General features: G+C 43.8%; 1 protein-coding gene across 2 annotated transcripts; it reads left to right on the top strand.

The window, feature by feature from the left end:
- The first annotated feature begins 1,828 nt into the window (after positions 1–1,828).
- Positions 1,829–45,318, top strand: SEC14L1 (SEC14 like lipid binding 1). Of its 2 annotated transcripts, XM_075044917.1 has the most exons (17): positions 1,829–1,982; positions 3,603–3,693; positions 26,831–26,980; positions 27,071–27,202; positions 29,327–29,455; positions 29,710–29,944; positions 30,680–30,789; positions 31,586–31,775; positions 34,758–34,846; positions 35,803–35,873; positions 37,508–37,679; positions 37,992–38,126; positions 39,890–40,024; positions 40,471–40,722; positions 41,772–41,950; positions 42,499–42,600; positions 44,737–45,318. In XM_075044917.1, exons 2-17 carry the CDS (start codon positions 3,631–3,633, stop codon positions 44,750–44,752), a joined length of 2,160 nt encoding a protein of 719 aa, XP_074901018.1. In that variant the 5' UTR covers positions 1,829–1,982; positions 3,603–3,630; the 3' UTR covers positions 44,753–45,318. The 2 variants fall into 2 exon arrangements, with proteins under 2 accessions (XP_074901018.1, XP_074901019.1); XM_075044918.1 differs by lacking the exons at positions 1,829–1,982; positions 3,603–3,693 and adding an exon at positions 4,412–4,429.
- The last annotated feature ends 14,846 nt before the right edge of the window (positions 45,319–60,164 follow it).

Raw genomic sequence — 60,164 nt, 5'->3', positions numbered from 1 at the left:
GGCGAGACACCTACCATGATGGATTTAGACATTAAATTATGGGCTTTCACTTTAATGCTTTCACTCTATCAATAAACTCCAAATACCTTTGAAAGTCCAGATAAAGCTTTTCTGGTTATATGGCCATTCGGTTAAGTAGAATAGTGGCAGTCAGCAAGAATTAAAACATTTCCCAGAATTAAAGAGAGAAATGTTACAAACATGAGGAATCTGAGTGGGTGTAAATTCCTTGCCCTGGTAGGATTGTATCTCACGCTTTCAGCACAGGAAAAGGATGTTACAGGCATAATGGCAGGGAATATCAATCAGATAACTAAATCTAATTACAGAGTTACTAGATTAACTAGTTAACTTCATCTACATGAAGGCAACTGGCCAACTGCCACAAAAGAAACCAGATTCAGAGAGACAATTTCTCAACAGATTAAACAACTTCTTGTAACGACAAGTTTTAGATCAGACTATTCCTGACAAACTTTAAAAGACACATGGTTTGTATAAGAATAAACGGTAGCTGAATCACTCGATAATAGTAACCACAAATTCAGCCTTCCTAGAGGAAGAATTGCACCGGAAGGACAGGATAATGACTCTAAATTTTAGTAGAAAGATGTATTTTCTGAGGGAGTAAGCCAGTAATAAAACATGTTCTGGGTAAACAAATTGCCTTAATAGTGTCACTGAAGGGAACAGAGGCCCCTAATTTTCAAGCCCTTATTTTAACACAGTTTGTGATACACGGGTACTGTACAAAACATAACAGTATTTCTTGCTTTTAGTACATCATAGATAAACCGTGCTAGACATGGTCTAAGACAGAACTCTTTCACACATCCCAAACTACAAAGCGCCCCAGGCTGGGTGACTGCTGGCTAAAGACAGAGACAGACAAGAGGCATAAAGATGCTCAAGGGGTGACGGAGGCAGGTCCCTGGGCTGGGCCCTGTGCTCCCACGGTTGGTGCAGAGGTCCCGCTGGACGTGGCAGAGCCGGGTGCCCACAGAGCTCCCTGCGGGTGCCAGTGCCCCGGCCTGCAGGCCTCCGAGTCCCTGGGACAGGTTCAGCACCTCCTCAGGTGCTGAGCCGAAATGGGGCGACTGCTTACTACTAATGAAATGACACAGTACTTGGTCTCAGGAGATACCATCTGTGGCCCTACGCTGCAGTTCTTTGCCCTTTCACCAGAGATAAACTACATCCCAGCCAGGTCTTTGGGGCAGTTTCTCTCCCGTTCTTGCTCCCCCCACCCCGGCACCATCACCCTGAGGCATCCAGTGACACCGCCACAGCTGCCCCATGCTGTGGCCGTTACTCTGGGCCCTCACACCCCTCCGTCGGGCTCGGCGTCCAGCCTGGGTGCCTCAAACTCGGCATCGCTACCTAACCTCACCCCCTGCTTCTGATCCCGCCTGGCACCCACGCAGAAGCCCCTGAGGAGCTACAGGCCCAGACTGGGCCAAGGCCTTGTCTCCAGGAGCAGCGTGTACGCCAAACCCCCGCCCCGAGGGGAGCCATGACGCGTTTAACACCAAAGCGATGCCCAGGGAGGCTGAGGGAAGGGGAGGTGCCCTCAGAGGGGTGACACGTCCCGCTCCCCCCGCCCTTGGCGGTGCCCCGTGTGCCTGAAGGGGACTCTACCCCCACGCAGCCGTGGGCACCCCACACTGCGCATGCGCCCCCCTCCCCACCCAGCCCCACGGAGCCCACCGGCCACAGTGCGCAGGCGCCAAGGGGGAGGGGGGGGGGCAGCGCGGGGAGTAAAACTCCCGCAGCCCTCCCCCGCCTTTCCCGCTGGGCGGCCGCGCATGCGCAGCGCCTGGCCGCGGGCCAAGCCCCGCCCCCGCCCTGTCACTAGTAACAACAGGCGGCGGCGACGGCGGCGGCGGCGGCCGCCCGGTGCCCCTCCCCCGCCGGAACCGGCGGCGCTGCTGCCCCGCGCCGGCATGAGGCCAGAGCCCGGCCGGCCGTCGTGACGGGAGGCGGTAAGGGTCGCCGCGCGGGTGCCTGCCCCCCCCTGCGTTCCCGTCCACCTCTCCTTCCCCCGGGCGCCCCCTCCCCTCAGCCCCACCGCCGCCCTTGCTGTCCTCCGCGGCAAGTTTCCCGCCGTCCGCTCTCCTCAGCGTTAGCGGCGGCGGGCCGGGGCCCCGCGGTGAGCCCTGAGGGGCGGGCGGCGCTCCCCGTCTGTTGGTGGGGGGCGGGTAACGGCCCTCGGGTGGGTCACGGCGGCGCCGCGGCCGCGGGGCTCTCGCGTTCCCCCCCCGTCCCGTCCCGTCCCGTCCCGTCCCCCGGCCGGGCGGCCCCGTCGGGATCCCCTCGGGGGGCAGCGCCGGTGTCTCCCGGAGCGGGGCAGCCCGCGGCGGGGCTGTCACAGGTGTCCGGCGGGTCCCGTCCCCTCCCCGGAGTGTCGTCGGGCCGGAGGGGGGGGCACGGCGGGGCGAAGGCAGCGCTGTCCTGGCGAGCGGTGAAAGGAAACGTTGAGTTTCTTTGTTGTGTAACTCTTTTTGCCCAAGGATTAGAGAGGGCTTGCGGCTTTTTTTGCTGATTCAGGTGTTTTTTTTTAAAATGCAGGGTAGTCATGGGTAAATTCCTCTCTTGAATAGGATGTCGGGTGAACTTTCTTGTGACTCTTGGATTTATCGTTGGCTGCTTCTGTCTGAAAAGCTGCCGTGCCCAGCTGCCGTGCTCTGTAGCTGGAGTTGATAAAGCTTTCCAGAAGCACTGTAGATTACGTGGGGACACGTTAAAAAATAAAAGTAAAACTTATTTCTTGTAATAAAGCCATTTCTTGCTAAAACGAGTCTGGCTAGCAGCCCTTGGTTTCCTCTGCAAGCGCTGCTGCCAGTATTTTTCAATAAGTGTAATTGCGTTCAAGAGAGTTTGGGTCAAACACTTTGCTGAGGAAAGCAGACACAAAGCTGTTGGAATAACTCCTCTCTGTTTTGCTAGTGAATTTTTTCTGGCCGTATATTGGAATGTTTGTAGTTTCTCTAAGTTTTTCTCCCCAGCTACCTCTTAAGTGTCTCTCTCAAAAGTCTTAATTTGATTTGGGAATGATGAAGGAATGCCTTATATCAGTGTGCTGTAATGAGCCATTTTTTTTTCTTTCTGAAAACAAGGAGTTTTAACACTTGCTATATTTTTTTAACCTTTTCTTTTCTTTCTTTTTTTTTTTTTTTTTAACCCGGTCCCAGTTCAGAATGACCTATAAGCAAGGCAGCCCACTTAACCATGCTGTGGGACTGGGCAATCCTTTTCTGCCTTTGGCTGGTATGATGTCAATGTTTGATTCTCAGCAGCAGCACAGGAAATCTCACCATCCTGATGAAGAGTCATAAAGTGTTGAAGATCTGTTACTAAAACTGGACTGAAAATGGGCTAATTTTGTGTTGTGTCTTTGGAAGAAATGATAAGTCATTTCTGACAAAAATATACAGTGTTTTAGGGCCCCACTGGATCTTCCAAAAAAAAAAAAAAGTTGTCAAGGAATCGTGAAGGATTTCCTGTAGAATTGCTAGCATGGTATCATGCACAGAATAATTGTAAGAGAAGATTGAAAATGGCTTCCTACATTTGACAGATTGTTTTAAAAATTTCTTTTTCAGGTTTGAGTTGATCTTACTGACTGCAGCTATGGTGCAGAAGTATCAATCCCCCGTACGGGTGTACAAACACCCTTTTGAGTTAATTATGGCAGTAAGTATTAAATTTTGCTGTAATTTTTTTCCTTGACAGTTCCTTGTATTGCTAAATACTTACTGGGCTGTGTTTGGTAGGTACTGTAGAACATAGAAATCTGAAACAATATAGAAAATATGAGAGGTATGTGTTTTGGTGGTTTCTTCTCTACCTAGAGGTGTTTTTTACATAATGTGTTCTCTTTTTCTCCCAAAGTTTAGATATAGTTCATAGATGTATTTTAAGTTAGAGCAAAAGTAGGCTCAAGGCATACTTCCCAGTTGATTACTGGGGGCACTCTATTCTAGCGTGGGAGAGAGTGTCAAGTGTGTTGATTAAAAGATTGTTGTAGTTGCATCTTAATCGGTATAGAGTTTACAGGACTAGAGAGCACAGAGAAAGCCACGAAAGCAAGGATAAGCCTGAACAAAACAGGAGAAAGCATTCTGAGCATTGGTAATACTTTGGGGGGAGGAAAAAAAAAAGATTGCTAAGGAAGCCAGAGAGATGAACTAAGAGCCTCTTGGGTGCATAGTTGCTAATTTGTGTGCTAATGTTACAAATAGTAACAAAACAAAAAAAAAAAACCAAAGCCTAATTAGGTTTCCTCTTCTCTCTCTCCCTCTCTCCCTCCCTTTTTTCTTTTAGAAAACAGAAAGGAAGTAGGTATTTGACATTTTTACGTATATTCAGCCAAAACCACAGCTGTGTGGCTCTCACGAGTTAACAAAGAGCACTTGAGGAGAGCAGTCAGGTCAGCTTCTACCTGATAAAAACAGTTAAAACTAAATAATAATCTAAATAGTAATTGTTTTGTTTCACTTGCTGAACATACTATGTTTAATGGCTTCAGAGGAGAGTTTTAATAGTGTTCATAGTGTAAATATTTAGATAGATCACATGGTTTGGAGTGCAGAGTTCCTTACAGAAGTGATCCTTCGCAGAGTCACAGGGCAAAAAAGGATTAGATTGCTCTAGAGGGAATACTTAAATTTCTTTTTATCTTTTTCCTAAAGCTGCCTCCAGTATTACACATGCAGGTCTTGCTCTTGCAAACACTTCAAGGCAGAGAGTGGTTATTTTCATGAGTAGTGAAGAATCTGACTGTGATGTTTAAGGTCTTTTAGGGCCTTACTATACTCTGACAGCTAGGCTTCAGATGGTTTCTAATATTTAAATTTGATTGTGTGTCTAACTTTAGCCTTCAGTGAAGTATACTGGTTCTTGTTCTTAGATCAGTCAATCAAAATGAGTTTCTTGAACAAAATTCTCTGGCTGTTTGCTGAACAGAAGTCTTCACCTTGCTGTTGAATTAAAGGTGAAAATTCTTTAATTTCTTTAAGACTATTCTGAGTCAAAATGCTGACATTGGGATTTTTCTCAATGCTTTATTGGGTGTAATTAGAAACACTTCTGACAATATTAATATTAACTTTGAGTTCTCAAATTGTTCTGTATCTTGGGGATAATATTTGAAGAATAATCTTTAACAAATATTAGGTCTTTTCTTACATGAAGGCTTTTTCTCCTTTGGAAAGAAAGAGGCTATGCTACATATGCAACTAGGATAAAACAATAGTTGAAAAATTAAAACAGTGAACTAAGAGGAGAAGAATGTTTCTAAAAAGAAACAGTCAGCTGAACAGGATGCTTTCTGAGACTAGAAGTTTAGATTAGTGGTGATATGTATGATTTATTTTGTCTATGTCAGGGCAGCAAGTTATCACTTGAACTTGTTCAGAATGTGGTCACTGGATGAACATCCTTCTCCTGCCATGTCACATCTGTTATTGGTTTTTAAAACTTGTAAAATGCCTGGTGGTGATCTATCAAAACTGTTCATGCATTTTCTGATGTACATAGAGGAGTGCCTCTATGAGCCAAATTCTTTGAAGAGTATAAACAGCATGTGATAGCTTGACGTTTTTTGTTACCCTTTTCCCTTGGTTGAATAGTGATTGTGTAAGTTGAAGTATTTCTGGAAGGAATATTCGTGTTAAATCTTGTGCTCACTAAAGTGGAAGTAGTATGTTGCATATTCTCAACAAAAAAGTGCTATAAACTTATTTTAATAGTGCTAGCAGCTCTTCTGAAATGAGGAACACATCCTGCTATATACCAAGCTTGAATTTAAAGCACCCAACAAATGACTTTAACAATATGTGTTTTGTTTGATTTTTCTCTGTCCCTCTCTTATCTGCACCCAACCTTTGAGAGAATGTGTCCTCAAGTAGAGGTTTAAACCGATGTACCAGAGCCGCTCAGATGTCAGTAAAAAGCCTCTCAAAGAAACCTTTGGTCAATATGGCAGCAGTGTTCTTTATGCTGAGTTGTCTAACAAAAATCACTGTTTCTAGTCTGGGTCTTGTTGCATGGGAGTACTTTCAAAAATTTTATTTGGAAAATAATTCCCTGAGAGTTTCATGGAATTGAAGAGGTAATTAATTCTATAGCATAGTAATGAAGATCACCAATGTCAATGAAGCCCATGTGGACTGTAAAGATTTCCTGGGTGATACATGTTCCAATTACAAATTTGAACTCATTGAGTCAAACTAATATTTAGCTTTTGGTTAGAGAAATCAGCATAAAATTCTTCTTTTCTACAATCAACCAAGTGAATGCCACGTGCAGAATGGGTCATTTACACTACAAACTTCCTATTTACCCACTTTTCCTTTCCTTGGTTTCAAAGAGGTACTTGAGGGAGAATAAAGTACAATCAGCATTCCATTCATGCTGCTGTAGTGTGTTTTGAGAGAACTTTGTTCTCTCTGTGAAGGGTGAGCGCAGCTATATTAAGACAAAAAAAACTGGATTTAATTCCACTTTGATCTAAACCAAGATTGACAAGACAAGTGTTTTGCAGATAATTATGATACAAAGACTTTTAAAATAGACACAGTGAAAATTCTTTTTCTAAGTTGAATTGGTGTTCAAAATAAGTTTCTCTCTTATGCTCCTTCACTGAATTCCAAAAATCATCTGTTGAACCCTAACGTATCTCTATGACAATATACTTCAAGGCACAACCCCTTATCTCTCAAGTCTGCGAGAGAATTGAAGTACTGTTGTTTGCAGAGAGTTGGGACGTCCATTGCTGCATGCTTCTTGCCTTCCTTTATCATTAAAGGCAAGCTACCTAAAATGTAATAGAAGCCATTTCCCTTGAAGCTTTCCTTTTACTGGCAAATTGTGTAGTTCCAAATAATATCTAAGTTGCTTTAAAAACAGTAAGAAGCGGATGCAAATCTTTTAATGAAACTATCTCCTGCACTTGAAAAGATTCTAGAATCGTGGGGTAAAAATTATCACATTTTAGTCTGACATGCCTAACACAGGCAATATGATTTCACTGAACGGTTACCAATGCTGATATGATGACTTTTGGATGCTCAGTGGCATATCTGTCATAATCTACTTCTTGAAAACTCTCTGTGTGTATGTGTATATATATTAAAAAAAAAAACCAACAACAAAAAACAGACAACAACTTGCACAGCTGTTCATCAGACTACATAGAATCTTGCCTTGTTTTTCCTCCTGTTCATGTTGAAGTTTACATAATGCTGGAAGCAGCTGAAATGTGGAAAAATAGCTGTTTACGTAGACTTGCTTGTCAAGTTACCAAGGTTAAATATACTGGAGAAGAACTGAGAAGCTGCTTTTATAAAACTTTAAAGATTTTTAGATTCAATTTTTTATATTAGCTTAAAGAGGATTACATTTAAAGTAATATACAGACTTTGCTGAATAAGTAGTTCTTAATGTTAAAAGGCAGTTAAGAACTTGAACCTTTCTTAACATGCATGAGGCTAAAATTAACTTTGGAGATTCACAGCTCGTTTTTAGTCTGACATGCATTAGATAATTCCCCATGAGTTTAATTTCCAAAGTAAATTTAAATAATGAATAATCAGCTACTATGGCATTCCAAAGGCAGAATTTATGCAAATGGAAAATAAGTAAGATATTTGAAAAAAAACCCACATTGAATTGAACCATTGACCAGAGGGGTGGTTGTTTTTAGTTTCTGGAAGCTTTGTGGAAAATGTATTGCTCTTCAGCCTGTTCAGAAAATGTCCTATTTACAGCCACAAATTACTTAGTTTCAGAAACAAATATGAATAGTAACATGACTGAACACAGCAAGTGTGCTCTAAACCTTTCCTGTTACATTTAGTCAAATTAAGGTAGATTTTAAGAACTTGTGGCTTTGTGAAAATTATGATTTTTTTCAAATCTGCCTGTGACAGGAGACAGACTTTCAAAGGTGTTTTGCAGTCTTTTGAATACCTAAAATATTGTTTCCACTTTGTTAAAGTTTTTGGCATTTGTCAGCTTCCACTGGTGCCAAAGACAGAAGAGAAGTCTGTAGGTAAACTAGTCATCAATGTCAGGAGCTTGCAGTTGAGGAAATAATGCATTTAATTCTTAATTTAAAATCAAAATTGCAATTAATCTTGCACTGCCTCGAGGCTGAAAACTACTTCCTTCCAAACTACGTATTCTCATCAAAATCCTTTAAAAAAAAAAAAAAAATTGGTCTCATGTTTTTCCTTTGTTCTGATAGAATATCTAAAGCATGAATCTTTCTTAATAGTGTAGTACTCATTTGATTATATTGTAATTTTAATGGCTCAAATTTACTGCTTTTGCACAACAGGCTGACTGGCTTTCTTTGATTTTACAGATCTGAAAAAAATAATGTTTAAGATAAATCTCCATGAATTAAAGTATTCCTAAATTACAGGGAAGTAGTAAGATTGTAGATGGCATAAATACGCTTCAATGATAGAGTAGATTAGAAAAAATTTATCCATTTTTTCACATTGACAAATCAAAGTATAATCCCTTGATCTAGATTGTAATGAGTTTTCTGATCAGGCAGTACATCATCTTTTAATTTTAAAGATTATTACTTTAAAATGCAATTTAAACTAAATAAATGTATCAAGTTCGGTGCCACACCTGCTCATAAATCCCTAAAGTTTTTATTCCTTCTAGTCTCATTTTCTTTTTCTTGGAAAAAATGCATTCCACACATTGTGTGAAGAGAGGCCGATGAGAAAAAGGAAGCCATTCTCCAGGTGCTTCTGAAAGCACAAAGTAGGCTTTAAATGTGTAGAGAAGTAATTTATTCCCCTGATGCCCCTGATGCACCTTCTTGAGGATTTGTCTTGGATGCTTAAAGCCTAGGGAAGGGAGCAAACTGAGTGTCCGTTCCTGAAACTGCTCAGCAGTTTTCCCTTCTGTTGTATGACTCCCAGAATCTCATCTACTTTGCTTCCTGTCTTTGTTGAAAATTCAGGCTTATTTACTGTTGGAAATGCATTGGTAAAACTGTGGTGGAACAGTATGGGTTTTCTTTTTCTATATTAAGTGTCTTCAGTTTTAACTGCTGTTTATGTCATTGTTGATAGTCTCATGGTAGCACACATTGTAAGAACAAATGAATTTTTGGTCACTTGTTTGGAATGAGCCATGGTTAACAAATATAAGAGTTAAGTTGAGCACTAGGGAAAAATATTGACTTAGCAGCCTGCTTACTGTGCAATTTACATGTTTTTTCATGGCCTGCTTAGATATTTCCATGGCTAGCTGTTTCCTGTTTTTCGTGGGCAAACACATGACCTGACTGTAGCTGACAGCTGCAGTTCTCTTGTTCACCAAATGCTTTTAGTCAGTTTTTTTAACAAGTCTTTTACACTTTAAAAGCCAAACAACCGCTACTGTCAAACTCTGAAAGGTGTCAAAAGAAGAAAAATACGTATTAAACCAGTTCTTGTTACTTTGTTCTGAAAGCACTCCCAGCTTTTCGCCCTTTGCAGGTGTTTTAGCTCTGAGACCAGTGTGAGGTGCTGCTCTAGGATCTCTTGATCAGCCAAGTGATGTTACCTTTGAGTTAAAAATCTTAAAACACGTAGGAATCTAGCAGAAAGGAAGTGGTTAACACATTCTGTGGAGTCCTAGACACCCATGATACTGTAGTTAAGATCTGGAAAAGGTATAACTTCATGCCCGTAATTTAACATGTGGTTAGCCATTAAGAAGCATTCAGAACCCTGTGGGAAAGAGACATGCTGTATTTTTTTTTTTTGTTAATTTTAAAAACATGTCCAATGAGAAGGTAGGGGTTGCTTAGAGATCAGAGACGTCAGCTGCAGATGTAGAATGAGGTGTTTCCGTATGGTATAGGCAGTTACGTGTACCTCCAGCTTGAGCAATCTGTGCTTCCTGTTCCTGTGGAACTCTTACTGCTGTCTTACAGCAGAATATTTGAGCTGCTATACTTTTAGGAAACAAGCACACTGTGAAAGAGGGAGTAGAAGAGAGCCTTGAGGGATTGCAGGCAACCCCTGAGGACTTCCCATAAAGCACATTCAGAGTCCAGATTTTGGAATGCAGAATTGAGGGGTATTCATTGTGATTTTTGTAACCAAGATTGGTTTTGCTTTGCACTTAGTTTGCATTCAGTATGTTTCTGGAAGGAGGGCGGTGATGCAATCTTAAAACTGTTGCATTCTGAATAAAGAATAAATCTTCTGAGAATTTGCAAGGAAATCTGTTAATTAGCTCAAGTTAAAATTAATTACAGGTTAGTCTTAAATAGTCTATTTTCTTTTCTCCCAAGTGAATTTGTCTTCCAATTTTTCATGTAGTTTAAAATTACTGTGTATATATTCTAAATGAAGCACTAGGCTGTTAAGTTGAATTATTAACTCTTTTTATCTCGTTTTTGTGGTACAGTTAAGACAGGTCAGGTTAGCAGCTCAGGTAAAATGTTAAGTAGGGCCTATTACAGGTAAGTTAGTAATTCAGCTTTCTCATAGTCAATTCACATGCAGCTTGTTTCACTTGTAATCAGTGATGTTTGATGTGAGAGTCATGCCAAGAACTCATGCTGGTGGAAGATAATGGTGGCAACATTGCTGGAAAGCCTGTGATGGAAGGACTGGCTGGCATTGTCTGGGTTCCACTGCAGCATGGGGCAGCGTTGCCAAAAGAGTACAAGCAAGCAATGAGCCATCAAAATTTGAGATCAGGTCTCAAGGTCTTGGCTTTTCTCTGCGTTGCTTTGGCTTGAGTAATGCTGATTTTAGCCCAGTCCACAGAGTTTTGCAGGTTGTGGTTCATGGGCTCTTCTAAAAGTCAGAGAAACATAACCAAGTATGTGGTTTCCTATTATAGCAAAGTTGGTGTACCAGCTCACTCTTGTTGCTTTCCTGCAAAGGCATGTTCATCAGCAAGCCTGTTTAGGAAGATAGTCTGGTGAAAAGCTGTCTTGGAAAAAAAGGAGAATAAATACTTTGTCAGTCTGATCTCCTCACCAGGCTCATTTAAGGCTGATGTGCACCTCTGTGGGAGCAGGTGCTCATCCCCTCCTGCACTGTTAGTGAGCTGATGGCAGCTAGCCACAAGAAAGAAGGAGCAAGTCAGCAGGGCTTTTGTCAGTACATGTTGTGCTGCAGGAGCCCTTGATTCCATGGGGGAATAATTAGGGATCTGCAGTTTGAAAAATGCCAAAGCCTGTTGCTGTAACAGTAAATGAAGGCACCATTAGAAACTTGGTCTTCAGGCCTGGTATTATGTAGCAGTGCAAAGTATTTGCAAATTGTGCTTAATGGCTTGCAGTTGTGGATTCTATGAGTTACTTTGGCATAAAGGGGATCTGTCCTTACCTCAGAAAAATGAAAATTAAAAAAAAAGGTATTTAGTATTATCTAATGGGGTAGCATGTGAGCTGACTGGTTGGCTTTCTTGCTTTGTATTCATGTATTAAACTTCAGATTTGAACACTTTCTGTCTGGGATTCCTGTTCCAGTTTTACTTTATGGTGATAAGGTTTGGGGACTATATTTCAGTAAATTTGAATATAAAAATATCACAGGGCTCTTGGAACCTAACAGCTTTAACTCTGGTGACAGCAGAGGGGTTGTGGGAGGGAGCAAAGAGAAGCTACCCATTTACATTAAAAATGAATTTTTATTTAAACTGTTTTAATTCTTAATTATATACATTTGGGTTCTCTTAAATTAGCATTTCAAGACTTTGTCATGGTCAGATTTATGAAGTTAAATATCTAAATCTGTGGGGTTATGTATGTTTTGAATTACTTGTTGGATAATTACAACTGTTTTCATTCTGACATTATTTATATTCTCAAAACTTGAGTATAGATGCTTTTTGGAATATATGCAGATCAATCTGTTGAAAACCACGTTGCAAACCTCTTAACAATTCATCCTTTCTGTGACTGATAACTTTCTGCCTTGCCTACTGCTGCTATAATATTATATCATATTGCTTTGGTAATAATAGATCTCATTTTGTGAAAATGAATATTTCTCTGGTAATGGTCAGGTTGGCAATGTGTCATTTATATTTGTTTATGCCACAACAGAAGGGGAACAGTTAGTTTCTTGATGAGAGCACTTCCTTTCTCAAGTGCATTGTGTCTCTTCATTTAGTGTAAAATGTGAATGCCATAGACATTAAGTCCAGTTCAGGAACATCAGTCAGCAGAATCCTTTCCAAAGGACATTTTTCTGGCTATTTCATTCAGTCTGTAAATTATACTACTTAATTTGCAAACCTCTCTCTTTGCTGTGCAATTCATTGACCTGTGGATAAATTCTTCATTGCTGAATTCATGGCTCTATGAAATTACATATTTCTATTGAAGTGTTTCATGGTCTGCATGGTGCAGCCACTGATGTTGTAATGAACAGAATTTAAAGCAATTTCTCTTTAACTTGTTTGTTCTGTGTTGACTAAACTGATTCTTGCTTTTGTTTGTCTGCCTTTGCTGCAAAGGAGGGTAAAGAACACAGAACTGATTTGTCTATAGTCTGTGATTTTAATTGCTTTTTAGAAGAGAATCAAAGGAATCTTGACTGGTTTTTTTAATTGATTTATCTTTTGAAGCTAGGTGGTATCTTTCTGTATTTTATTGGGGAGCAGATTCAGGGGTGCAGAAGCTGTACCACCTTAACATGCCAATGACGCGTCTAGCAGTGGTATTAATATATCATTGGTTATTGATATCTTAATGATGTATTTGGATGTGGGGAAAAGGATTGTATTCTATCTCTTAATGAGAACCGTAGTACTGAATAGCATGATAAGGCCTATCTAGCTAGTGTGCTATGTACCTGGCAGTGGCTGAGGGCAGTATCTGCCTCTAGGGAAGACGATAAGAATGAGATAAACATATGGTAACACACTCTCAGGATACTCTTTCATCCTACAGCAATGTGTCTTGACAGCCCTTCTGGTCCAGAATGTGCCCGTTGTCTGTAATAGCACTGCATGTGCTTTTTTCTTGTGCCTGTCCAATTCCTTTCTGGAGCCAAGTAACTCTCTGTTGTGACACCCTCCAGCAGGAGATTGTGCTTCATGACACACTCTGTCAAGAGATATATCCTTTATCTAGAGCCTGACTCCTGCTTGCTCAGCTTCACACCACCTGCTCCTTGTGTTGGAAGAGGCAGTAAACCCCTACTCACTTTCTTTGTGCTGCTTGCCCTGTTAGATCTGTAAGATACCTCCCTCAGTTTTTAAATTATTCTTTTCCATGGTGATGAGTCTTAGTCTGTTTAATAGTTGATGATTCTATATGAGGAACCACTGTTGTTCTGTACTGTTGATCTTCCACCATGAATTTCTAACCTTTTTGAGGATCTCCTGATACATGAGACATGCATGTAAGGCTGAGACTTTTTTTCTTTATATCTTACATTTAACTTCCTAGCTTAAGAGGTAAATTGTCTGCAGGCCCCAGACCCTATCATGCTGCATTTTTATGACATTCCATTGACATTAGTGAATGGTCAAGATTTAATTGATGTACGTAATAAATTTTAATTGGTTTGCTTAGTGGAGTACAGCTGCTTTCTACCTGGAAGCTGATATTTTGCTGGTCCAAAAGCCAAGCTAAGACTTATACGGTTGAGCCATGCTACTTACCTTGAATTATGTGCTTTTGGCAAAGCTTTCTTCACTGTACTGATTATACTCTTGGTAGAGTGAAATCACTCTTGGAGTGCTTAGAGGCCAGTTGCCTCTGGGCCAAATGAAAACCTGGTGGGTGCAGTCTGAGACAATGAAGTCAAACCTGTTTCAGTGAACCTTCATGGGGGGGTGGTTGATCTGGTTGGAGATCAGGAGACTTTGTTCTTTGTGGTAGTACAAGTCTTTAACCTTTCAGATAATGGTTTAATGAGGAATTCTGAGCCTATGCTGTAGTCATGCTTTCCTCCCCCACTCATAAATTAGATTTTGTCTACACAGCAATAATTTTATTTAAAATACCCTAACATATTCCAGATGTTAAACATGTTTTAACAGACCTGCTTATTGAAAGTGTCTGTGATTCTAAGACCAACAAAGTGACGAATACCAGTTGTAGGACTCATGAAAGTGGGAATTGAACATGGAACAATAGAATAGTAAGGAATATTTGACTGTTCCAAAAATAGATCCTCAGTGGACACGGTAGGATTGCAGCTGAATTTTAAAGTAAAAACTGACTGCAGAGGAACCAGACACAATTTTGTTAACTGGAACAGAATGGGGAAGCTAAGTACCAAATTGTGCTTTCAGTGCGATAGTATCCTGTGCATTTTTGAGATGCCATTTAGCAATGCAGAACATAGTTGTCATTGTTCAGCTGCTCTAAGACAAGTAATGGTTATTTACAAGCAATGGTAAAACAAGCTTAATGGTTTACAGTCATTTTGATATGTGTATCTTAAAAATTTCAAAGAAAGATATGTTCCTGTGTTGTGTAAAGGTTTATGTATTGCCATTGTTGCAGAGAAATAGGAAGTGCTTGAGAATAGCTCGTATTCCCAGTGATCACATGTGGGTCTCCAAGCATTTAAGCTTTCACTGGCCTGTTGCCAGCCTTTACTGTGATGCTCTTTTGGAGGTCAGCCTCTTCTCTGTACTACTTTAACCTTGAGGCAAAGCAGTCATGTCCTGTGCGATTGGGGTCAGCAGCCAAGTTTCCTATCCTAGAAACTACTGAAGTTGACTCTAATTGCAGGGCACATTCTGTCAAACAAAAGTGTTGTGCTCGGAGCTATGTGGCTTCTGGGCTGGAACTGTTTTCCATCTGTCTTGCTTGGAACGCAGGCAGAGCAAACACTCGTTTTCTTTGTAGAATAGTTTTGCACATGTGTTTAATATAAACAAGTTGAAGTAAAATTGCAAGTCAATCTGATATTGCTGCTGCCCCCACTAATTCAGCTAAGGTCTGTGTATACTGCAGAGCAACTTCCAGCAGGATGGCTATGAAGTTTGTCCTTGATATTCCGCCTTCAACCTAGACCAGAGCAATGTCAGTTGCTTTTTTTCTAACCAGCAATTTGATATTGGTCTCCCAGGCACAAGCCAGCCTAACCTGAGTGATCAGGCTTTCCCAGCTGACTCCAAAGGAAAGAAAGATTAAAATTATTTTATTTACATTCAGCATGGTTGGGTTTCCTGTCCTTAATCTTTTTTTTTTCTGGAGGAAGGAGTGGTACTTGCCCAACTTCTCTAATCTAGCTTCTCATTTTAGAGATTCATGTCTCAAGATTGTGCAGAGACTGCAGTTGAAGTTAGTGTTGCTTACTCTTTAGTGGAGTGGCACTATGCCTTGGGCTCTTCCTGGCTCTCTGGACTTAAACCATGGCAAAGGGAGGAAGAAAATGATCCTCTTGCGAGTGTCTGGGAGGCAAGCAGGTATAACTCTTAAACTGGCTATCCACTTTTTCCTCAAATCCCAGCCTCGTCATTCAATTGTTCTCTGAAGATGGACAATTCAAATGGATTATTCTTGTTCTTCCCATACAAGAATCAAGTATTACACAGTTCCAGTTGTGCCAATTTATTTAAGCAAACCACAAATGACTTGTATCGTTTTAAAGAAACCACTGTTCCAATTAAAGTACCATTGAGGCATGCCTGTGGTTATTAAAGATCATATTTTACAGATAAAAGAGGGAATGTTAGCCCTTGTCTTCAGGTCAGATTCTTTATCCCCAAACTGTTTTGCCTGCTGAATCAGTATACCTTTTACCACCAAAAGTTTGAATAAAGTTGCATTAAATCATTGGAGAGTTTATCTAGAAGAAGATTGTGTCTCTGCATGTAGTAAAATGGTTCTTAGGTGGTTAAGAGGCAGTCCCCTTCCAGTTTCATTACATGCAGCTGTATGCAACAATCAGACCACTACAATTTTGCTAGTAAAGCTTCTCTATGTGAGTACTTTTCTGAAAAGAAAATGCCCAGCTATTGAATAGTATCCATGCAGGAAGGGTACCCTGATGGCGATAAAGTAGTGATCTGTATAGAAAGACCCTATGTGGGTGGCTTGACTGGTCACATCCCTCATGAGAACAGACATTTCTGTTTCTGGCTGTTTATTCTGGTGCAGGAAAGCAGAGGCTCTTTGCTCGGTCTGGTAAGTTGGTTACCACAGTTGCATAACTCAACAGTGACTTACCAGTAAAATTCCACTTATCTGGAAGATTGCTTCATAGCCTGTTTTGAATCTCCTGCTTTATTTGTAAGGTCTAAATTATTTTAATGACATTTTAAAATATTAAAGTTAACTTTATTTATGCTTGAAAACACTGGATGCTGAAGCTGAGATTCACTAGCTCTGTAGCCTACACGTTTATGTTCCAATACAGAGGAAGTTTGCTTCAGACGTTCCTGTCCCCCAGTAACTCCTTGCTCCTGCTTTTTGCCTTTTCTTCTATCCCCTACCTTGCTTTTGGTTTTGGGCAGTCTTAAGCAAATATGCTATGCTTTTTTTAGTATAACTCAAATTTGTCAAAAATGCTTTATGAATGTATATTATCAAGTATTTCCTTGGATAAGCTTAGAGTTTTACTGATACTTAGTTGTAGGTGTGATCTGAATGGAGCATCCTTTCAATAAGCTGCCTTTGATTGAAATCCTTTTGATTTCTGATTTGTATGCTGGTAGAAAAATGAGCACTTCTTTGGTTCACATACACTTCACAGAGAATGTAAACTAAAACTCTGAAATGTTTGTAAACTTTTTAAATTACTACAAGGAAAAGGGATTTTTTCTGAAATTGTTACGTTCTTCTTGAGGTTGGGTTTGATGTCTTCTATAACTTTTAATAGCAGTAGAAGATAATTAGTTCTAAATCCTGTTCATGAAGGTGATACTAATATGCATAATCTTATCTAGTCAATGCATACTTAGCATGAATTTCTACAAAACATTCTCTGCAACAGCTACCTAGAGGCGTACTTGTTGTAAAAAGTATCCTGTGATTGACAGCTAAGATAATATCTCAAAGTGCACATGGTTTGGGGTGATGTTTTGTGCAGTAAGGATATTTTGACTTCAGTAAGGACTCTTGATACTATCCCTGCATGGTGGCCTCAAAGGAAAGAAGTTTAAGCACAAGCAATACAAACCTACTTCTAAGATGGGTGCTGAAGTTTTAGAATGTGGTGCAGATGCTGTGACAAGATTGCTTGAAGATCCAGTTTCAGGGACTGCTTTTACAAACGACCTGGGTGGTATAATGAACAGTATGCTTGGTAAGTTTTCAGGTGGCACTATAGCATATTTGTGAGTCCATTACACCTCACGGGGGCTCAAAGCTAGTTTACAAGAAGTAGCCTGCAGGGTAGCTATTAGGGCTGTTTAAAATGCTAAGCTATGCATTTGGTCTGTGTTTGGAATGTGTTTAAAGCCAATAGTGATCAACACTGTAACCATGGAAATGTTGCCTGAACTAGAGGGATGAACAGAAATGCCAGTATTTGTGTGTTAGTGCTATTACATTCACTTGAAAGTGCTTTGTAGCAATGTTAACACCTGAAAGGTCCTGTTGTCTGAAACCCTGGGTGGTGTGTGATGTGTTGTATAAGCAGTACTCTAACTGCAAGCTATTGAGAGTACAGTTTCATTTATAATACCATTTCAGTGGTATTTCACGATTTTTGTGATTGGCGGTGTGTATAAACTATTGTTATGCCTGAAATTTAACATGAAGCTGTTCCTTTTACACTGCAGAAGACTTCAAAGAGATTAAATGGGTGTGAAGTAGCCTGGACTGTGTCTATAGAGCTGCGTGGAGATAAGCGTTGATACTTCCTGTTATGCGTAATAGAGCTTTGTTGCATGTTAAAAGCCACAGAGTCTCTATTCTGAAAGGTTGTTTTGCTTCCCCTGTGTACATCCCCTATGTGTTTTGGGTGACTGGTGGTAAGTGCTGTTTGGAGTGATGGTGATACAGAAGCAAACAAAAAATTGTCTCTAAATTTTTATGCTCTCAGCTACAGTAATTTATTTGAGCTAAAGCACAAGAGCAGCTTCTGTGTTGTTCCCTGACTCCATAGAGATTTTTAATTTATTGAATCAAAGCTCTTCATACAACATTATGAAGTAGCTATTGAATTTGAGTTTAGTCTGTATACTGGGTTCTCTTGTAATGGTTGTGGGCAATGGCCTCACTGCTTTTAGATGCTTTCTGTTTCAGGAATTTGCAGAATAGATGTGAAGGTCAGAAGCTTTCTTGCTGTGTTTCTGGGATTTGAGCAGCAAACTGCTGTGCCTGCTTTGCATGTGGCAGGCCTGTTAACCTATTTAGTAGAACAAATAGGTATTGTTTATTCTGTGGTGGCATCCACAAGATTACAGGCTTTCATTAGCTCTGTTCATACCATCTAGGAGTAGGGTATATTTGAAATGTGTGAGATAACTGGATGCTTACTTAACTTCAAAGTACTATGGGCTTCTAATACAGCTAAATGTAAAAATGGACAGAACAGTCTTGCTCTCTTCTTCATACAAAGTACTGAAACCTAAGGCTTTATATAGTTAAGCTGAGGGATGAATTTAAATGTACTGGAATAAATCTCTCTTCTCATCCTCCCTCTTTCTCTGTGGACGTTTGCAAGGTATAAGTGGGTCATTCATAGCAGTGTAGGGTCTGAAATCCTTTTCAGTGAAACCCGATGAAATCAAGAGGACCCTTTTAAACAAGTATGAGCATCAAAAGAAGACAAGGAGGAGTAGGGATTGTGCCCTTTTGTACACCTAATAAAAACTTTTCTGCAGAACTCCTGAGTGACAGAGGAGCTGTCAGTGGCAAGAATTTAATGACTTCGATCAATGCCAGGGAAATAAATGTTTTCTTGTCCACCTCTGCTTATAGTTGGTTTCATTTCCCTCAGCTCCTGGTTTCACAGAGAATTTCTGAGGAATTTCATTTCCATTCCACACATGGAGAGGCGAGCTGAGAAAGCTCAATTTACTGGCTTGACTGGCTTTCAAATGCTTTTTTAGAGACAAGGATACTGTAAACAGCAAGCCATTTTGGCACTTCATACTCCAACAAGATCAAGTGATGCCCTGGTGGTGATAATGAAACAGTTTCTGTAGTGACCTTCAGTGTTTGTAGGGTCCTATGGGCTGCTTAGAGCATAGGTTGTTCAACACTTGTGGGTGTTTGAAGCACAGGGAATACTTTGAAACGTGTGCAGGATCCAATAATGTCTATATGGTCATGACTGATTCAGCGTGTTAGTCTCTCTTGAATCAGCTGGGTCCTTGATCTTCTGACTATAAGATGTGTAGACCTGGGCTATAAATTTGAGCACCACTTCAGTGCTATATCATAACTACGGCATTATAAGACTCTGAATATCATGCTGCAATAGGGTCTTGAACCACTGACAATTTTTCTTCCCAGATACTCTACCTGAAAGCTCTGTTCACTGCATTGGAGAACACCCAAGATAATTTTTCAAGTTTGCTTCTCTCACTGTTGGAGAAATTAGCTTTCAATTAGAGTTCATGAACAGAATCTGTACAGAGAAGATTCTTGTCAGTACTTGTCTTACAATTTGTATAATAATGTGTATTTGTGTGGTCTATATTTAAAAAACACAAAAAATAGAACTTCAAAAACTAAAAAGCCATTGTAGTGAAAGGATTTGATGCATAATTATATAGGACTTCAACAGCCCCCTTTATGGAAATTTTAGACTAACTTCATAATTTTGAAACTTTAAAGCTGGGATGTATTCTTGCAAAGTAGAAGCAGTTGGGCCGTTTGGGACAATTACTTCGGAATGCTTTGCTTTAGTACACTGTATGCGAACAGTGCAGGCCCTGCTTGTTCCCAGTGCTGTACGCTTACACTCTTAATACAGTAATGATCATTTAATCAGAAAGTCCTAGGTCAATGGCACTTTTTACACCTGTGTAGTAAACAAGAACTTTTTAGCCTCTAGAATGAAACAGAATGCTTGTCTTACTGATATTGACTTGGCCTATTGATTTTTTTCTGTGTAACTTATAGAAAGGTTATTTATTTTATCTTGGATATACTTAATAGTCATCATACTTAAGAGGCCAAATTTCATCTTGTACCAGGGAACAGAGGGTGAAGACAGTATATCCTGTTCCTGAGTGACTTGTGCCACAACAGGGTAAAATGCTTTTGGACTGTAATGGAGGGAGGATAGAAGAGAGACAAAGTAAAATAAGATCAGGATGCAGTTGCCAGTGTAGTAAAGTGTGATGGGGAGAAAGGAGAGTTGTACGGGTTTTTTTGCCTGTAGTTTAGGGTAAGGGGCTACTCCCATTTGCCAGGTGAATGTCAGTCAGTTCTCATTTTAAGAGATTCACCGGAATACATCCCACCACATGATGCAGCTGTCCCCTCAGAGCCATCTGCATGGCTGTCAGATTGAATGTTCTGCCAGTTCTTCTCTGCTATTCACACCCTTCTCAAGTACAGCTCAGTTTGTAAAGGCTGGATTTTTCCTGTCTTCAGTGAAATTCTGCTCTTCATAGAGTGGAGCAGTGTTTCCTGTTCCAAAAATAATGTATATTCAAATGTGGGGCATTGGGATTTAGTTTCTTTTTTTAACAAAACAAGATGAACACGGGGCCTTCCTTTTTAATGGATGCTTGTTGCCTGCTTAATTTGTCTTGATTCTTAAAATCTTTGAAGCAGCTCTCATTCAGGTGAAGGATTATCATTTTTAATTCAGACAAAGGGCTTCCACACAAGGTATTTCGCGATGTACTTTCTCCTTGCTTAAATCCAGTTCAGCAATAAGTTGTTATGCAAACATTTTGTTTGTTGATCTTGCTGTGATTGCCAGCAGGTTAACCATTGGTGAATCTTGTTGGAAAAGCTTTGGAGGAGCGTATTGTGTTCTAGTTCTAATTTGAACCTTTTAAACACTTTTTTTTAAAGTAGAAATTGCAATGGAAGGCTTGAAGTCTCTTATTTTTTTCCCCCCTTTTAAAATAAGTCAGTGTTCTCTACAGTGTTAAGAAAAGTAGTAAGGAAGGTCTCTTGCATCTAATATCCACTTTTACAAATACCAGTTGTGCAGTGGGCCATCATCCCAGTACTTTGAAAATTTGACTAGTCATATCTTGATGGCATAGACTGGGCCAAGATTTACAGACAAGTCAAAAATAAGGCTCATTAAACTACCTTATATTTGTCAAGGACCAGAAATGTGCGTATAGAAGATTTTTGTGTTTCAGATGATATACAGCCATTCATTCATAGGTTTGAATCTGCCTCTCGTACTGGGTGGGTTGTCTGTAGTCCCCATAAGACTCATTTGTAATCTTGTGTAACTAAAGCCTTCTTGGTCTTTTCCAGAGAGAGTGAGTTCTTAGTACTGAGTCACTGCCAAGCAGCCTTTGTTTCCCAGCAATAAGAAAATAACTTCTCTCTTTGTAAATGAGAACGTTTAATGAAGTGAAAACACAGTGGAGAAAAAACCACTTAAGCCTACTTTGAACAAGGGCTGCTGTGAAGAGCCATACCGATGGGGGAAGTGAACTGCAAAATAGCAAAGTTTAACTGTGGTGCTTGCGTGACAGCAGGGGTCTGGCTTGTAGCAGTGAAGGTCTCCTTTTAGAGGACTGTTCCTCCTTCCAGAACTGGCTTCACAGATGTTCCTTTCCAAATAGTTGACTACCTGTGTGTTAAAGATGTGTTTTCTTTCCCAAGCTGCAGTCCAGTTCATGTTCCTCCTTCCTGGTGCCTGGGAATGCTACCTTACCAAAAAACTATTTGTAGAGCTTTTTCAGGTATAACTGCTTTAATAATCTGCTTTCTTCCATACACATGCTCCCAAGCTCATTACTAACTGACACATGAACTAACATCCATGAGAGACACTGGCACTGAGGTACACACTTCTTCATAGAAATATAATGATTTTTAAATGTATGTATGTATTATAAAGGGAATGGTAGAGAGCTATGTACAGCAGTTTATGGGGGATGAGAAAGTATTTGCTGATTTATGAGAGTTAATCCAGAATTGTTTCTTTCCAAATGCAATTGCCAAGAATTTGAAACCTCTTGGTTGACCTCCCACGAGTCAATGTTTTTCCTATTGATCTACAGTGCTCTAATGCAGGGGGAGGAAGAAGGTGTAGTGATACGCAGGAATGATGAAGCTGCTGGAATGCAGCCTGTCAAGCTAGGGCAGCATCCTGCTTGAGTGACCCCTCTTGTTTCCTGTGTGTTTACGAATAATTCAGAAATCCGACATACTCGAAGTGGATAGGAGAGCATGATGAATGTTGGTATGCACTTGCAGATTAGTACTCGAATGTGGTCAGGTATTGCAGGCAGAAATTAAAGTTTGTGTGTGGCACACGTAAAGCGCAGCGGACTAGATTTGATTGCCAGGATGAATGTCTTCATGTGCTCTTTTGAGGTAGCCTTGGAGAATGTTGTGCTACTCTTAGAAGGTTACTGTTCTAGCAATTTTGAACAGAAAACATCAAAAAGAAATAAAACATCTTAACAGCTTGTTTCATGGTATTAAGAAAGCACTCAATATGCTTCATTTTCTGAATGGTGATTAAAATTCCTACTTACTTCCCCATGTTAGAAGTTCTGTTTGGAGGATTCAGCTACTATAAGAATAACAGCACAGTGTAAGTTTGCTTGCAAGTTTTGTCAGATCTTTTTTTCTTCTTTTAAGTAGAGAAGTTAGTTTTGAGTCATCTAATGGAAATACCAAACAATCCCTATCCTTTAAGGCAGGGGACTGGGAATATATTAATCTGAGCAGAGAAGCTAACTTATTTGCATAAATGACTGACTTTCCCCACTGAGGACTTAGCACATGCCTATTAGCAAGGTACTTTATTAGCCCTAGGCACGGTTTGAGAAGCAAAAAGCCAGAACAGTCTTTGGTCCTCGTGAAAATTAGGCTGGGGTCATACCTAAATGCTGTTCTAAAGGTGGTATTTTGAAAGGATCCCATTATTGCTGATACTTGAATCCCAAAATCTAAGTGCAGCGGCAGCAAATATAATTCCCTTGGGTATGAAAAATTACCGCAGTGGGTTTAAAATAGTCTCACTTTTGAATTGCTTTCATGTCTTTAAACAGAGCTGAAATACTAGCAAAGATAAAAGTAAAATAAATCCCGTTATTTTGACTCTACTCTGAACATGAGTTGCTAAGGGAAGCAGCTGGAAAAGAAGCTTTAGTACAGTGCTATTTTGGTTGAAATTATGCTTGTCAGTGTTCTTACTGTTAACATGCATTAAGAAAGTTAAGGGTTTATATAATGAGCCCATTAAATTTGAAGTTCAAGCTGCTTCACCATACTGTGTTTTTCTTGATGCACAATGCCAGCTTCTAATGTATTGCAGTACACAAATGTTCCAGAGGCTGGTGGGAAATTGTAAAAGTACATTATTAGGGAACAACAGAATTGCAGGCTTAAAATAATTTTTTTGAAAGCTCTGTACATAGATGTCTCTCTTAGCCAAAGAGGTGTTGCGACTTTTCATGTCAAGCCCAGCACCACTTGTAGAGGCTCTGAGGATGAGCACGTCTGCGCTTTTTACTTGTGTTACATTCAGAATCTCCACACACTGTATTTTTTAAATGTGATAGAAGGGTAAAATTAAGTAACATCATTGCAACATCCTTCTTAGATGCATTTAGTCCTACAGCAACAGCATTTCATTCTTGCATTGAGTCGATTAGGATTATTGCAGCTGCTTTGCTTTTGAGGAACTAATTGTCTTTTGTGATTGTATCAGTATAGTACAATTGAAATCCTGAGAGAAAGGTATGTAATATCTAACCATTTTATTTGTAAAGAGACCTATCATACAGGACAAACGTGTGGCATCTTATAATACACTCCGCTCTATCAGACTATTAAAGGAATGTTGGATAATGCCGTTCAGTTATTTCCTGTCTGCAAAGCTGGACTTGGGACAAAATTTCTGGTTCAAAACACCTCAATAATGCAGAAAAATCCATTCAATTCTATTATTAGAAAAGAAGCAGCAGCGTTTGATCTTTCTTTAATCTTATCATGCTCTTTTAATAGCTCCAGTCTTGGTGATGCATGTGTTCCTTTGACTCGTGTCTCTTATTGTGTTGTACTACAAATTACAGGTTTTCTTCCTGTGCTGTTGGTCCATGGTGAAGTGAGATCTTTGTGTCCTATAGTCTTTAGCAGCTTTTTCCTGCCTACTCTGCAGTGTCAAAAAGAACTGTTTGCCACATGTGGAAGAGACAGCTATGCTTAAATCAGATTGAATATTTTGATGTGGCTACGGTTTAGTATAATCACTTTTTCTTCGAACAAGGCTGTGCTGAGAAACGATGCATTACAAGAACATATTGGCAATGGTACATAAAGAAATAAAACCAGACTAATTTAAGAGCCCAATAAAATTGACTGTGAACAGTTTTCCATACTCTGTGTGCATGTTCTTTAGGGAGAAAGAATCCTGTGTCGCTGTTAATCTCTTTGAAACCTTCAAGTACTTTGTTGTCGTAAGCATTGAGCTTGCCAGCTTTTGGCAGATAATTATTTTGTTCTCTTCCAGATTGAACACATTCAATTCAGTCTTCCCATTCAGAACAAGGAATTTGTCTTGGGTGGTGTGGTGGTTGTTTTTTTTGCTCACAGTTCAGTAAACACTTAGGAGCAGGTAATGTTGTAATTTGCAAGTGTTCACAGAGCAAATGGGAAGTATTTTGAGGACTAAGATGAGAAATGCATCAGTATGTGCAATGAAGGATACTTGCAAAGACTTGGCATAGAGGAGGCTACTCAGATGGGGAAAATTCATTGTGATCCAAAAGTAAAAATACTTGGAAAATAGTGAGAAAAATGTTCCCCTTCTCTCCTGTCTATAAAATAATTGTTGCAACATATGGTCCTCAAAATAGAAGTATTAAATGAAGCAATCTGAAAACCAGGAGTACTTTACAATTCTTCTTCTTCTGACTTAGGACATTTAACTACAGACAACATAATTAAAACAGGGATTAATTTAGAAAGAATGCTGAGACTTATTCAGGGAGAGGGCTGAGATATTCTTGAATGACTGTGAAATGTACGGCCTTCTGTCCAGAACAACAAGAACCTCATAAAAGAAATAAGAAACTTTGTGTACCATATTAATAGGACCCATCCTCTCTTTCTCTTGGAGCTGTGAAAGGCTTTTTCCCACTGCTTGCTGTTGTGTTACAACACTAATACTCTGTCACTTCTATTGTGCACACATCTCTGAACCCAGAAATTTCTATTCTTAATTTAAACAAAACCAGCTATGCCAGATGAAAAGTCCGAAAAAAGGACCATATGCACTCACTCACTGGTTGTACTTCTAGTATGTTACAGAGGGGCTTTATGAACTCAGGACAATGATGCTGCAAAAATGGTTTAAAAATATGCATGATGGAAAAAAGCTGACACTGTTTTAATGCATTGCACCACTGTCACCACAGTAACACTGTGTTCAACTATGTTTGAACACTGGTAACAAACTAAGTATTTTAATTCTTATAAAGGGAGAATTAAGAGACTTTTTCTCTTACAGTGCCACCATTGCATACTTTCTGCAGCTGCTGCTTATTTTCTTCCACACCCTCTCACTGTTGGTGCTGTTCCTGTGCTGCAACCCAGCTATATTCAGAGCAGTTAAAATCATCTAAAAGGACAGAGTGAATATTTTAGCTCTTTTAAAGAATTGTTTCATGTTCTGATCTCAGATTTACTTATATTACTGAAGTTTTCTTCTGCACTGGGACACCTTGCAAATCCTTCTTTTTCACCAAAGCCAACTAGGTTCTGATAATAGCAAAATGAAAGAATTCAGAATGTGGAAAGAAGGCTAAAGAATTAGTTACTTTAGTGCTACCCCATAAGTTAAAGTCAAAGATAAGTGGAGGTACACTGGTGACTATGAAAGAAAGGGGAAAAAAAGCCCCCACAGTTGTGTTGTATTCTCCAGTCACAGTGGTTCTAAAACCAAAATTGAACAAGTTTACTAATGGGGATGACTCCCATTTTCCTCTTGCCTGTGTTACTGATCCCAGATTCCTAACTATCCTTTCCGAGTGCATCTGATTTAATACCATCTTCTCTGAGTGTGTCAAGTATTGAAGAGATGAACTTAATTCCATGACTGTATTCTTTAACAAGAATCAAAGCTATTGCTAGCTCTACATTATTGCAAAAAGTTTAAATTTTCAGAAGTATGAAGTGGCCTTATTGTATTTGAAAGATTTTATGTTGTTGGACAAAACTGTAAGCTGATAAACTGTGCGGTGAAATCATTATGAATACTCTGTGCACAGGGAGCTTGAGAGCTCTATTAGCTTAAGAAATAGGTTTTGGAATGTTTTTATTAGACCTTTGGGAGCTGTATGGAAAACCCTCTAGACAGCTTGGTGAAACACTGATAATTAGCATGTGGGGTTTTTAGTCCAACACATAATTGTTTTGTCTTGTGGTATTTTAGAACTAGAGGGTCTTATTTTCCTGTTATTGCTGACAAGAGGATTGTCATTGTACATAATGAACAATTTCCTTTGTGGAGGGAGGGGAGAAATGGGGTATTTCATGTGTTTTAAAAATTGTTTTACCTGGAAAGGGCTATATTAGGAACATATTAATAAATGGATTCTTTGGAATGCACTGTGACTTTTTCAGCTATAATGTGGACTCCAGGAAGGCTCAACCTTTATACAAAAGCTATGAAGGGTGTTAAGCCTTGAAATGCTGGTGATGTCAATGAAGGAACCCTACGCATGCCCACAGGAATTAATTGTGATGATACTTTGTTTTCTTTTCTTTCCATCTTTATAGGCATATGAGAGGAGGTTTCCTACGTGTCCTCTGATCCCTATGTTTGTAGCCAGTGACACTGTAAACGAATACAAGAGTGAGGATGAAGCTATCCATGTGATTGAACGGCGCTGTAAGCTGGATATAGATGCACCACGGCTATTGAAAAAGGTGATTAGGTTTGAAGTGCCTGTTTTATACTTTTATGTATCCTTTCACACGAATATCATATCTTAACGGAATCTATGTCATCTTCCTCAGATTGCAGGAGTGGATTATGTCTACTTTGTCCAGAAGAATTCTTTGAACAGACGAGAAAGGACTTTGCATATAGAAGCCTACAATGAAACTTTCTCTAATAGAGTCATTATTAATGAACACTGCTGTTACACAGTGAGTAACAGGCTCTTGGTGGTGCTACAGATGGAGTGAAGACAGTGTTTAGATTTCAGGACTCATAAACAGAAGTTGGGTTGTTCTTGGCTTTTGCCTTGCAAGAAAAAATAACCAACACATTGCCATGAGTGATAATTGTTGTTAGTGTTAAATGTAACACACTTGCTTGAAGAACTGAAACAAGTTTGGCACCCTCTTGCTTGAGCATCTTCTCAGAGAGCAGAACGCAACATAATTTGCTGTGTTTGACAGCTCTGTTTAGGCAAATCTGTGGTCTGTAATAGCAGTGTGGGACTTGGTGAGGTTGATGATACCCTGACAGAACTGTTAAAGGAAAGTTCAACATAGCTTATTTGCCTTCTGCTCAGCTCAGACAAATGTTCATTGAGTCAGTTATGTTTTAACCTAATTCTTTCCATTGTTCTTCTTCAGTGCAGATGTTTTCTGATACAAAGGATTCCGGTGACATGCTTACTGTTATGCTCTGGTCATTTTTTTTTTTTCTGAATGGCTTAGCTAATGCTCACACGCTTATACAGCACACGCGTATAGCAGTAAAACTTCAGATGGATGTTAAAGGTCAAACCAAAGCTAGCAAATGAAACAGATTTATTTGTATTGTAGTATTCTTCTTATGTGCAGGTGATAACATTTTCTGTTGTGTACAGAACCATGGTTAAAAGGTCACTGGATGTCAAACCCACTTGGCATTATTATCTGATTTTTATATTATTATTATTTCTGCAATTATTTCCAGTGCACATTTAAAAATACTTTTCCGCCTGCAACTTTTCTGTGAAAGCTCTATATAAACAGGGGAAACACTATACAGGAAAGTGCATGTGGTAAATACGTACAAAACAGAACACTTCTCCTTGCCCTTGCTATACTCAATCAAGAAATTAATAGGTAAATACAAAACCAGAATTCTAATTCAAGAATAAACTGTTTTTAAAAGTTCATTCTTACTAAAGTTATTTTATAATTGAATTTATGGAAGGACAGGAAGATTCTTAAATGTTGTTATGATGATTTGTACTTATTTAAGCTGTACAAGCTATTCTTCTAACCTCCATTCCCTAATGCAGAAGAAGCAAATGAAGGGAAATGTGTTTTTTTCCTGTTTGTTGTCTTGTTGTAAAGTGTTTATACTGTTCCCAGTCAATTTTAGCATGTTTTGAGGGGGAGGGGAACCTTAAGGCATCAGGACAGTTGCATGCACAGAAATCCAGCTTTCTGTGATGTTTGTATAGCTAGAAATTCAGAGCCCAGCCTGGAAATTTCTTAGACAAGTCTTTTTTTAGCTGAAGACAGTTTAGAAAGTGGCTTTCCTTCAGAGGATCATCATCAATCATAGAATCATTTAGGTTGGAAAAGACCTTTGAGACTGAGTCCAACCGTAAGCAGTAACATCTCTGTTTCAGGATCATCTCTCAGCAAACTAAGATGAAAGCTAAGAAGAAAGTTGGGAGTGCTTTAAGATAGCTTATTCAGCTGTCAACCAAATGAGTTGTTTACACTTCTTTCTGTAGCATTATCATAGGAGAACAGAGTAAAATAGTTTTCAATCTACAAAATACTAAGATACTTCATAGGTCAATGAGGGAATGATTTATTGCAGTATGTCTGTTGCAAACATGTCTAGACTACAGTGCTTGGAAATGCTTATGCTGTACCTGCTGCAATCCTCAAGCTAGCTGGCCTTGGTCTATCAGCCTAACCTGCAGCAGCAGCAAGTTTGCTGTGGAGTATTTTACCCTGTTCCACAGATACACTACAGTCACAGCCCATATCTAGAATGAGATAGTGTTAATTGTATAAATGTGCTAGTCCTTTGGCTCTTGGCTGGTGCACTAGCATTTCTCCACCCTCTCCTTTTTTTTTTCTTAACAAGAAAGTGCTGTGCTAGCCATGGGACTATAGGAGGGCTTCTCAGCTTTTTGTTCTTTAGTGTTACCTTTTTCAAACTGTGTTTTGCAAATGAAGCAAAAGACTGCAGATTCCACTTGAATGTTTTTGACTATGTAAACCTGTAAAACCAGAAACAGTCATTTCAAATATTGTGTGGAAAAAAAATACTAAATGGGTAACTAAGCTGCATGACCTCCTTTTAACTAATAGGTTCATCCTGACAATGAAGACTGGACCTGTTTTGAACAGTCAGCAAGTCTGGATATAAAATCTTTTTTTGGTTTTGAAAGCACAGTGGAAAAGATTGCCATGAAGCAGTACACCAGCAATATTAAAAAGGTGAGCTTGCAGTCATGAAGGAGGTGCCTGGATCCAAGTTACCAAAAGACAGTGTAGCTGCTGCTAAGTAACAGGCTGCTCTGCTCAAAAAGCTGGGCTGTTTACTCTTTAGCCTGGGGCAGCATGTGTGTGTAGGTCTGTATTTTCAAGTGGAATCTTTAGAGAGGTCTGGCCACTTACTGGGTTTTCAGCCCAACCCTTTCTGTATCTAAATGAGTGGTTTTAGTAGCTGAAATAAATTTTCCTTTTTGAAGGGGAAAGAAATAATAGAATACTACCTGAAGCAGCTGGAGGAAGAAGGAATAACTTTTGTTCCTCGTTGGACTCCTCCTGTTGCATGTAAATTGGAGAGCAGTACATCCCATGCAAGACGACCTGTTTCACCTGCTATTAATATACCAGACTCTGCCACAAAGGAGGGCTTGAACAATAAGGAGATTCTCAACACTTCAAGCAGCCCCTCAGAGCCCACAGCAGGAACGCCTGATGGTATGGTGGTCTGACTTGTTTTAGTGGGGTTCTTTGTGCTGGAGAGGCTCTCAGCACTGTGCTGCTCATGGGCAGCCAAAAATCTTCACATTGGCTCTTTGTTTGGTAACATACGATGTTAAATTGCAGGCTTGCAAAGCAGTAACATGTGGGATAGTTTGGATAGCTGTTATGGGATGATCTTTTTAGTAAATGAAGATCAGATATGAGTGGAAAAATTCTTTACTGTTCATTACATTGCAAATGAATGGCATACTTCTTGCCCTGAAATTGAGTGGTGGGTATAACTGTAGGAATAACAGGGAGGAAAGGGCTGAAGCTTCCCTGGACACAGTCTTCTGTAGTATCTTCCTTCCCCTGTTAATAAGGGAATTGGGGAGAATTTTTGCACTGGGAGATTTAGATCAAAGCTTCTCTAAGTACTTCCAGAAGCAGCAAGCCCTATGATGCTATGAATTGACAAATCTGAATATACTGGCAAAATGCTTTTGTAAACGTCCGGGTTTACTCTTTTCTTAGTTGCAGAAGGAGAATTAATCTTCTTGGTTTACCATTAAGATGACTGTGTATATTGCCTTGCTCATCTTTTCATTGATTTAAAGAAACTCTATTCAATTCTGACTGCACAGAACAGAGCAGCTGTTTCTAAGCTTGAGATATCAGCATTTAAGATCCCTTGCTACTTTGACTAGGTCAGTTCAGGACCACTCTAATCACATGTACATCTCCTTTTAGACAAGCTAGATGCAGACTACATCAAGCGGTATCTGGGTGACTTGACACCAATGCAGGAAAGCTGCCTCATTCGACTGAGACAGTGGCTCCAGGAGACGCACAAAGGCAAAGTAAGTTACTGTTGGTCTCTTGTGGCTCTATCTCCAAATGTGTGATATACAAGGTGGACCTGATGAAACATCATGCCACATCTCCTGTGGCTAATTGTTCCTGTTAAATGGCCCTCCATGATCAAAACCTAAATTAAGTCTATACAGTGGCAATAGAAGTAGTTCATTGTGACTGTCCCTCTGACTTTGCCAGCTGAGGTGCTTAAGTTATTAGCGTGACTGCCTCTCAATGTCAGTAAAACCAGCACAGGGGAATAACATCGGTTCTGTAAGTCTGCCTGGTTCTACAATACCTTATTTTCACATTTGTTTGTTTTGGCCAAACATCATATTCTCAAATCTATGTCCCTAAGTGCAGTACTGAAAGGGAAGCAATGTGGCCAGTTAAATCACTGATAGCAAGGCTGAGGGTTTTCCAGTGGCTTGTGATTTTCATGTGTGTCTCAGCTTCCTTTTATTTAGCAGTGAAATACAGTCTGTGTTTTGTCCCTAGATTAATTTAAATTGGACTGACTTAGTATGGTCATACAGGTGTAAATAATTACGTTGGAGTTAATGAAATTTTTATATCCTATATGTGAAGGTAGCTGCAGTACCTGACAGGGCTCGTGTTTTTGTTGCAAACAAAGACTGATTTGCTTGAGTAACTTCCAGCGTTACATACCATCCTCTTGGATTGGTGCAGGGCTGCACGTTTTTCAGCTTCTGTTGTTTTTTTTTGTTCTTGTTTCAAACCTTGGATACAAAATTGGGTTTGTGGGGTTTTTTTAGTTTGTTTGTTTGGTTTTTTTAATAGATCCCAAAGGACGAGCACATTTTAAGATTCCTGCGTGCTCGGGACTTCAACATTGATAAAGCAAGAGAGATCCTTTGCCAGTCGCTGACATGGCGTAAGCAGCACCAGGTAGACTATATTCTAGACACCTGGAACCCTCCTCAAGTACTCCAAGATTACTATGCAGGAGGCTGGCATCACCATGACAAAGGTATGCTCCATAGGGTAGATACTGAATAGCCTTTTTATGTTCTGAATTAAAGGCGATAGTAGTCCCTCTAAACTAGAGGTGGCTGGAAAGATCGTTAGAACTTCTCAGTTGTTATGTACTAAATGCATTTAAATTGATGTTACCAGCTCTTTAGTCGGTGGAGGCAGACTCCCAGGTCCTAATCTTTCTGGCTAATACTGACATATTTAATGCTCTAAAGAGCTCTGTTTTGCCAGTAGTTTAAAAAACTTACTAATTGCATTTCTGTAGTGCTCTGAGATGCTTAGAAGGGTGTTACGCAAATGCTGAGTATTCTCTTTCAGTGATTAAAAGGTGTTTGTAAATAAGTACGTCTTTCTAATCAACTTATTTCTGATGTTGTATAAGTCTGCTGATGGCATAAATGAATATTTATTTGGCATTACAATCAGCTTAATGATAAGTGGGATGTTGCAAAACATCAAATAGAGCAGGTTTATTTAAGGAGGGAAGAAGATTTGGCTGAATTCCCTTTGTGTGGTGAGACATGGCCAGCTCTTTAAAACACTGCCTGTGTTTAAAACTATGCCTGACACTCCCCTATCCCTCCGCTTGCTTTATTGTGCACTGATCTTGTTGCTAATACATACATAGAAATGAAACGTTTTGGGATTTGTTGCTTGAGGCAAGCTAGGCTCTTTAGATAAGGAAATGATCTCTTACTGTGAGCTATCTGTGTTCTGATTTAGTCTTTTCCCTACTAGGCACCATTGTTTCTGCTAGCTCTTCCTGTTACAAGAAGCATATGAAACAGGGATGCTGTCAGCAGTAGTGGCCAGGAGACAGGGAGGACACAGCAGAAGTTTAATCACTGTAAAGCTGAAGAGCTTGAGTGGCTCTCCCCTGCTGCTTTGGGCTTGACAAGCCTCAAACTGAGAAAATGGAAAGTGAGAATATGCTTGTAAAGATTGTAGGGAAAAAGACCTGCAAATAAGTTCTCCTTTTCTGTCAGTTCCTTGTCTTTACTTTGCAAAGACTTCCTCTGTCAATAGCACATAACTGGGTCCTGCCAATGAGTAGAAAGGTGCAGAATGCATCAAAGGATTGTTTAATGTTTTTCTGAGAAGTTCTTCAGTCTTGTGGTGAACTTCATGCCCCACTATCTTCCCCTCCAGTTCCTTTGATCTCTTTTGCAGCATGCCCACAAATAAAGCATGGGTTTGTCAATAATGGAAATGGAATTTCAAAGCTGAGCAATTCTCTATAATTTAAAATTTTAGTGGTAGGTTCTTTTTTTAAACCCTCTTTTCTACTATTGCTCCTTTCCTCCTACACATGCTAAATGTGCCAAACTTAAGCTAGCTGAGTTCTGTATAGCTTTTAGTGCTAAAGCAAAGGCAGCAGTGATTATGAAATGTGTTGTCTAGAGTGAGCTATTAGTGCAAAAGAATAAAAGTTATTATTTTGGCTTGCAGTTAGCACAGTTTTCTATACATCTGAGTGGCTTTTATTTTGACAGGAATTCTTCGATCAAATGGGTTTTTAAATCACAAAGCTCTAATGGAATATAAAATATACAGTGATAATACAGCACTGTCAGCTGAGAGTTTCCTTCATGTGTCATTTGGGTGGACCAGGGTTAGTAAGCTATTAGTTTGGTTTTGGATACATGTGCATCTGTGAGGGAGATAGACCTGCTATGAAGCTTAATAGCACTTTTTGTTTAGTGTTTCAAAAGCTAAACAGTACATTCCAAGATAAGTGTGTGCTGATGTTAAAATAACATTTTCTTTTAGACCACCTGATAAAATACGACATACTGTGAACTTTCATGGGGGTAGTGTCTGCCAAATAAATAACTTGCCTTGACTCTGCAGTTTTGGTTGTTTGGTGTTTTTTAATAGCATATCTTGACAGTTTCTTTCCTTGTGTCCCAAAGGACTTAATGATAATTTGATACCTCTCTGCAGTTGTTGCAGGGAAGTAAAGATAAACAGACAACAAGACTTCAGGGAGATTTTTATGTAGAAAGCTATTTTTTTTTTTGTGTCCCAGCATATTCAGTTTTACAAGTCAGTGGTTATTTAGTTTGTGTACTAGAATAAATGGAGCAAAGCTTAAAAAAATGCATCACAGCTTCATCACATCCTCACAGGAGGATGGAAGCTGTTTTGGACAACTAGCTCCTATTGTGAAGAGCCGGAAATGCAAGCTTTGATTCTCAAATTCAGCCAACCGCAGTTGTTAAGCTTAATGCCTTTGTATCCTGGATAGTATCAGGATGCCCCAGTATGCAACAAGATGACCGTGAAAAGGCAGCGCTTTGAATCCACAGGGTCAGTATGAAGCTGATCTCTGGAACAGAGTCAGTTCTCACCAGGCTTAACCTGCATAAATGAGGCTGTGTGCCAGTTCCGCATAGTATGTAATGACATAGCTGAAAGGTGTGACTTCAGCAAATACTGCAGAAAGCAAGTCTCTGAGTTAACACTTTGTTTTGCCCAGAACTCAAGGTAGCTACTTTTCCAAAAATGTTGCTGTAAGCTATCCAGAGCAGTATTGTCATGTGTGATAGAAGGCTTACAGCCTTCATTGCAACTCTTTAGTTATGCTAATGGACTAAAGTTTTTCCTGTATCTTAACTGTCCTGGAAGCTAATTATAGTCCTGTGTCTTTAACTGTGTATACCAGTATCTTTTGTGTACTAGTGTACATGTTAAATTCTTTAGACCTTTCCTTGCAAATAGGGGAGCTATTTTTGCATCACGATGTCTCCATTAAACTTTTGCAGTTCATTTACAGGCAATCTTTTGGTGTAGCTGGACAGGATAAAGTTTATATTGCCATCTGCTCCAGGTTTTCCCTTTTCCAGCTGTACAACAAAGTTTGAACTGATTATGGCTTGTTTCCATTTTGATTTTTAGCACAAAACTAGCTTGCTCAAATTTTCTATTGTTGTAAAAAATAAAAGGTTATGCTGATCTATTTGTTGTCATTATTCAGATGGTCGCCCGCTGTATGTGCTGAGGCTGGGACAGATGGATACCAAAGGCTTAGTGCGAGCTCTTGGGGAAGAGGCCTTGCTTCGATACGTAAGTATTTTTGGAGCTAGCAAGTTGCTAACAATGTGATATTTTCATTTAGAAATTTCCTCTTCTGCCAGAACATTCATCACTCTGGATATTTTGATGTACTCTTTGGCCGTCTGTTTTTGGTTTGAATACATCTGAAAGCTTCTGGTAGCTGATCTTCTGCATTCTTTCCAACTGCAAACTGATGGCGGAAAGGCGTAGTTCTTGGCAGCTCCTGTAGTTACGGGTTAGCATTTTCACAGATTCTTCTGCAGTTTGTGCAGTGCTTCAAGTCTCTGCATTTGTACAGAAGAGAAAATGTCATGTTCATATTTTGTCAAGCCTGTATTCAAGGATAAGAATAATTTATTTTTAAAGAAAAAGTACTTGCCTGTAATTTTGCCTTCTCTAAAGGCATCATTCAGACTGTGTTATTGTGGATCTGCTCAGTTTCCAGGCAGAAAGGTGGCAGAATTCCAGGTTTGCAGTAATTTTTTTTGACTCCTACTAATGACAGTCATGGCCATAGTAACCACTAGAAGAAGGGGCTGGATTTTACTTTTTCTCTTCCAGTGGCATTTCCAGCCACATACTAAATTTTGTTTCTTTGCCCTAGTTCTGTTTCAAGGTTATGTTCTTTGACTTAAAAAGGGGCTTTAATTCCTGAGTAAAGAGGAAATCAGTGCTTAAAGGAGCAGAAGTGTCAGGAGGCTTCTTGTCTGTATCACTCCTGGGACTCAGTTTTTAGGAGGATCTTGTTTACATTTTACTGCTTTTATGGAAAGGCATGTTTATTTTTCAACAAGATCAACCAATGGGGTAAATGCAGTGATCTCTAGTTCATTCTTTGGAAAAAAAAGTTTATGCTGGTTTGAGCTTGTAGTTTTAATTAGTCTTTGGATATAAACATCTTTTTTCTTTATCCAATCTACTGAGTTTAAGACTGTCTTCTCTAAACAACATGTTTTCTTCTACAGGTTCTTTCAATAAATGAAGAAGGATTGAGGCGGTGCGAGGAGAATACCAAAGTATTTGGCAGGCCAATAAGGTAAAATACAAGTGGATCTGCTCTTTGGGAATTTCCTGGTTTCATGATGTGTGTGGGGGAACATCAGGCAATGTGATGCTGCTGGGCAAAGCTTATTAAATGGAACAAGCCAAGGGTAGGCTGTGTGTCTCGTGTACAGATAGAAGCACAGTTACAGTTCACTGAGAGCCTCCACAATTACTGCTAGAGTGAATCTGCATGGTCAAGCCTAAGGAAACACAACACCTGCTCTAGCAGTCTCTGTGTCATGCCATAACGGTTCTACATGGTGGGTGTTATGCTTCTACTCTCTTCTATTGTTGGATGTCTGCAAAACAATGCAGCCTAACTCCCATTTCTGTTTCTGGGGGATTTTATAGACGGATGTTGATACAGGCTGCCAAAAAAATCAAGCCATGATAATATCATGGATAACCTTTCCAGTAGTTTCAGGTATTATTTTCATGTTATTTGTTCATCCATAGTCCATACCAAGGCTCATTACATTCAGTTCTTGTTGGCGTTCTCCATTTATTATACGCAGTTACTCAGCTCTTGATCCAAGGCAAGGTCATGAGGCTCCTGTGAAACCTGATGTCTAGTTTTCCAAGTACTGGCATGACTTCATATGAAGTTCAGTCAAAAATACTTGTTATCCCATCTTTAAGTCATTGTAGGGGTCACTTAGGAAAGTGTTAACTGCAAAATGGATTTAAGGGAGTGGAATGAATGCAGGACTGGCCCTGAAAAGAAACAATGTTTCTTGGACTCTTTTCAATTTCTGACTCCTTTAATCTGTAAAGGTTCGGGGATGGGTGGTATGTCTGCTTATCTTTGCCCTGTAAAAGAACTAGCTGTCCTAGCTCTCAGTGGGAGGTCAAATCCAAGAGATGGGTTTCATGTGTGTAACTCTGAAATTGTGTTGCCCTACTGGATCTTCATTTGTAGAAGTAATCCTAAAGGACTACGTATTAAACATTTAAAGTGAAACAAAGAAGTGTTTGCTGTTTCATAGAAGCCTTATGCATAATTTAATGGATGCTAGCTGGTGCAGCACAGCTGTAAATCTTGAATTCATGCCCAGGGCAAGACCTGAACTTGGAAAGTAACTAAAGCATATGCTGAATCTCAGTATTTAGTATTAAGAACATAGCTCTTCCTATAGAAAAAACTTCCCTCCCTGAGATCTGACAACAGAATTAGCTTTGACATGCAATGGCACTGTTACTCTACTGTGTTAGTAGGAAATCTGCACCATGAATGTTAAATTGCTTCATAGCAGCAGCATGGCCACTTAATTGATTTCCCAGTAAAAGCAATGGTTTAACATTTGGGCTGGCTGTTGACAGGATCTTTTTTGGCTTCGTATTAACCTTCACCTGGAGTCTGAAATGTCTGTGGGAGAGGATGCATGATGTCCAAAGTGATCGTTGCACATACTGCGTAACAGTGCTTGGCACACTCTTAAGACATTTCTGTACTAAGGAACTGAAACTCCAGTGTCAATACGTAGCACAAAGCAAGGAGGTAAAATAGAAGAAACCAAAACATGCAGTGGAGTCCACACATTTCAGTACATTGGACACTTGCATAACAAAGGAGATTTTTGATGCTATTGAGATTTTTCTTTTTATTTTTGTCTTTCTCAAATTTAGCTCTTGGACCTGTTTAGTAGATCTAGAAGGCTTGAATATGCGGCATTTATGGAGACCTGGTGTCAAAGCATTGCTAAGAATCATTGAGGTGGTCGAAGCTAATTATCCTGAGACTTTGGGTCGTCTTCTTATTCTAAGAGCACCTCGAGTATTCCCAGTTCTTTGGACGCTGGTATGTTTGTAATTCCAGGTATTCCTTAGCTGTCTGTGTACACTGCTACACACTTGCAGTTTGTAAAAGCACTTTAGAGATCAGGCTTTATAAGTAGGAAATGTTACCATTTGGAAACATCTCTTTTATAGGCTTCCTGAAATGGATTAAAAAACACTACCTAAGAACTTGCTTACATAGTTGGTTAATTTAGCTTGTTTGTAGTGTGAACTTTGCGTAACAGACGGTAACAATGCAATCAAACTGATTCCTTCAAAATTGACTTGAGAAAAGTGTGGGAGCCTGATCTGTTCTGTTTTTCTTTGTTTGTAGGTTAGTCCATTCATTGATGACAACACTAGAAAGAAATTCCTTATTTATGCTGGAAATGACTACCAGGGTCCTGGGGGACTGCTGGATTACATCGATAAAGAAATTATCCCTGATTTTCTTGGTGGAGAGTGCATGGTATGAATATAAACTAGTGCATATAGCAACTTATTTGTGGTTTTTTTTTATTTTTCCTCTCTACTGCTCTAAACAAAGAAACCTAGAAACATAGAATGATTCCTAATGTAGTTTGGGGGCAGGGGCTATGATGTAGGATTCCAGGCTTAGTGTTTTCTTCTGGATCCACTTTAAAAAGAAAAGTACAATACTTCTCTGGAATGAATATCAAGTAACTTATGAAAATAGCCAAGCATGGTTAAAAGCTGTAGTCTCTTTACCTGTCAAGTTCAAGCAGACATGGTAGCACCGCACTGAGCAAGAGCTGTCACCCTTAGCTAATCATAAGAGGCTGTGTCACCTAAAAGAACTAACTGATACCATAAGGAGTCCAAGGAAATATGCGGCACATCTGCTAGCAGGGCTTAACAAACAGCCAGGTCTCCTAGCGCATTGACCCACAACAAACCAAAAAAATTGTTTTACTGCAGGATCCTGTAATTTCTCAGTCCCTTGTCATGTGCCTTAATAGCTGTCTCCTGCCTAGACTACGGGTGTTGATTGAATCTGTCATTTTAACATCTCGACGATACTGTAAGGTTTGTTTTCTGTGTAGTGTTTTTGACAGTGCAGGCTCACTGGTGTGACTGAGGTGTAGGAGTGCAATTCGGGCATTGGCTGGACCCTCTGTCACACTAACACTCAGATGATTTTTTTTTTCCTGAACTCAGCTGTGTTAAAATACCATCTTAGGCTTGTTTTTTAAGCACCTGTACAGTTTCTAGGTTAATTTCTGTACAATTTTTGAAAATTCATTTAGGTCTGTTCAAATACAGCCTCAAATGATAATGAAGTACTGTTGGACATGTTGAGAGTAGAGCATGTGTTTGTCTTCAGTGGGCTGCTTTTTGCTGCAGGAGTAGCTTTCAGTGGACGGAATTTGTGCTATCTAATTTGGAGCTTGAGAAGCTGGCAAAATCTACTGCTTAAGTAAGCAGAAGTGAATGTTACCAGAAAGCAAATTGCTACAATACTTCCTGCTGGTCAGAGAATGATAGTCTCTTTCTCTTCTTCTTTACTTCTGGATATTTGAACAAAAATGACTTCTCAAAGATGCTTTCAATTCTCTGTTGTAATTCAGTTATCAAACACTTCTACTACCTCATATGTTTCCATGGAAGCTATTCCTGATCAGATAGTTATCCAACTTGATTACTAGAGACTTTTTAAAAAAGATGATTGCTTAGGGAAGTTGTGTAATCAGTTCCAGTACTGAGCTGTCAAGACAGTTGTAACTTCAAAACTGTTACCTTCCTTACTGCAATATCCTTTCACCTGTTTGGAAACTTACTGTATCACCCCACCATCCTTCGCCCTTAAATTTAGCTACCCCAGTTCTTTCAGGTCTCTGTAGGCTATATTTTTTTAGGCTGAGTCGCTATTCCCACTTTCCTCAAGATTCTTAAGTGGCTCACATCTTTCTTCAGGATAGGGCAGTATGTGTGATAACTATATTCATTTTCTGTGGTGGTGGCTGCTGTCTGTATACAAGATCTGTTCCTCTGGTGTTTAATTCTGCAAAATCACCTAAAACAGATCATTGTAAAATAAATTTATGTATGTGTGACGTACAAGCTATAAAAGTACTTTCAAACTCAGTTCATATCTCATTCTTCAGAGTACTTGCTGAATGTGGGGGTTTGTTTCTGAAGCTAGCAGGCAGAGAGCATGACAGGGTGTGGATGTACAGAGGGGATACTTTCTAATGGCTGTTATGCTTTTAGTGTGAAGTGCCAGAGGGTGGGCTGGTTCCCAAGTCCCTCTACCGGACAGCAGAAGAGTTGGAAAATGAAGACATAAAGCTTTGGACTGAAACAATCTACCAGTCTGCAAGTGTCTTCAAAGGAGCTCCGCACGAGGTACAGTTGTAGTCTACCGTTCTTTTCTTTCATCTCAACCTTCTGCTCTAGACTCTGTCTCTTGGACTGAAAATGGTTTAGAACTTGGTTACTTAGTTGCCATGGTTCTACCTTGTTCTTCTATAGTTGTGGTGCATGATGATGTTTTAGTAGCTGAAGTTTGTGACCATTCCTGGTATCATCTTATTGCCACTGTTTTTCATTCTGTTCAAAGCCAAATCCTTCTAAGCAAAGACAAACGATATACTCGGAAGCTACTTGAGAGCTTCTGGAAGTCATGTGTTAAAATAGACACTCCATCATGAGATTATTTATATCTACAATGCCTTTTTAATAGTTGAGACTAAGCCCAGCAACCAAGAGCTCTGTTCTTTTTCTTCTTTTCTGGTAGGAGCTTGTCTTTACTAAGCAAATTGCTATTGTCTAATATGACTTTTCTGTCTCAGGTTCTCATTCAGATTGTGGATGCCTCATCTGTGATCACATGGGATTTTGATGTGTGCAAGGGCGACATTGTTTTTAACATCTTTCATTCCAAAAGAGCCCCACAGCCTCCTAAAAAGGACTCTCTGGGAGCTCACAGTATTACATCTCCTGGTGGGAACAATGTCCAGTTGATAGACAAAGTCTGGCAATTGGGTCGTGATTACAGTATGGTGGAGTCTCCTCTTATCTGCAAAGAAGGGGAGAGTGTGCAGGTAAGACGGCCAAATCCTCGTGTGGGAGCAGATGGAGGCTAGCTCCAAAACTACATGTTCTAATTCACAATTGTTATTGATGACCAAGTGGTGATTCAGCTCCAGACTGTCTGCTTGCTTTTGGCCGATGTTTCAGCTTATGTTCCTAGCTGCATGCTGCAGGGAATGAGGATAGTATTTACATGGGATCTGCTGTGAGGGGATGTTGCATCAGTCCAATAGTGACTGGCAAGGATTGATTGGCAAGGAATACAGGGAAGCCACCTAGAATGAAGTGCACATCCAGAGAGTAGCAAGACATGCTTTGTGCTGTAATTTTGACCATTATTTTCAGAAGCGAACACTCTGTTTGAAGAATATCATAGTGTCTTACCTCAGTAATGAGAGAAGTCTGGAAATTAAGACTGAGATTCTGTGTGTTTGTCCCTCTAACAGGCATGTTAAGGAGCTCCTTAACGGCCAGGGTTCCTGAAGGGTTTTTTTTATGGCATTTGCAAACTATCCTTTAATTACCAAGTTTGAAATTACATGCAGCATGTTTATAATCACACTCTACCACTGCTATTGCTTTTGACTTGAAATAGGAGTTGAACAGCCTTTGAAAAAGGAGCTCCTTAAGTCATCTAATTGGAAGTGTTAAACTGGAAATATGGGCAGTGACCTCTTGAAACTGTGCTTTCTCTTTCAGTGAGGCAGGAGCCTTGACTGTTCTTTTCACAGCCTCAAAGGACAGCTGTTAATGAATATAAATGGAAAAAATGGATATTGTTTTAAACAAGAACTTTGTCCTTTCAGTATATTTAAATCCTAACCCCTTGACACTGTCAGAAAGCAGGAAGAACTGCTGGCATTCTATCGTAACTTTTATAAGCATGCTATGTGGGGAGAGTTGACCAGCACTGCCAGTTGGCTGAGGAGCTGAAATACTGGCATTGGGGAAAAATTGTGAGCATGTAGGCAGTTTTGTCTAAGCTTGGAAAAGAAATTTCAAGCCTACAAATCTTTGTGTTAACAAAGTTAATTTTTAATTTTACTTTGGCTGCTTCCAGGGATCACATGTGACCAGGTGGCCTGGCTTCTATATTCTCCAGTGGAAATTTCATAGCATGCCTGCCTGTGCTACAACCAGCCTGCCTCGTGTGGATGATGTGTTAGCATCTCTACAGGTCTCCTCTCACAAATGTAAAGTGATGTACTATACAGAAGTAATAGGATCTGAAGATTTCAGGTACGTCTGGCCAAGGTTTGTGAAGGTCAGCTGATGTCAAACATTTCTGATACTCGGATGATCAAGCCAGTGTCAAGTTCACTTAAATACAAGTAAATTGTGAGGACTTGTGTTTTCTTAGGCCTCAAAAAACACAAACAAAATCAACCAGGACTGGCACTGGGGGCAATTAATGTGTAAAAGGGGTTAATCAGTTATCTCATTGTACTCATCGCTAGTCACTTTGCTTTGAAAGTGTTGTGCGAGTTGTTGGGCTTGGCAGGTTGTCCTGTAGAAATGGGTGCAACTCAAAATGGAATTGAGTCAGTTCAGTTGCCTGCTAGTTGATGTAATTGACTGAAACCAGTTCTTGGTTTCTGAACAGCATCTGTTTTTGCAAGGTGGTGTTTGGTGTCCCCATTATCTTATGTGGTGAGGCAGAAAAGTATCTGCACAAAACTGTTACTTGTTTGCACACTGAATAAAAAGCAAGTACAATATAGATACATAGCAGAAATAAAAATCTTTGTATGTTCTGAAGCTTAAAACTATTTTGTTTTTAATTGCAGGGGATCTATGACCAGCCTTGAATCAAGCCACAGTGGATTCTCCCAGCTCAGTGCTGCCACCACCTCTTCTAGCCAGTCCCATTCCAGCTCCATGATTTCCAGGTAGTGCCACAACAGATGAAAAGCAAATGGATGAGATGGCTGGACCCCTCGCCTGTGGCAGCTGACTGCAATACAGCATATTCAACTGGCAATTGCGCAAAAAAACCCCACCCCATAAAAGCCTTTTATAGATAGTAAAGTAGCTGTTTGAATTTTAAACTTAGTAGTTTTGGTCCTTGTTAGATCCAACAGCTTGTCTCTTATAACCCTTTTTCCTAACTCAGCCATAAATATTTTTGCAAGTGTGCTTGCACAAATCCTAACTCTGAACACAAGGGCTCTCATTGAAAGGAAAAATAACCAGTGCATCAGTTAAGAATAATTTTTTTTTAATTGTGTAAATGTTAAAAAGCAAAAAAGAGAAAAACCCTACCAAAAATGCTCTGTAGTGCATTAGAGATCAACTGCAAGTCTCCTGTCAGGACATTCCTTGCCATCTTAAGAAATCCCCTGTGATCTTCCAGTGCTGCAAACTGTTCTCCCATTGCCACTAAGTAATGTCCGAGACAAAGAAAAGCAGTTGCTGGATATTTGACTTTGTGAGTCCACTTTTTTCAAAGCATGCCCACAGAGCTGTGGCCAGGCTGTAAACACTAATACCTTTTGTATGAGCACATTTTTGGGGAACATGAGCTCTGGGTCTTGATGGGTTGAAGCAATTCATTCTTTCCTTGGATTTGTACTTGAAGCACTGCGGAGAGAGAAGCAGAGAGCAGGCTCTCCCTCACTGTGTCACACTGGGCTGATCCAGAATTGGTCTGAGGATTTGTTCCTAGCTGTGTGCTGGAGCTTCACTTCCTTAGTATACTCCCTGTGAATTGATTTTACTGAGACTCTGTTCTTATCGGGAATTTATGCAGAGCTTAAGCTTGCTTCTTAAATCAGTCTAAAGGAGGTATGGCTTACATCCTTCCTGTGCACTTTTCAATCCCTCTTGCCTCCTATCCTTCCCTGTGCATGTCAGAAATAGAGCACTTCAGTTCTGAGCAGCAGAAGCTTTAATGTAGGCAGGGAGCACAGGGATCTTCACTCTAAGTGATACAGTGGATGTTCTAAGCAGTGCCTGCTTGACCATTTTCACTACTGCTACTGCCAGTGGTGAACTGCCATTTTCCATTTTGTGCCTATTCTACCCAGGCCCAAGCAATCCTACTTGAATCTTTTTTTTAAAGTCTGTTCAGGTATTCTTCCACTTCAAGCCCCCTCCCACACACAGCAAAAGGCACAAAAGACTGAAGTGCTGGGCAAAGGGCTGTCAGCAGACAACCACAGACCATACCTGGCAGTGGAGCAAAGATTTCAGTCTGAAATACAGCAGGATTTGCATAGTTAGACTCTGCTTGGTCTTTCCTCGCCTTCTTAGATCTAAACTATCCATCCAGGCAGAAGGAGTTACTGTGCTGGCTGCAGTCCCTACTAGAAAGCTGGTTAGGCTCTATTAAGTCTTGGGGAGGCAGCACTGTTGTGGGTAAGTGGTAGAGGAGCTTGCAGAGGGGTTGCACTTTCAAAGCTGAACTCCCTTAAGATACTGGATGCCCTGCCTGAGGAAAGCTGGTTCTGAACTCAGTACAAATCAATCTTTTTTATGACTGCAAAGCTTCTGAGAGGCGGGCTACTAACCTCTAACTAACAGCACCTCTTCTGCAGACCAATTCTGGCTATGGAATGTGGCAGACAGAGCTGACACACAAGTATTTTAATAAGAGATTTAGAGGTGCTAAGAGGCCAGTCTCCTTAAGCTGAACCAAACTGGTCTATTTTGTCTTTTTTGGACTTAGAAATTGAAGACGGAGGTTAGACTGTCACTTAGGCTGCCAAAGTGTGCTGTTGTGTGAGACAGGCCACCGCTTTGGTGTCAAGCAGCTCCCCACCCAGCGTCTGCACAGCAGACAACCACATGCTGTGGTGCTCAGGCTGCTCATATAGCTGTCTGCCTAGGAGGAACCTAGCTTGCTGGAGAGGTGGTTTGATTCTTGACATGCAGGAACCAGTATTCCCAGGCGCAGGGGAGCTAGTGCAGCAGGACGCACAGTGAGGTTAGTTTAATGACACTCATGGCTCTTTGCAAATGCCACTTGCCATGTACCAGGCTGTAAGGGTTGAAGATGGTCCCCTTTCTTTCTCTCTCTCTCTCAGATGGCGATTTTGCTGACAACTGTAAAGAAACTGCTTCATTCGACACTCCACATCTGTCCAGAGGTGTCTGGCTTTGTAGACCTTTTTGAGTTGCAGTCACTTTTCAAGTCTGAAGATCTGTATTTTGTTTTTCACTTGAGCTGGCTCAAAAGTGGCACTTTGGGTTTTTCCTCTGTTAATCTTAACACATCTTTTAGAGCTCAAAGCACATGACAGCACAAACAGCTGGGGAGATCAAATTCCAGAAAAACAATAGTTAATCCTCCTCTAAGCAAAGTGCTGTGGCAATATGACTTGATCACTGCAGTCTAATTAATTTCCCATACCCTGGTCTTTCTTTGTGTGATATTATTGCTCTTCCTTCTCTCAGCCAATGACTCTTCTGTTGGCTTTTTTTTTCCTGTTATCAGTGTCCTTCTGCACTTTCCTCTCTGTACTCATGAACTACATATCAAATTCTGTAAATGTTTTGTATACATAATACCTCATTCTTGGTAATAAAATACAGATAGTCTTTAAAAGATTTTTTTATTGTTATCAATAAATGTGAATTGTTTGGAAAAAAGGGTCAGCCTCTTCATTTCATTCACCTGATGCAAAGCTTCCAGGTTATTTTATGTGCTGAATTCAAGTCTTCCAGAGCTGCTCTGGGCAGTGCTGTTCTGGGGGGATGCAAGAGGCACTTCAGCTCTCTGCTACTGTGGAGAAGTTTCAGCAAAGCACTCTGTTTTGGGGAGTAGAAACCTGAGCAGGTACGAGGGATGAGGAAATGTGAGTTTAGAAGGAAAACAGCTTCTGCTGGGCACCTCCCTGTCGCATAACAAAATCCTATCTTCCCTATAGTACATTACACAGGTTTTTTTTACTAGACTCTGAATACACAAAAGGAATAAAATACTGTGCTGAAAAAGTCTTTAGGTAGCCCTAAAAAGAAAATGGTTGCTTTTATGGATTATATGATGTTGTTATACTCTTTTATCACAGTTTGAAAGGGAGCTTCAACCTCAGCAGTTCAGCTGATTGCAGCAGCATCCCTTGTGGAGTGTATTATGTGTGTTATCCAAGAGGTTTGCACTGGCAAGCTTAGCACAGGAAGGGTACAGATAAATGTCTCTCATTTGCCCCTGTGCAGGCTGAAATGTGTCTGGCCACCTGAACTAGCAAGTGCAATAACTGTTTTCTTTTTCCACCTGCTTATTTCTTCTTACCCAGTGGCCCTGCCATAGGCTTTCTGGCAGAATAAATGGCTGACTGTGTCCCTAGGCTGAGCACGTACTGTTCTGGGAAAACTTGAGTGATCTTAGTGCAGGCACAGCTATCTGAGCTGTAAAACTGTCCCTAAATCCTGGTCTTCCCAATCACGCTGAGTTCTGCAGGCCTTGCGTTGCTGTGGTGCTTGGTGAGAGCTGCTCTCTTCCCTAGTATGCAGTGTGGGCTTGGGGAGAGGGATGACTCTTTAAAGGTGAACGTTCAGCTGAACTGCTCTGTGTTTTAGTTTGGTGGGTGCAACTGCTCTTAGGGTTGTGAGGGTTGGGGTTTTTTAATAGAAATTTAACAATAAAGGTGCAATAATTTTCTCTCATTCAAAAATAAGCATTCTGTTCTACCGACTGTACAGGGGCTTGATATTGCCCACTTCCAGGAGTGAGTGAGCCGTAAGGTGTGGAGGAGGAGGTGGGCTCCTCGGCTGCCCCCACTAGTGATACCTTCTTGGGTGGGAGGCTGAGACCATCGTATTTGGGAAATTAAGATTTTTATTTTGTTTTATTAGTAAAAGTAGACAAAACTTTAGCTATTTTTAAAACAGGAGCCAATAAATGTCAGGCTATGTTTTTTTCTAACCCCTGGAATTGGAGCAGTGGCTGAAACATCCATTTATGGTTGGTCTTTGAGATTTTATCCAAGCTGTAAAGTTTCTAAAACAAGAATCTTTAACTATGGTCATGGAGGTCTGTCAGCAAGACCAGATGGCTGCCTGACCTACTTCAAGTTTTAACATGTGGTCAATATTTTTATGCCAGTGCATAATTATAATGGACTAGCTTACTGCTGCTCTGGACATTACTGAATACAAAAGCCCTTGAAAAGACATCATACAAGAAGGTGGCTTTGGCTGTTCAGCTGTGCTGTGCCCAGGGAGGCAGTGGGAAAGCTGCCTTTCCTGGCCAATGTGCCTTTCTTGAAATGGCAATTAAAACTGAGAGCCTCAGACCTTATTTGAGCTGAGCAGGTGATAAGGGTGTGGACAGGGGCTGCTCTGCCATGCAGCTCCCCTTGGAAAATCTGGTTGAACCATGTATTTTGGTTTTGGGTGGATTTTCGGAGACAAAGCAAAAATCCTGGAAGAAATTTCACCTGCCTCCCCTGCCAGCCCTCCCTGCTCCCTGCAAAGCCAAGGGCTCCCTGTTCTCCAGCTGTGAGATCCTGGTGTCCTTTCTCATTTGCAAATCTAGCTTGCCAATGAGCCTGTAAATTCTCAGTTGCCTAAGGCGAAGGGTCCTGAACTGCCGTTTCAAAATCTCCCCACGCATGCCTCCTGGTGGAGCAGGGGCTGATCCTGGCTTGCTCTCTGGCATCACTGCCCAAACAGCAGCACACGGGTTCCCCGCGGGAGCAGCCAAGACCATTTTCTCTTCTTGTCACTTTGCGGGACAGGCTAATTCTGGTGCCTGGTGTAGGCAGACAAGTTAAGATGATGCTGGAAAAAAAGACTTCTGTAATCCCTGCTAGCACACAGACAGTGCGGGATGCATGCAGAGCCCTCGCCTCTGTATTGGTGCTGTGCTGCGGGTACCGGCTGTGTACCGGGGCCGGCCTGGCACCCCCCCTGCACCCCGGCTGCTTGACTCTGAGCTCCTTGGGGGCTGCATAGTGCCGGCAGCTTTGGAGGAAGGTGCAAGGCTGGCACAGTGCGTAGTAGCTGGGAAAGCTGCTTCCCAGGGCACGGGCTGCTTAATGCCTCCAGGAGAGAAAAATCCTAAGCCTGAAGTGTTAGGTTTTGGCTGTCTTTAAAAAGTCATTAACATCCAGCACAATTCAGGCTCTAAAAAAAAATAAATAAAAAAAATTGCCATCTCCCTTTTTTGGGGAAGGGGAAGAGAGAACTTGCTTTATTTCGCTAACTCCTGCTGTTGTAAGGAGTTTGAATGCTGGGCAATAAAAGGTCAGGATTGTCTAGCTGCTTGTTTTTCTTTTATTTCCTCCCCTACACCCACTGCTGAATTCACCCCACTTCATGCTGTAAGCCTTGGTCCCTCGGGTGGCACTTGGCCGCCGCAGGCCCGAGGGGAGCGGGGAAGGGACCCCGGTTTTGTGGCTGGTGCTGGGTCTGATTCAGCCCTTTCCCCTGTGCACGTGGGGGCTGCGGAAACAGGGGCTGACGCTGACCTGCTTCATGGACCAGAAAAGTCCCCAAGGACCCTGCCCTGGTGCCAGCACACATCCCTGGTGAGGGGCAGAGCTGAGCCGCCCCCAACCCTCCTCCTGGCCTAATAAACAAACTAATAAATAAATCTCAGGCTTTTCTTGGTGCTGCCGTGGGGTGAGCTGAATGGGGCAGCCCCCCTGGGATGGGCAGCCTGAGGAGGGGGTCCTGGCTCCCAAACCCCCCACGCAGGTTGGGCTTAGGATGCTGCTGTGACCCAGCACTGCCTCACACCTGCGGATCGTGTTTTAAATTGTTTTTTAAAAAAGGGAAAAGGAGTTAATGCGTTAAGCACACTTCATCCTGCCACTACCCAGCAGGGGAGGGAGCTCTCGCTTGCCCCAAGACATCCGAGCCCCATCGCCGCACTGTGTCCCCGGCTCAGCAGGATGTGACCCCGCAGCCTGCTGGCCCACGCTGACCCCTCGGAACCCCAAATTGGGGTTATGGGTCCCCACGGCTGCCAGCCCTGGGCCGAGCAGGGTTGAGCCAGGCTTTGCTCTGCCCGGGCGCGATGCTGAGCCGGTGCCTGGGGGGATCCCGGCTTTGCAAGGCTGGACCCCCAAATACACCACCCGGCACTGCCGGGGTGCACCCATCGCAGGGGGTGTTAAGGCACAAACCCAGCTCAGCGTGGAAAACCCACGTACCGGGGACAAAGGGCTGGGGGAGAAACCCACGAGTGGGGCAGCACGTAGGGCAGGCTGGGGGGGGGCTTGGGGTGGGCTGCTGTCCCAGGGGACCAGGGCACAGAAACTGGGGTGGTTTGCAGCACTGCGTGTCCCTGGCAAAAAACCCCACTAGATGGTGCCAGCAGCCCACGCACGGCCCACGGTGAGTCGTGTCCCAGCTGCCGGGGGGTCAGCGTGGGGCTGGCTCTGTCCCGGTCCCCTCCGGGCTGTGCTGCCCCACCAGCACTCCAAGGCACTGGTCCATACTGGGAGCCGCAAACAAGGCAGGTGTCCCCCGTGTAAACCCCAGCAAGGGGACATGAGGGGGAATAACTGCAGGGAGCTGCCACTTCTCCGGTCCCCAGACCCCTGCGGCCGCATCCTCACCCTGTGCCCATCTCAAACCACCCGGCCCACGACGAGAGGATGCTCAACTCTCCTTCAAGCATCAGCTGTCTTTTGGTTTGCTCTCCCGCTACGAGGGATCTTCCAAAATAGTCACAATTTCACAAGAGTACTGAGGAAGTTCATCAGCGCTGGAGAAAAACCCTTGAGGAGCTGGTGGCAGAAATCCTGTAGAAGTGAAAAAATATTCTGCTTATTGCTATGGCCCCAGTAAGAATTAGCCCAACAGCTGCAATGGGCTGTAATCAAACGATTAATTTTAGTTATGCACAGGACTCCACCAGGGAAAGGGAGAAGGAAAGAAGAGGACAGCACACAAAAAGATGGGAACTGGAAATACAACATAATTTCTCTCAAGAGTATCCTAAACTGACCCAAGGCGGGTATTGGCCAGGGCCACCACACTGTGTTCGTAGTAAAACTTCGTGTCCCACTTGCCCGCTGGGACTGCAGGTGTGAGCATCGCTTCAGGCCCCAGCCTGGGGCTTCGGGGACACAGGTAGGAGCTGGGCAGGGACCGGGAGCCACTGTAGGACCCTCCGCAGCTCTCCAAGGCCACCTGGTCTGTCTCCAGCAGCCGTCACAAGCCAAAAAGGGCAAGAACAAGGTAAATGCATAAAAATCCCTCCTCTGAGCCTGTCTGTGCTTGTGCGCATTCACACCCGCGACGTGTGTGTCCCCCAAGGTGCTGGGCCCCTGCTTTGCCTCCCGGGGCACCCTTCAACACCTCCTTCGGTCACTGATCCCCCTGCCATCCTCCACAGGAGCCAGCACCTCCAACAGGCTGGATTCTGGAAAGCAGAATTTGGCATAAATAGGGAAATCCAGGCCTTTGCCCATTCCCGTGGCAAAGCAAGCACAGAGAGATATAAATGCATGAAGGGGTGAATGAATAAATACCAGGAAGCTGAGGGTACAACCGAATCTGGCTAAAGCAGCCGAGGACGGGGAGATGCCTGTGGTGGGGCTCTCTGCCATGTGCATTTTAATAGTCCCTATAATAACATGACTGTGTGGTCCTTGTCCCTCCTTGGACTGCCTGCAGGCACCGGGGTTGATCAGAAAAGGGGCAGCTGGGAAGAAAGAGGAAGGTCAGGCAGGGGCAAGCCAGGTCTCTGGACCCACCCCCCTTTTTTAAGCATTAAAATAAATAACTGCACACACTTCCCAATCACAGAGCTTGCTGGGATCAGCCCTGAAGAGGTTAATTACCACTTTTTCCAATAAATGAATTTCTATGTTCTATAGCAAGCAAAGCTGTTTAGCAGAGGCCGACCAGCCAGTGCCAATTAATGCCCGTGAGTGTGCCTGCTGAACCGTGTGCCCCTTGGCTGATGCTGCAGTTCCTGCGTGGCGACACATAATTATCAGCAATAAAGCACCCCCTGATCAGGGCCGGGTCTCTGGTTATTCTCAGCCCGTGGCAGGAGCAGACATCACCAGCATGAGGGCCGGCAGTTCGGATGTGCTCGTCTGCTCTGGTGCGAGACCAGGGCAGGAAGCAAACTCTGTCCTGGTTCGAAATTCAGCCCAGACTTGGCCGAAAAGAGCCCCAACCCGCACAGTATGGTACCATGCCAGGTTTTAGTCTAGGTTTGCCCTTCCCAAGGTGAGGATGTGACCGACTGGCACAGCCACGCTGCGGCCGTGCTGCACTTTAGTTAGCTTTGGCACATGAATTCTCCCCCCCAAAAAAAAGAGCTTCAAAAGGATGGCAAAACAAGATTTTTCTCAAGCATTTTTGCCTCTCTGTTATTATTTGTATTATTATATTGCCTCTTCTTGGAGGTGTTAAAAGAAGAGCAAAGGGGCTGGAGGACTCTCGGGTCCAAAATGCGTTTGCCAGAGCAGGGTGGGCAGGACTTGCTCCTCTCCCCACGGCTGGTCCGAGAGCTGCCAGGTCCTGGCTGGGGACTTCACCAGCCCTGAGGAGCCATGGGCAGGTCAGCGCTTCTGCCATTCCCTCTGGCCGGCTGGAGAGGCCAAACAGCGCCGGCTTCTCTGACCGCGGCCCCGCTCGAACCGCAGAGCCCATCTGCCGCGGCGGCCGAGGACGCGCCCTGCTGTAAATACAGCCGGTTAATTGATTGCTCTTGCTCCAGCAGATTTCCCTGAAATCCCTCATCCGTCGGTGATGGATCTGTGTCCTAACAGCTCCCAGAAACCTTCTCCCATCGCAGCTTGTGCCAGCAGAGCATGGCTGGGCTCGCTCACATCCCGGTCGCGTGCTGCAGCCCCTGCCTCGCTGCACTTTGCACACCTAAAGCCAGAAGCTCACTGGCACAGGGCGGGGGGGTGAGGGCTGCCCAGGGGGCCAGGGACCCATGAGGACAAGGTTTCTAAACCAGGCTGTGGTGATGCTGCGTGGCGACCAGCATCAGTCCAACCCCATGCTGCCCACCCTGGGCTCAGCACCCTAGTGGAGCCGACACAGCTGGAGGTGGGTGGCCCTGCAGGACCACAGCACCCATCGCCACCCCAGACCAGACCCAAGCAAAGCAGCCAGAAGATATTTTTTTCTTACCAGACATGGGCCAGTTGCAAGGGTGAAAGCTCCTGGGGCAGCTCTGGCCCTAGAGAGGCGCCAGCTGCAGATGGGGTCTCTGCAGGGCAGCCTCCTCTATGTGGTTTTCCTAACAAAACCCTGTTTTCCTGAGCAAGGGAAGGGCCTGTCTCTCCATCAGCCTGTTTCATCAGCCCTCTGCAGCAATCTTGCCAAGGAGCTGCCTGCGTGCGTCTCCCTTTGCTTCTGAAGAGCAACCAGGACACGCTTGCATGATAACATTGATGCCCTGAGCCAGCTCTGGGCAGCCACAGACACTGGGGTTGTTTATTTGTCCTTCACAAGAATTTAACAAGAAAAGAAGCAGGAAAGGATCGTGTGAGCTCTCCCCAGGGAGGGCTGGAGCGGGGACAGCTGCCCGGCACTGGCAGGGACATCACCCCACCACCAGCATCCATAGGCAAGGTCACCGGTGAGCCCCTCCAGCCCACCCAGTAACGCTCCCCCAGTAACCCTACAGCCACCCAGCATGCCACAGACAGCGGGGCAGAGCTGCGGCCCCGTCCCACCGCCCTGCTGCAGCCACAGGGGCCCCACGGGACCCTCAGCATCCGAGGAGCACAGGAGCAGGCGCTGCTCTGCAGGCAAGCCAGGAGCTCCCATTCTGCTTTGCACCATCCTCCTCCTCCCTGGAGCTTGGGGTTTGGGCCGTGCAGAGCTCCCCGGTGCTGGCTGGCCTGCAGCAGCTGCAAAGGGCAGCTCTCTTTCAAGATATTGAATGCTCTGCTTTGTGGCAGAGGGCAGAAAGCCCATTCTCCGCCTGCCTCTCTGTCTCTCTCCTGAGCCCTAGACGATGCTCAGAGGAACTGCAAGGAATGGAGAAAAAGCAGGAATGACAAATCCCGTCCCCTGGGACAAGGGGACCTCTCCAGAGCTAAGCACCAGCCTTCTTCCCCACCTGGGATGAGTCAGGATCTGGCCAAGCGGCGGCTGGTGCTGCTGCCCAGGACTCCTGCAGAGCGGTGGGAGGTTGGAGCTGGAGCACCCCAACCCCCAGGCACAGCCCAAGTGGTGGTCCCGAGGCCGACACTCCGTGGGAGCAGTGGGCACCATGCAGACCCATACGACACTGGGACCAGTGTGGCCATGGGGAGCACTGGTTTGAAGGCAGACACACCAGACTGGCCCAGTTACCCCTCCTGGCACTGTGGTGGCTGTCCCGCAGGACCTTCCACAGCAAGACACTCAGCAGTCACGTCTCCAGGCCCTTCCCCTGGGGCACCTGGAGAAGTGACAGCAATCTGTGCAAGCAGATAGCTACCCAAAACCCCATCGAAACATGGGCCAAACCCCCATGGGACATGGTGCTGCTGGGGGAGCTGTGCGGAGGGAATCCAGAGAGCGTGCCACCAGCAGCGCTGGGTCTTTGCCTCCTAAAATAGAAGAATAAATGTGTTCAGGCTCGAAGGCTGCAACGCTGTTCCATGTTGGCATTGCTTCGCCCTCTGAGCTCACCCTCGCTGGGGGCGGAGAAGCGCTTGTGGGTGTGAGTTAGAGCTGTGGGGCACTGCTGGCGTGTGGATCTGAAATAGCATCTTTGGGGATGGTGCTGGACCCCTCCTGGGGCAGGGGAGGAGCAGGGCTCTGCTGCGGGGGCCAGGGGCCGAGGTGGGATGGGGACCGGCTGCTGTGACTTGCAAGGAGCCTGGCACAGGACCCGGTGCGGCGCTGCGGGAGGAGGAGGAGGACGCGGGTTAATTAGCAAGGGGCTGGGAGAGGGGGAGGGAAGTAGGTCAGTGGATAACACACAACACTGGGTTCTTGGAAAGCTGCTGTGGCTTCGCGGCATGTCGGGGACCTGGCAGTACCTGCAGCCGCGCCGGGGCTCTCCGTGGAGATCAGCCAGGAGATGCAGTCATCCACTCCTCCAGCCCAGCCCAAACAGCAGCCCTAACCCACTCCCAGGGAGGAAACACTGGGTTAAGAAACCAGTTCAAGGAGACCCTCGGGGATGAAGAGAAAGACTGTGGGGACCTTGCGTGACGTCTGGCACACACATACCAACCTCCCCCAGGAGAGCGTGGAGATCCGGGGGGCAGGCAGGGACGGATGGGGATGGAGCGGGCAGGGCCTCGGGGCTCTGAGTCAGGCCACCGGCGTCACCAGTCAGTCCTGCGATACTGGTGGCCCCCAAGAGCCCCCGCGGCGGACGGGAGATGCTGCTGGGGTCAGTGCTCACTGGAAGAGGTTGGGGGAGAGATGCTTGCACGCAGGGACCTGGAGAGCTCAAACCTGGCAGGTGAAGGCAGAGAAAAGAGAAGGGCTGCTGCCTTCATCCCACAAGTTTCAGTCTCCTGGTTCAGGGAGGGCAAAGTCATAAATTTCAGCTGTCTGTGGTTTGCAGCTCCATGGAAAATGCCGCCAAAAAAAAAAGTATTTTCAGCCCTGGAGCTAGTGCCTGGCTGAGGGCAGAGGGACACTGAAGCTGAACAAGTGCCAGGCTGCAGCAGGGGTGCTCGGTGGTAAATTTAAGCCCCCTGACAATGCGAGTAATTTTCCTAACCTCATGCAGGCCCTCTTTGCAAGGAGCTTTGCAAGGAGGTTTCTTAATGCCTTCTAAACCGCAGGCTCCCAGGGGCTCACGCAGAAAAGCACCATCAGCCTCAGAGCAGCAGCTGTCCCTGGGCAGAGCAGTCCTCTCCAGTCCTTCATCCCAAGCTACCTTAGCTGTGCTGGATGGGAGAAGACAGAAGCCACGTCTTCAAAAATGAGCTTTACAAGATGCCTATAACATGCCCCATATATAAAAATAAATATATGGGGGGAAAAAAGAGAGGGAGTGGGCTTTAAACAAGCCAGGATGGAGCAGGCAGCAGTGAGAAGTGGCTAGAATCTTGCAGGAGGGCATCCCTGCAGCTCATTCTCAGCAGCATTCTTTACCCTGCCTTTGCTCAGCACTGGTACCATGGCTTTGCAAACACTATTTATTTTTTTTTTTGCAAACAACTATGCACAAACAAGGCCGTGTGTGTGCAAACACTATTCCCCTTATTCACAGGTGAACACAGCCCTGAAAGACCCTTCATCTGAGTCCACCTGAGGGGAGGAGCAGATGCCAGCACTTGTCTGAGGCTCACCACACAACCGTGCCCCCCAACACCGGGGCACACTTACCGTGCCATGTGGAGCGTGACATGGCGGCAGCAAATCCAATTTATGAGGCAGCAGAGCCAGAGAAATGCCAAGCACATCTGGCTGTGTCAGGTCGCCCCGCACTGCTGGCACTCGTCATACGGATCTAGGACAAACCCTCGCTTTTGTTTTCTCCTGTTTGGGTATCACGAGCGTCCTGGGCTTTGTAGGATGGCAGCTCGGGAACATTAACTTACCGTAGGGTTATTTTGTCTTCATGCTAAACTCTTCCTGGAGATGTCAGCTGCCAGAACATGTCATTTATGCTTCACGGCACTGCCTTAGCATTTTGTGGACGTGACAGAGTGACAAAAACCAACATCCTTGAAGGAAGGGCTCAAGCCGGATGGTTCTCCTCTAACAAACAAGGGCGAGCTGGGCTGGGCTGAGCCGGTCACTTGGGGCAGCTCTGAAGGGGCCAGGAATGTCCGTGGTGGTGGGGACATGCCGTGAGCTGCCCTGAAACTGCCTCAGTCACTGGGAGGTGTTCCCCAGTCCAAAGACTTGGGCCGTGACCGCTTTGCACAGACCTGGTGAGTGCGGTGGGATGCTGCCTGCCCACCTCCTGGGTTCTAGTGAGTCACGGCACATCGCCCTGGGAAATGGGAGGTTTCGGGAGTTAACTGGGTTGCTGCTCTCCTTGGAACAGGCAGGCAGGAATGGCAGAGTCAGCAGGGCTTTTGGAAATGCAATGGTGGGGTGTTTCTGCCCGTGGCAGCTGCAGGTTAGTGTGCTCATGGGGCTCCTTCTCCCCATCCATCCCAGGAAAACGCTCCACCAGTGTGAGCCTGTCTGCAGAGACTGGCAGCCCCCACCGCAGCCCCTATTCCCTGGTCTTCACCTCTCAGAGCCGGGAGAGGCTTCTCTCAGTGCTGGCACTGGGTGTGCGGATCAGGCTGGGGGGACCAGCTCAGCGCTGCTCCAGCATCGCACCCTCCGCTCCCCGTCAGCTGGAAGCGATGCCACGCGTGCTCTCTCCTGCTGCGCCCTGGGGCGGGATGTAGAGCAAGGGCTGGTTAAATAAACACGCTTGTCTCTTCCGCCTGAGCTTGCAGCAGCCCAAAATCCCCTCTCCCTGGGCTCAGGCAGGATTGGTCCCAGTCTCACCACTTAAAAGGTTTAAAGTGTAGGTCAAAAGGATCGCGCTCTTCCAGATATTTGGTCCTCTGATAATGGCAAAGGCTCGTGCTTTTGCTTAGCACAAAGGAGTGATGCTGCAGAGCCCAGCGGTGCTATGGCCCACAAAGCACCCTTGTGTTCTTGCTTTGCTGCAGCGGTTCAGCTTGGGACCCCCGTGCCTCCTCCGGAGCTTGCTAGAGGGCAGGGAAGGGATGTGAGTTTGGTGGATAATTAATTGCACATATTAACTTGTACCTGTCAGCGGCCACCGTGCAAGTAAGATGGGGCTGAGCACCAAGGTGTCAGGGAGGAACTCCCCGGGAAGAAAAAGTGCATTTGCAGGACACCTCTGTGCACTCACGCACAGCAGTGCATGGCACTTGGGAGCACCTCAGAAGTGCCTGGGTGCTCTCCTCTCAGTGTCCACAGCCCTGCTGGAACTTTGCCTGGAGAAGACGCCATGCAGGGTGAGCAGCACCATGCAAGGGAGCAGGCTGCAGCCCTGCCTGGGGTCCAGCCCCGGCTGGCAGCCCCCGTGGACGTGTCTCTGCTGCAGCCCAGGTGGGCAGCTGGCAATTTGCAGCATTGCACTTTTATTTTTCACCTTTAAAGAAGCTGCTCTGTGAGCAGGGAACACAGCAGTGCTTTGCCTTCCTTGACTCAGTTTACTTTGTACAAAAAAAGTAAAAACCTACTTACCCTTGCAGCTGCCCCTGCAAAGGTTTTTAGCAACACTCCCCCTGGCCTGCGGCACTCAGCCAGAGGGATGGAGCCAAGGAACTGGAGCTGTGGATTGAAGACTGGGACTTTTTTCCTTCCCATGTCCCTGCTGTGAAGCGAGAAGGAACTTGGCCAGCATCAACACAACAAGCCACATCCATCAGCTCTGGTTAACTACAGACAATTGTTTTGAACATTACTGGAAGGGAGAGGAGACAAACACAGGAGCATGCACACAGGTCATTGCACAAGGAAAATAAAACCAGTCGGTTGCTGCAGAAGGTCCTGCCTGACCCACGGGGCGAGCGTGGCCCCGTTTGGGAGATGTGAAGAGGTCTCCAAATCCCAGTGTTATAGCAGCATCCCCTCCCCTCCTGGTGCCACTGGAGTTACACTGGCCTGGATAAAAATGAGACCTGATTTTGAGCATAAAGCAGCTGCACGGGGTATCTTACCGCTGCCAGCTCATCTCTGCTTCACGCTGACACTGGAGGAGGCTGATGGAAGCGAAGTGTACGTCGTCCCTCATCTTCAAAGCCACCGAAGAGCCCCAGAGCCCTGCTCAGGCACTCGGGGAGCAGCTCTGATGCCGGGAGACACTGTGGCTTGCAGCCGTGCCCTCTGGCCCTGTGGGGAAGGGGACCCCTGAGCCCCCATTTTCCCCACTGGACCCCCAGGTCAGCTTGTGCAATGATGTCCCCTGCCCTCCACTCCCCTCTTGCAAACATGCTTTTGGGTTCTTCGTCTTTTATTCCCAGAGCTCCACTCCTCCTGGCTTCGCTGGCAGTCTCCGTCCCGCTGGGGACAGTCCCCAGTGCCTCTGCTCACACAGGGATGCCCCATTAACCACCGTGAGAGGGGCTTTGTCTTGTTGGCAGCCGGTTACGGGTGGCCGGGGTGTTCTGCAAACCAGAGACACGGCAAGACTTGTCCTTTGGGGCAGGGCAGGGTCCCACCACAGCAGACTCCAACCGCAGGCAGCCAGGCGAAGGTGCCATTTCACGGCTCACTGACACCAGTTTGCTTCCTTTGAAACAAAAACAACTTGGGGAAACCAAGCGAGCTCAAGGGCTGGGTGGACGCCAGAAGTTGGGAGAGCAATACCGAGCCGGGCATGCAGGAGCTCAGCAGGATGGTGGCCCTGGGCTGAACAGGGACGGCTGCTGCGGATAGTCACAGACAGAAAATATGTTTTAAAAATGAAACATCCTGACAGGCTGTGGTTGAACTGGAGCCCCCGGCGCAGTCTGCAGAGCGGAGACAGCGGCTGCTCAAGCAGTACTGTCAGGAGCTCTTACGGTGACGCCGGCTTCGGCGAGAGGGCAGCCGGGGAGTGGGGATGGTGCATGGGGAGCTGGCAGAGGTTTCCTCCTCTGAACCCAAAAGGGACAGGAGGAGAGGTTTTGGGGGAAGCCAGACCAAAATGCTGAGGTTCAACAGCTGAAGGTTGCAGCCAAGGAGCTGCCACCCCTGGTCACCAGTCCCCCAGCTTGCAGGACACTGGGGCAGGGGACACGCAGCCCACACTGTGGGACCTGGCACATACAGAGCGAACACCAAGCTCCCTTGTAAAATGAATGAAAACCTCTTTTTTTTTTTTTTCAACCTTGCTTTCTGACAGATCCATCCTTTGCACATGCCCTAAAAAGGAAGGAGCAGTTTGACCATAAACATGGCTATGGTAAAAATCAGCTCAGATCTGGGACAACACTGCCCCATGATGTAAAGGTTTATTTTAAGGACAAGGGGTCACTGGGGAAAGGGTAGAGGACCGTGGCATGAAAGCCCAATGAGTCAAGGCCATACAGTCAGCAGGGAACGGGCCTTCACGGGCAGTGACAGGCAGCCTCCCGCGGGCAGGCAGCATCACTGGGGGTTGTTTACAACATGACATTTTCATGCACTCTGGAAAAAAAAAAAAGCGGTTGGTTTTCAGGGCGAGAGCGTCACGTCTGCCTGCCTTTGCACTGGGGCATGATGCAGAGTGCTGCTCGCATTAAGACACGGGTCAGGGGAGGCACGGCTGCAAACTCTGCTTGGGGACAGGAACGGCAGCCCGGCTGCTTGGGATCCGAGGAGAGATGTGACGATGGCTGCAGTGTCCCCAGCAGCCTCGGTGACAGCCTGGGAGAGAGGGGCCGAGGCCCCAGCCCACCCTGGAGGAGCACCCTGGGTGGGTGAAGATAGGCAGGGGGATTTGCTCCGGCTCCATGGCAAGTTGGCAGGGTGCCTGTGAAACCCTCCTCTGTGCTCCCGTCTCCTGAGTCTGGGGTCTTGGGCATCTCCTGCCCACGTCAGACCCTGCTGCACCCAACTTTGTGCAAATGCTGTGGATCCGCTGAAGATCCCATCTCCCTTCTGACACTGCCATGAGAAGCCATATATCCACCCCTGGCTCCCCAAAGCCCTTCAGTCATCCCTCATCAGTGCCAGGCTTTCTCTGACCTTCAGAGTAGCTCCTCTCTTCACTTCACATTTAAGTTTCTTGGACAATGGCAGGACCCTATGCTGTATTTCAGGGGTGTTCTTAGCTAATTCTGCCATTTTTCTCCTGGAAATACCTTACCCGTGCATGCTAGGACATGTATCAGTCATCCAGAGATGCACTGCCAGGTACGCCCTTGCAAGTCCTGCCCCGGTGAATACTATTACATTTTGTACCATTTCTTTGTACCATTTCAGCTACTGTACCCCTCTTTCACGTTCAGCCCCACTGGTCTGTCAGCACCCCTGCCCCTCCCCACTCTGCTCCTGCCCCCTCTCCCTGCCCTTCCCCACCTGTACCCTGAACCCTGGCCAGCAAGACTGGTCTTGATTTGGGGCTTCCATGCCTACACTAGCAGCAGCCATACAGCCCAGAGCCTCCCACCGCTGCCCAGACTGATTTATTTGCAGTGGCCAAGCATGAATGGAGGCAGCGTCCATGGGGATGGTCACAGCATCCTCCCTGTCCCCAGCCCACCCGCCCAACACCTCGGTGGCTGCAGCCCCACATGGAGGAAGCTCAGCCCCACGTTGAGGAGGTTCAAGGTTTGACCCCACAGGGAAGAGGCTCAGCCCTGCTCGGAGCAGCATGGGGGAAACCGGCTGCTCAACGTACCTTGCAGCACCCCACCAGTTTATTGGTCCTCAAAGTGGATCAGCGCTAATACGAAGCCATGTGCTTGTGTCTAGAGAGGTTAAGGCACATGCCAGGGCTGAGCTTCGCTTCTCAGTGCCACCGTAGTGGGCAAAAGTGGACAGAGCCAGGCACCGGGACCACCAGGACCGCTGCAGCCTGCCACAGAAGGGGGTAGGCTGGACCCCTGCTCCCGCGCGGCACGTTGGGGCCGCAGGGACACACATCAGAGCCCCTAGCAACACACATTTAATCTCCTGATGACCTGAGAGCACT

Source organism: Buteo buteo, chromosome 13, assembly GCF_964188355.1.
Source record: "Buteo buteo chromosome 13, bButBut1.hap1.1, whole genome shotgun sequence".
NCBI lineage: Eukaryota > Metazoa > Chordata > Aves > Accipitriformes > Accipitridae > Buteo > Buteo buteo.
This window is presented reverse-complemented; position numbering and strand designations above follow the sequence as displayed.

Coding starts and splice junctions, on each gene's coding strand:
- SEC14L1 (XM_075044917.1), top strand. CDS start 3,631: ATGGTGCAGAAGTATCAATCCCCCGTACGGGTGTACAAACACCCTTTT. Junction 27,203..29,326: donor ATGAACACTGCTGTTACACA/GTGAGTAACAGG, acceptor TTTAACTAATAG/GTTCATCCTGACAATGAAGA. Junction 41,951..42,498: donor ATAGGATCTGAAGATTTCAG/GTACGTCTGGCC, acceptor TTTTAATTGCAG/GGGATCTATGACCAGCCTTG.